At 36.9% G+C, this 72,089-nt stretch overlaps 1 protein-coding gene across 1 annotated transcript in view; it reads right to left on the reverse strand.

Moving 5' to 3' along the window:
• The window catches only part of Msc (musculin), a 2,246-nt gene extending 1,950 nt beyond the window's left edge, over nucleotides 1-296 (reverse strand). Inside the window, exon 1 of the mRNA XM_015485755.2 lies at nucleotides 1-296. This exon is cut by the window's left edge and continues 529 nt beyond it. Coding sequence (XP_015341241.1) covers nucleotides 1-5 — 5 coding nt within the window. The 5' untranslated portion in view covers nucleotides 6-296.
• Nucleotides 297-72,089: the final 71,793 nt, after the last annotated feature.

The raw sequence follows: 72,089 nt of genomic DNA on the forward strand, positions 1-72,089 counted from the left end.
GACATAGCGTCTTTCCCCGCGCCCACGCGCGCTCGCCTTTCTCCGCCCTGGCCAGTATCACCGTCTCCGCCTGCAGCTCCCTGGCAGAGACGGGGGCCAGGGAAAGCTCGAAGGAGGACAGAAGACCTCGGCCCCGAGGCGCGGAGGCCTGTGAGTGAAGTGGGCGGTGAAAGTGAGCGCGCCCCGCCGCTGACCCCGGAGGATGAAGCCCAGAAATTGACGTCGGGATCCAGGGTCCGCACGCACAACCACTAGCTGTGCCTTTTGACGGGACTATTTATCTGTACTCCTGGGGACAAACCACCACCACCCCCACAAAGAAGAGGGGTTTGGAAAGGGGGGCAAGAGGTGGGGCAGGGGCGTGGAAGGGGTGGGGATCACTTTTCCTCGCCCAGAGGAGTGGACGGTGGGGGCGGGGAAGGCAAGGTCTCTATCAAGTCAGAATTTGGGCCGGAGGCCCCACTGACCTTCACAATGTCTGTGCGAAATAAGTGTTTTATGGAGGAACAAAGGGCGACCCCTTATTCCTACCCAACCCATCATCACACTCAACTGATCTATAGTGTAACGAAGATTGTCTGACACTTGTCAGAGTCCAGATCCTGCCTGCTGCTTCTCTCCCAGTCTTTTCAGTAGAACCCAGTTTTTCAAGTTCATCACTCAGGGCCTATCCAAGTCTCCTCCAACAGAAAAGGCAAAACAAGCAAGTCACACCAACAATGTGCAACAGCCGCCTCTCATTCTCCTCCTCCTCTTTTCCTTCTATGTAGCTTTGTGATTTATACAGCACTTTTATCTATATTGTTTCGTTTCATCTTCAAACAGCATCTGTAGCTTAAATGTTATCTCCATTTTTTCAGAATCACCAGGCTGGTTCAAAAAAAAAAAAATCTGTTTAGGATCCCTAGCTTGTTGGCACTCCAGTAGTTACATGTCTGCCCACCACACACCAATGGATTTTTAACTGGTATTAAAGTCTTGAGAGTTCCCTGCCCTAACTCTTTTAGTTATATTTAGGGAATCCATTACTATTTTAGCTGTGATACTGAAGAGCAAGCTACTGGATGCAGAATGCTAACTCAGCACAATCATTCTGCCAAAAAAATAAGAAAAGCAACACCTAGAATTATTACGTCCCATTCCATCAAAACATAAAACACCTATCCCTCCCCAAAGGAAACAAAACAAAATTCAATTCGTGTCTCCTTTTTTCCTAACTGGAAGGCTGTTGCAATGCGTGGTCAAGGGATGGTACTTCCTTTTGGAAACCATACCAGCGGGCAGCCCCTGAGTGAGTGTGGGCTATGTGCCAATGCCATGTGAGCAGCCCACGGAGGAATTCAACCCCTGTGAGGTTGAGATTTGGTTATTCCCTTCTACCATGAGGAAACTGAACTTTCGCGGTTAACCGGTTGTTCCTTTGACCTTCCACTAAAAATCCCCAGGCTCCCAAAATGAGCGAGGTGCGAGGAGACTAATGGATCATCAGTTTGGGACAAGGAAGACAGAAGCCACTGGGTCAGCCTCGCTCCAGCGGATTCTTACAGCAGAACAAATGCGAAGGGCTCTGTGCCTGAAGTGCCACGACAGGTGGCTGGCCAGGGGTGACTTCATCACTCAGGCATGGTTCCACCTTGTCTCCCAGGCCATGCCTCTCCCGTGGGAGAAGTTTCACACAATCAGTCCCGCGGGCCTCCATTGAAAGCGTTTTCTTTCTCCCTGTACATTTTGTCTGTGGTTAGGTAGTGGGGGATGGGCTCGTTCTGGGACGAGCTCAGTAAAAAGATCCCTTGCTCTCAGCTCTCTCTAGGCTGGAGAAACGCGGGATTATTTGACAGAGCATGGAAATTTTCTTGGAGCGCTTGAACTTGAACTTGACTCTAAGCACGCTTGGCCTGGCTAAGGAGGGGAGAGAGACAAAGATGTAAGGAGGAGATCTCAGGCTAGCTTTCTGCATTGCCTATTGATGACTTGAAGCTATCAGTATAAATACATAGTCTCACACATTAGGGGCAGGCATATAGGTTTTTAAAATCTGGATTGTTTATACAGGTGCAGAACAAAGTCTTTCTTTAGAAAAGATTAATGGTGGGGAGAGCACTACATTTCTCTAAACAGTCTCAAGAACTGTACCCAGCCTCAACACTAAGGGGGTCATGGCCAGTTTCTTTTTCTTGAAGAAACTCCCTGACCCTAACAATTCAGGCTTATTTTTCATAGCTTTTGCCTTCCTTCTCTCTTCTTCCTTCTCTCTCTTTCTTCTCTTCCCTCCCTGCTTTTCTCTTTTTCTCTCCCCCTTCTCCCTCCTTCTGCTCTCTTTAAAGAAAGTCAGATATTTTTATTTTTGTTTCTTCATTTGTCTTCCTTTCATTTTCATTTTGTCGCCATTTCTTTCTAGCTACATTCTCACCCTTTTAACTCTTTTTATTTTCCAGCTTGTGGATGTGCAAGGAAGATTAGGAAATTTATCATATACGTATTTATTTTTAGTGTAGAATTGCAGTTTGCTTTCATGTGTCTGTAATATCTGAGGTTTTTCACCTCTTTCCAGTATTTTTACTTTTCTTTCTCTGGATGATCTTAACACCTGGCAAGTTGAACAGTATAAGTTAGTCAGTCTCTCTCTCTCTCTCTCTCTCTCTCTCTCTCTCTCTCCCCCTCCCCATTGTTTTAATGTCGTTCCTCTTTGCAAGTAAATAAATAATAAAGTCCTAGTTTTTGTATCAAAGTGCACACTGAACCCAATTTCTGTTTGCCTCTGCTTTACAAACTTCTAAATTTGTAATAGATATACACTGTTGTCTGTCCTGTTCATTGAGGGTATTGAAACATTTTATTCATATTCTTTGTAAATATACAGTGTTGGATGAGTGGGGCTAAAGTTACTTTATAAAGCAAACATGAATACATTTAATAATTTTTCCTCAACCTGGATTTCCTGCTTACTGGATATATAATTTGGGGGACAGTTTGCTTTTTTTGAGACTTAGTTCTCTGATCTATAAAATGAATTAATTTTTCTGGGAAAGAAGAATATGTATGGACTATTGTCTACATCAGAGACTGGCACATGGGAGATCAGTAAATGCTACTTCTTCTTCTTCTTCTTCTTCTTCTTATTATTATTATTATGAATGGTCTTGCCAGATATCACACAGCTAATAAGTGTTAGTGTCTGAGACTGATCCAGGTTTTGTACTCCAGGGGTTGTTCTGGGGTTTGGATAACACCTGGATTTTCATTTGCTTTGAGTGCAGTCTTCAAGGGTCTGAAGTGCAAAGTCTCATTTCAAAATATTTTCCATAGCTTCCATAAGGGCACTCACTGAGGAAAAAAAAAAAAAAAGGATGAATGGGACTTCATTAGAAACTTTCCTTTCTGTCCTCAAGTCCTCTCATTGAATATTAAAAACTTTTTTTTTCTGGCCCTACTATCCCAGCTGAAAAAAATTAAGGAGGTGGGACAGGTAAAATGCCCAAATCAGAGTTTCTAATGTGCTGAAAGGATTAAAGGTTGTAGTATATGTGACAGCAGCATGCTTGGGTGTAACATGGAAAATTGCCTGATAAATACAAATATTTTTAAATGCAGACTTTTTTTTTAAATTAAAAAGACAACAAAGTGGAATAATAATTACAAAACATAGGAAAAAAAGACCCATTCACTGACCTCCCCCAACTCTATGGTAATCCTGGGTGAGGAAGCTTAGAGTTTGGCAGGTTAAATGGGCTGGGTTTTAGGGAGAGCAGAGCATTCCTCTATTCTCTGTGAAGGGTAGATGCAAATCCTGTAGTGAGTAGGTACTTAAGAAACCCTTGTGGGAATGCATATGAAGGGATAGAGCTCTCCCCATATGACTTTCCTGATGCTGTCTCTCTCATTAATCTCCTGAGCCCCACTTTGTCCCATTGGCTGAAGGAATTTCCCATACTTTGAGGCAATTGTCTGTACTTTGGTCTGGAAAAACAGCATTTAAAAAAATGTGGATCAGCACTGGATATTAGCTACACAAAGCTACTGAGCCCAAGAAACCAGCCCAATCATGGGCTTTAATATTGAATACCTACTGGGTATTGAAGATGTAATGTTAACAAAAGAATGTAAAATAGCTCCTCAATATTTAAAAATATTAACTACATGTCAAAGTACGCTAATATTTTGGGTATGTTAAATCACATGAACTTTACTATCAAAATTAATTTCAACGTTTAATTATTATGTAGTTATTTAAAATTTAGAATTATATATGTAGGTTCCATTGCATTGCTGTTGGATAGTTTGGTGATTAATCTCAGGGATTATGCACTGCAGTGAACTTCTATCTGCTATTAGTAAAAGTGGCTCCCTATCCCTTGAATGGAAACTGTCATGACAATATGGTGAGCCCATGTGACATCATTATTTTCCCTTGTCATCTGGCCTGCATCTCACCGTGTGTACTTAACCTCGTGCAATCCTGCGAAACTGTCAACATGCTGAAAAGCACTTCCAGTTAGGATTTCCACAGCCCCTTATCAAACAAACCTTCACCTGGAGAAGTGTAGGATTTGATGGGCCACTCTGAAGACAGGGCTCCAGTGAGGGATTTTTCAGGGTAATGTTGGGATGAAAGTACAGTGCCCAGGACAGAAAGATGAAGGTTTGCATCCTGTGATATCCAGTCAAGCGGTATGCAAGTCATGTGGCTTTTGGGTTGTTTGCAGGGTGCAGCATTAGGACAGGCTCTCTCAAGACTTAGGCCCTTTTTTAGCTCCTCTATGTAAACACCTGAACCCTTCTCTAGGTCCAGGTCAAATTTTCTACTGGTGTCACCCAGCATGTCACTGGTCTCCAGCCATCATCAGGCTGGGAGCCATGAGATCAGGGGCTTAAGGGAACTGTTGGAACCCAGGGAAGGAGTCCTCTGTCATCCCTAACATTACTAGTCCTCAGCTACTAGTTTATTTTTCCAAGAGTTTGCTGCAAGATTTTTGTTCCTTCCATTGTGGCTTTTGTTGCCTTAGTTGTAGGGAGGCCAGCATATAGAGTCAATAGGATCATGGAGACTGGAGGTAGGGAGAAAAGCTGGGAGTTAGAATGAGAAATGGGACTAGGGTACAAAAAGGGAAAGTGATACGACTCAGTAGAGACCAGATTTTCCCTGCTATGTGAGATACAAGACAGACATCCTCATTGATTGTCTTTACAACTAACAATACAGGTGACTTCAGGGAGAAAAAAAATCTATCTACCATCTATCTATCTTAGACCTTAGGAAGCCTCAGATTCCATGTGGAATGTTGTATATCTCCTGCAAACAACTTTGAATACCATATTAGCCTGCTGAAGAAGACTAGCTTTCAGGAAGGAAAGGCCCTGTGGTGAAGGCCCCTATGGACGCCTGTTTGCAGAATATATGGCCCTCACTCATGATGTTGGACAGTCCTGAAGGATGAGCCAGTCAGAGTTAGGGCTGAGGCTCATGGGTTTGAGAACAATCTTATTTTTAAAAATCTCTAGAATCAGTCTTTCATTCTTAGGCAGAAGCTAAGAAAGTTCTGTCTTGGGGAATTTCCTCTTTCTAAGTACTTTTGATTTTGTTGGCAATACTTAGAAAATACTGAATCACCTCTTGAAATTCTGGTCTTCAGTGTGTGGTCTCAAGTCTTCTTTGATTTAATTATGCAGTTAGGAGAGAAGTGCCACCTTATCATGAGGCATGCTCTGGTAAAAGCCCCTTCAGCTAGGAATATTAGGAGGTCAAATGAGACTGCCTGAGACAGGCTTCCCTGGAAAATGTAGAGCACTGTCCAAGGTCAGTTAGTACATTATTGTTCCCATCTCTGTTAGGGGCTCATTCTTTTCCTGCCTCCTCTCTCCAGTCCTGGACTCTGTTCATCCTTTGTAGAATTAAATACCTCCTGGCTCCAGAAGGAAGTTCTCACATAATAGATACTTGGTTGTGTCAAAGAACAGCAATTCTGTACTCTTTTTCAATCAGTCCCTTAACCAATTCCTTTATAAAAGACTGGCCTAGATTATTTACATATGAGATTTATTTTCCTAATCCAGGCCTCCTATTCCAAAGGGACTCCTTAATAGATGATCAGAACAGGGAAGCATTTGGGTCAGTATGCTCAGTTTCTTTTTCTTTCTTTCTTTCTTTCTTTCTTTTTTTTTTTTTTTTGCTTGATTATGCTGCTTTGCCATAAAAAAAATAGCAGAAAAAAAATACACTGCTATATTCCTCCGACAGTTTCAGTCCTGAAGAAGAATATGAGGCTGTTGGAAATAGAAGGAGAGAAGGTACTCTCCCACCTTGACTTATCACCCAGTCCCTCTCCTTCTCAGATTACTATATTTAAGCAACTTCTTTTAGGAAAGAGAGGAGCAGAATTCAAATAAAAAAGAAAATGGGAAGACTAATCTGCAAGGTCAAGGAAGGCAGAGTCTATCTTGTCCTTATGAGTATCCCCAGAGTCTAATAGCTTATGAAAGGAAGGACCTATATAGCTGATGATTGAAGATATTCACAAACACATCAGCACCCATGATTCCTGGGAGACACACACTCAACCCATTATATGTTTGCCTTTCATTTAACCAACTCAGTTTCCTTCTCTGTGCTCTATTCCACTGCCAACTCTTAGACCCAACTACATTTCTCATGGATTGGATAGATTTCTAAAGAATATTTCCTATTTTCACATGTAGTTTATAAATCCATTTATTTATCACACCTGGTATTTGCCACAAACTCTAGAATAATTTTTAGACAATTGAAGAATTACTCTTATTGTAAATGTCCCAGCAGTGCTATTTTCTGCTTATAAAATCCATCCTTAAATGCCATTTGTAATTGTTTTTTTTTCCTATTTGAAAAATATTCTGAATTTTCATAACATTTCAGGGACTCGCAGACGTACAATGCCTCATCTCGAAACTATTACATAGATTGACAGGAAGGCCAAGTGCAGGGCCCTTAAAAGTCCACACATTTAATGCTGAGCTGAGAAGGCAGTAATCAGAGAGTGGAGAGAAAAACCAAGAGAGCAGTGTTACTGAAAGCAAGGGAGGTTTTCAGGAAATAATGGGTGGGGACTTCCACTTGAGGTGGTCTGGTACAATTGCATTTTGAGTGAGAGCCAAAATGTAAAAATATAATTTTTTTTAAAAGAGAGCCATGTTTAAGAGGAAAAAATATCTCTTTGGACGAGGTGTGGAATGGAAAGTGAATGCTGAGTGAGGCTGAAGCTCTTGCCAGGTCCTCTGGGTCTGCTTCAGGCAGGAACATCCAGGAGTTGAGGTCCTTTGCAAATAAAGGAACAAAATAGTTCCCTGAATGGTGAGAGACTGATCTGGGTCAGTGCTCAAGTGAAAATGTTGGATCAGGTAAGGAAGTGAAGGGGTGCAGGCCAGCCGGGCCAGCATATTGATTCTGTGATTGGGCCAGTTTCGACTCATGTTTCTCCTCATTACAGGTTATTATTTTTTCTTGTGTCTTTGCGTGCCTGTTAATTATTGGCTGGATGCCAAATGTAGTGAATTTTGACCATCGAGTCCTGGCCATTTTTGTATTCCTGTACATTTGATTGAACTTTGTTCTGGGATGTAGTTAAATTACTTGGCAATAGTATGATCCTTTGGGGTCTTCCTTTTAAGATGTGTGGAAGGAATTGGAGCGCTCCTCATTCTGGGACTATTTATTCCCCACAACAGAGGTGAGACTTTTCTGAGTGCTCAGCCCAAGGTCCTGTGCTTCGTGAGACTTCCTAGTCTGACAGGAGCAGGTGCTCCTGGATTTGTGTGAGTACCTGGGCCTGTTCCCTTCCCTTCTTAGCACTTCTTCCTTCAGCCTCTGGTACTTTCCTCACATCCTTGTGATGATCAGGTGAATGCTCCAGGAGCCCTGCAGACCTCCAGGCTAACTTCCTGTGTACCTTTCTTTTCTCTGGTACCCTCTTCTGTGTCCCCAGACCCCCAGCTCTGTCTTCTCAATCCAGGCCCCTCCTAGACTTACTCTTTCAGCTCCACAGCTGAAAACTCTGTCATGACAATAGCTGGGGCAATTGTAGGGCTTTCATGTTTGTTACCCATCTTTTAGGGTCACTGTCTTTCATTGCCTCATGTGCAGAGTTGCCCTTTTTATGGTTGTTTGAGGCAGAAGGGTAAGTCTCATCCCTGTTAGTCTTGATCATAAATGGAAGTTTTTGGACTGACACTTTAATAGGAGATTGTATTGTTATTTTATTTTATTTTTTGTTGTTGTTTTTAAGGATGAGAGTTGCTTAAGTATTCTTTTTTTTAAATTTTTTATTGTTTATTGTTCAAAACATTACATAGTTCTTGATATATCATATTTCACACTTTGATTCAAGTGGGTTATGAACTCCCATTTTTACCCCATATACAGATTGCAGAATCACATCAGTTACACATCCATTGATTTACATATTGCCATACTACTGTCTGTTGTGTTCTGCTGCCTTTCCTATCCTCTACTATCCCCCCTCCCCTCCCCTCCCCTCCCCTCTTCTCTCTCTACCCCCTCTACTGTCATTCATGTCTCCCCCTTGTATTATTTTTCCCTTTCCCCTCACTTCCTCTTGTATGTACTTTTGTATAACCCTGAGGGTCTCCTTCCATTTCCATGCAATTTCCCTTCTCTCTCCCTTTCCCTCCCACCTCTCATCCCTGTTTAATGTTAATCTTCTTCTCATGCTCTTCGTCCCTACTCTGTTCTTAGTTACTCTCCTTATATCAAAGAAGACATTTGGCATTTGTTTTTTAGGGATTGGCTAGCTTCACTTAGCATAATCTGCTCTAATGCCATCCATTTCCCTGTAAATTCTATGATTTTGTCATTTTTTAATGCAGAGTAATACTCCATTGTGTATAAATGCCACATTTTTTTTATCCATTCGTCTATTGAAGGGCATCTAGGTTGGTTCCACAGTCTTGCTATTGTGAATTGTGCTGCTATGAACATCGATGTAGCAGTGTCCCTGTAGCATGCTCTTTTTAGGTCTTTAGGGAATAGACCAAGAAGGGGAATAGCTGGGTCAAATGGTGGCTCCATTCCCAGCTTTCCAAGAAATCTCCATACTGCTTTCCAAATTGGCTGCACCAATTTGCAGTCCCACCAGCAATGTACAAGTGTACCCTTTTCCCCACATCCTCGCCAGCACTTGTTGTTGTTTGACTTCCTAATGGCTGCCAATCTTACTGGAGTGAGATGGTATCTTAGGGTGGTTTTGATTTGCATTTCTCTGACTGCTAGAGATGGTGAGCATTTTTTCATGTACTTGTTGATTGCTTAAGTATTCTTTTGTTTTGAGGAGAAGATGCTAGAGAAAAGGAAGAGATTAAAGATATAAAAATATGGGAGCTGGGCACAGTGGTACACACCTGTAATCCCAGTGGCTCAGGAGGCTGAGGCAGGAGGATATTGAGTTCAAAGTCAGCCTCAGCAAAAGGGAAGCACTAAGCAACTCAGTGAGACCTTGTCTCTAAATAAAATACAAAATAGGGCTGGGGATGTGCCTCAGTGACAGAGTGCCCCTGAGTTCAATCTCTGGTACCAAAAATTTTTAAAAATAAAAATTATATGGGAAAGAGAAAGGGCAGACTAGATGGACCATAATCCCTTAGGAGGTGGAAAAAGAAAGTCATCTTTGTAGAAGCAGAAGTGCATCTCCTTGCCTGGTGCAAGAAGAAAATAAATAATGCAGGTTGCAACTGCAGATCAGCAGAGGTTTGTGATGGAAAGTTAAAGCAGTAGAACCCTGATAGTTGTTTTCCCTTTGGAGTATAAATTAGATTGTTTACTCAGAATGAGTAGATGTGAACTATAGGGATCAATAGAAATGGAAAATTGGGGAGTATATAAAATTTGGAGAATACAAAAAAAGGGTCTGACTAGGAGTAATAAAAGTGTTTTAAAGTTCAGGTCCTGGTAAGGTTGACTGAAGAGCACATTCACTCACTAACAAATGTGAAGTGAGACCTCACCGTGATTGATTTGTAGATTTCTGTTAGAAAGAGTAGAATATTGATAAGATTATCTGTTTACATCTTTGATAACATGAGCTTGGAAGAATGAATCATTAATGGGTTTGTTAGGTTTTGATGAGGTAGAGAAGCATTTAGGAACGTGGGGTTCAGGGAAGGTACTCTTCAATATTTAGATGAAGATTTTACAGTTGGAGCAGAGTGAAAGTATTCAGTAGGGAGGAAAAATGAAAATGTAGTTTATTTTTTCTTTTCTGGGGTCAGTGAAGAGGAAAGGATTTGCAACAATTAGCACCAAAGCTCATGTGCTGAAGGCTTGGTCCCAGCTAATGGCATGACAAGGTGGGCACTTTAGAGAGAGATGCCTCCTCCTTTAGGAATTAGGTCATCGGGGGTATGCCCTTGAAAGATATATTGGAACTCTGGCCCCTCCTGTCTTTCTTTGCTTCCTGGGCATCATGAGGAGAGTAGCTTTGCTCCAGCACACCCTCTCCACCATGATGTTCTGACTTGACACAAGCCCAAAGTAACTGGCCCACAGGACCATTAACTGAAACCTCTGAAACTGTGAGCCCAAACAAGCCTTCCCTCATGGAAGCTGTTTTATTCAGGTATTTTGTTGCAGTGACAGAAAACTATCGAAAACAACAATGTTGTACAAATCTTAGTGATACAGAATACAATGTAAAAGAATCTGTATATTTCTCATATCTTTATATTGTGCCTTGTTGGTATAAAATAGAATGAAGACCAAAATACATGAACACATGCAAACACTTATACCTAAATACAAAGTATTCTTCAAATTTAGGTTTCACAGAGGTATTCACAGATTTCTTTCAGGTTATTCCCGCACCATTCAGAACATAGCAAATTTGGAGTATTTTAAATCAATAATAAACCTTTTGGGTTGCTCAATATTAGCTATAGGTCACTTGTTGGCATGTGGTATGCAATTTAACAGGGGTAAAAAAGAGGTCGGATCATTACCTACACCCTTATTTTATTCGTTTTGAACTTACAACATCCTCCACATTTTACATTTTATTGAGGTTAAGACAGGCAAAGTCTCTTGCTCTACAAAGTGAGTTGAAAGAGTTTAGAGTCCAGAATGAGAGTCATGCCTACTTGGCTAAGCCACACTACTCAGGTATTTGGTCAGATATTATTCTAGATTTTTCTGTGAAGGTATTTTTAAAAGATGAGATTAGTATATAAATCAATAGATGTCTAATGAAGCAGATTACCCTTCGTAATGTGTGGTTGGGTCTCATTCAATCAATTGAGGGCTTGTAATAGAAAAAAAAAAAACCTCCCAGGAAGAAGGGGAATTCTGCCAGCTGACTATCTTCTGAGAATTGCAGTTCTGCCCGGGTCCCAGGCCTATCAGCCTACCCTGCAGTAACTTGCCAGCCTCCACAACTGTTTGAGCCAATCCCTGAAAACTTCTCTCTCTCCTCTTCCTCCATATAAATATAGAGATATATACACACATCTTATTGATTGCATTTTTCTAGAAAACCCTGATTAGTGCAATGCTGTCACTAATACAACAATGTTAAATCTTAGAGAACTTAGTAAGTAGAATGATGTGCAACACCAGACTCTGTTCTCAAGTGAGGGGTTTAAAGTAGACCAAGGAATAGTGAGTATCATAGTTTTTGAAATTTGGTACTCATTTTAGAGGCCATGGAAAAATGAGTCTGATCAGGGAGAAAATGCTGCAAATAACCATAAAATATCAATACATTGAATTTCCATATTTTCTTTTAATATTATGATACTTGGTTTAAAATACTAATTTTAATTACAAATTTTCCTTCACATTACTTAGATGGATGATACCACTGAATCTTTTTAATAAATAAAATATTATTCTCACACCATAAAATTTATTCTTTAAAAATGTGCAATTCAATGGTTTTTTAGTATATTCAGGAAGTTGTGAAATCATCACCACTATGTAGTTCCCAAATATATTATCACTCCAAAACAAAAAAACCCCACAACAATAAACAGTCATTCCCCATTTGCTCTTCTCCTGCAGATGCTTGGAAACCACTAATTTTGTTCTTTATAGATTTGTCTTTTCTAGATATACCAAATGAAATCATATAAATCCATTTAAAAGTCATCCATACCCTCCCTCCAAAAAAAAAAAAAAAAAAGCCACAGTTTTTATAAGAAGCCATAGATCTTATGTGCCTGGTTAATTTCACCAAGCATGTTTTGTTTCCTTTTTTTAAAAAAATATTTTTATTTTATTTATTTATTTTTATGTGGTGCTGAGGATTGAACCCAGCACCTTGCACATGCTAGCCACCACCCCATCCCTCCAAGCCTGTTTTCTAAAGTTTATCAATATTTTCGTACATTTTACTACATTATTTTCCTATGGCTCATAAAATATCCTATTGTTTGTCTATACCAAATTTTATTTACCCATTCAATAATTTATGTACATTTGGATTATTTTTAACCTTTGGTTATTATGATTTGTTGTGGTTTTGATTTGCATTTCCCTGATGACTTATAGCTTCAGCATATTCTTATGTCCTTGTACATTTGTGCATCTTTTTTGGAAAAATGTCCATTTAAACTCCTTTGTCCATTTCTCAGTTGGATTATTTGTCATTTTGTTCTTAAGTTGTAAATATTCTTTACTTATGCTATATAGTAGCATCTCCATAAGATAAATAATTTGCAAATATTTTCTTCCATCCTGTGTTGTCCTTTCACTTTGATAGCATCCTTTGAAGTCCAACAGCTTTTATTTTATTTTGTTTAATTAATTAATTAATTTTTGTACTAGGGATTGAACCCAGGCGTGCTTTACCACTGAGCTACATTCCCAGACCTTTTTTTTCTTTTTAAAAAAATTTTACAACAGGGTATCATTAATTTGCTTAGTGCCTTGAACTAGTCCTTTGATTCAGCCTCCTGAGTCCCTGAGATTATAGGGTTGTGCCACCATACCTGGCCCCAAAATTTTTAATTTTATTGAAGTCTAATTTATCTACATTTTTGTTGATTTTTTTATGATTTTACTGTTATGTCAAAGAGAACACTGTCAAATCCATGGTTGCAAAGATTTGCCTCTGTTTTCTTCTGAGAGTTTTATGATTTTACATCTTGATATTTGGTTGATTTTGATTGCATTCTTTGCCATGTGAATATCTATTTATCCAAGTGCCATTTGTTGAAAAGACTATTCTTTCTCTCATTGGATTGTCTCATTGGATTGCTCATCAAAAATTAATTGGTAAAAAAATGCATGTATACTTACCTCTACACCATTAATCTTTATGACTATTCTTGTGCACCTAATGGGCAGCCTTGATTATTGTAGCTTTGCAGAAAATTTTGTCATTGGAAATTTCTTAAGATTGTTTTGGCTGTTCTGTCACCCATGAGTTTCCATGTGAGTTTTATGACTAATTTTTCAGTTGCTCAAAAAGCCAGATGAAATTTTGATAAGAATTACATTGAATCTTTAGATCAATTTGGGAAAGTATTGCCATCTTAACAATAGTAAGTTTTCTTATCTATGAACATGGGTGTCTTTTTGTTCATTTAGCTATTCTTTAATGTTTTCCAACAATACTTTGTAGCTTTCAGAATATAATTTTTGCATTTGTCAAATTTATTTCTAAATATTGTATTATTTTGAATGCTGTAGTGGAATTATTTCCTTTCTTTTATATTCAGATGGCTCATTGGTACCATATGAAAATGCCATTATTTTTTTTACTTATTGATTTTGTACATTGCAAACTTTTTGAACACATTTATTCATTTCAATAGTTTTTAAATGGATTCTTTAGGATTTTCTATATACAAAATTATGTCATCTGCAAGTAGAGGTAGTTTTACAGTTTCCTTTCTAATCAGGATGCCTTTTATCTGTTTTTCTTTCCTAAATTCCCTAGCTAAAATTTCAGTACATGTTGAGTAGAAGGGTGAGAATATATTCTTCTATTGTTCCTTAGTTCACAATAAGTATGATGTCAGCTGTGGGTTTTTGTAGATGACCTTCATCAGTTCAAGAAAACATCATTTCATTCCTAGCTTGTTTAATGTTTTAATCATGAAAGGTATCAGATTTGGTTAAGTGTTTTTTTTCTTTTTGATCTATTGAGATAATCACACTTTTATCTATTTTTCTATTATACGATGTATTATAATAACTTTTATTTCTTCTTGAGTCTTTTTTGGGAGTATGTGTATTTATCTACATTTGTCCATTTTATTTAGATTATTGATTTTTTTGCTTTGTAATTGTTCAAAATATCCTTTCATGTACTATTTGTTTCTGAAGGATCAATAATAATTGATCCTTTAATTTCCCATTTTAGTAATCTGAGCACTGTCGCTTTTCTTTTTGGTCAGTCTAGCTAAGTGTTACATTTGCCAAACTTTACAAAGAACTGATTGATTTTTAAAAATTTTTTGGATTATCTGTTTTATTTTCATTTTTCCTTTAATCATGGTTTTATTCCAACTTCTACTTGCATTTGGTTTAGTCTGTTCTTATTTTCTAGCTTCTCAATGTTAAACTTAGGCTATTGATTTGAGCTCTTCTTTTGTTTTCTGCTCTTTGAAATAAGTTTGTACCCATTACACTATACAACATGTCATTTTAAACACTGACTTTTAACTCACTAGTAAGATAAAGGAAAGACAAAAGCATTTGTCTTATTAGAAGGAAAAGACACCATCATTTATACTCTTCCATCATTATTATACCATAATTTTCACAATTTTATAATGTATCCATGAAATAATCTGTAGACAACTAATTTTAACAAACCAAAGAATACTTTTAAACTTATGTGACTATCTTAAATTATTTATTAGGTTTTAATTTTATAAAGAAGTTTGTTGTGGTAAAAAATAAAAGACAATGTTATCATATTAACCATTTTAAAATATACAGTGTGTGAATATAATGTTGTGCAATCATTATTATCCATCTCCATAAGACTTTTCATCTTCTAAAATGGAAACTATATATCTGTTAAATAACAACTGTGCATTACCCCTTCCTTTCAGCTCCTGGAAATCACCAGCCTACTTTCTTTCTCTATGATTTTGACTACTCTAAATACCTCACCTCAGTGGGATCATATGGTATTTCATGGTATTTCTCTTTTTTGTGTATGTTTTATTTCACCAGCATAATCTCCTCAAAGGTCATCCATGCTGTATTATATGCTAGAATTTTCTTCGTTTTCAAGGCTAAGTATTTCATGGCGTGTGTGTGTGTGTGTGTGTGTGTGTGTGTGAGAGAGAGAGAGAGAGAGAGAGAGAGAGAGAGAGAGATTTTGCTTAATCATTCATTGTCTATAGAAATTTGGTTGCTTCTATGTTTTAGTTTTGTGAATAATGCTGCTTTGAATGTGGGTGTGAAAATATCTCCATGAGAACCTCCTCTCAATTCTTTTGGGCATATATTCAGAAGTGGAATTGCTACATCTATTTTTAAATTTTGAGGAACTTACCATACTGGTTTCCACAGTGACTGTACCATTTTACATTCCCATGACAGTGTACAGCGCTCCCAATTTCTCCATTTTTATTTCCTATTTTTTGTTTATTTTTTTTTTTTGTTTTTGTTTTTTCTTTTTTAGTAGCCATCCTCATGCATGTATAGTGGTATTTCCTTGAAGCCTTGATTTGTACTATTTTTTTTGGTGGGGGGCGTGCTGGGGATTGAACTCAGGTCCTTGTGCATGCAAGGCAAGCACTCTACCAACTGAGCTATAGCCCCAGTCCTGATTTGTACTTCTTTAAAGATTAATGATATTGAACATTTTTTCATGTGCTTATTGGCCATTTGTATATCTTCTTTGGGGAAATGTCCATTCTAGTCCTTTTTCCACTTTCAAGTTTGTTGGGTTTTTTTTGTTTATTTTGTTTTTGAGTTTACAGAGTTCTGCAAATATCCTGTATACCAATCCCTTATGAGATATATGCTTTGCAGTTTCCCTCTCAGTTTATGTTTTTTTTTAACTTGGTTGTAGTGCCTTTTGATACTCATAATTCAAGATTTTTATTAAAGCCCAATTTGTCTGTTTATTTCTTTTGTTAACTGTGCCTTTGATGCCATATCCATAGACTCACTGTCAAATCCAATGTTGTGAAGCTTTTGCCAATGACTTCTTTAAGAGTTTTATAGTTTTAGCTCTTTGATTCACTGTGCATTTGCTTTTGTAAGTGGGGTTCAGTAAAGGTACATCCTTATCATTTGCATATGGATATACAGTTTTTCCAGCAAAAGACTATCCTTTTCCCCCATTGAATGGTCTGATAGCCTTGTAAAAAAAAAATCATTTGACTATGTATGAGAGGGTTTATTCTGGCCCTTTTATATTTTATTCCATCAGTGTATATGTCTATCCTTTTTCCACTACTATACCATTTTGATAACTGAATCTTTGATGTCAGGAAGTCTGAGTACTTGCATGTTCACAATGTATCTGATCATTTGGTATCCCTTGATATTCTGTATGAGTTTTATGATGGCTTTTCTTATTTTTGCAAAAATAAAAAAGCATTATTAGGATTCTATTAGGGTTTGAATCTATAGATCCCTTTGAGCAGTATTGACATCATAACAATTGTTTTCCAAACCACCTATTTTTCATTGTACCAGACTTTCACTTCTTTGGTTAAGTTGATTCTCAGGAGTTTCATTCTTTTGGATGTGGTTGTAAATGGAATTGTTTTTGTAATTTCCAGTTCAGATTATTCATTATTAGTATATAGAGATGCAATTGACCTTTGCATCTTAACTTTGTATGCTGAATTCATTTATTAGTTATAGCAGGGATTTTTTGGTAGACTACCCAGGATTTTATTTTTACTTCATTTTTTGTAGTATTGGGACTGAACTCAGGGGTGGTTTATCACTGAAGTACATTCACAGCCCTTTTTACTTTTTTAATTTGAAACAGGATCTCATTATGTTGCACAGGCTGGCCTCAAAGTTGTAATCATTCTGCCTCAACCTCCTGAGTAGCTGGGATTACAGATGTGCACCACAAGGGAAGTCTCTGGTTTAGGGTTTTATACATATAAGGTGATATCATATACAAACAGAGGTAGTTTTATTTCTTTTCCTCTCAAAATTTGAGTGCCATTTATTCTGTTTCTTGCCTAATTGCTCTGGTAAGAACTTCCAGGGGTATGCCAAACACAAGGGGAAGAAACAGGCATTCTTGATTTTTTGTTGTTGTTGTTTTGTTTTGGGTTTTTTCCCATCTTGGAGATAATTCTTTCAGTCTTTCACTATTGAATATGATGATCATGATAGGTTTTTCCATATATGGCTTCTATCATGTTGAGGTAGTTTCCTTCTATTCATCATTTGTTTAGTGTTTATATTAAAAGTTGTTGAATTATATGAAATTCTTTTTCTGCATCCATTGAAATGATCATGTGGTCTTCTCCTTCATTCCATTAATGTGATGCATTCCATCAATCTATTTTATATATTAAAACATCTTTGCATTCCAGGAAGAAATCCCACTTAATCATGGTGTATAATCCAGTTAATATGCTGCTGGATTTGATTTGCTAGGATTTTGTTGAGGATTTTTGCATTGATGTTCATAAGGGATATTGTTCTGTTCTCTTTTTTTTTTTTTTTTGGTATCAAAGACTTATGAGTTAGGGAGTTTTTCCCCTCTTTAATATTTTTTAGAATCATTTGAAAAGCTAGTTAGCACTAGTTCTTAAATATTATATTATTTACCAATGAAGCCATCAGGTTCAGAGATTTTCTTACTCGAGATTTCTGATTACTGACTCAATTTTTTTAAAACAAGTTATAGGTCTATTCAGGGTTTTTTAAAATTTCTTCATGATTTAGTCTTGGTAGTTTTTGTGTTTCTAGATATATTTGTCCATTTCATCTAGGTTATCCAGTTTTCTGGCATACAATTTTTCATTGTATTTTCATAACCTGTTTTATTTATGGAGAGTCAGTAGTGATGTGCCCACTTTCATTAGTAATTTCGGTCTTCTTTCTTTCTTTCATAGTTCATCCAGCTAAAAACTTGTCAGCTGTGTTGATTGTTTTTCAAAGACTCAACTTTTGGTTTCATGGATTTTTCATTCCTTTCTAGTCTCTATCTCATTGATCTCTGTTCCAATACTTACTGTTTGCTTCCTTCTGGTAGCTTTTGATTTCATTTATTGTTTTTCAAGTTCTTTAAGATGTAAAATTAGGCTGTTGATTTGAGGGGTTTTATTTGCTTTCTTTTTTTTTTTTCAGTGTTAGGGATTGCACTGGAGGGCTTCATAAATGCTAGATAAGCACTCTACCACTGAATTGCATTCTCACCTTTTTTCTTGTTTTTTAATAGAGGTGTCATATGAAGAAGTTACCCCCTTGGCACTGCTTTTACTGTGTTCTGTAATTTTGGTATGTTGTGTTTTTATTTGCATTTGCTTCTAAATATTTTATCATTTCCATTTTAATTACCTCATAAACACACACACACATATTTGTTGGGTTTTGTTTGTTTGTTTGTTTGTTTTTGGTATGGGGGATTGAACCCAGGCATGCATAATCACTGAGCTACGTCCCCAGCCCTTTTTACATTTTTATTTTGAGAAAAAGTCTCACTAAAAATTGCTCAAGGCCTCACTAAGTTGCTGAGTTTAAATCATGTAGGAAACAAAAAAATAGTTACAAATTAGTGTTATAATAATTGTTGCTCATGTATTGATCTTTATTGAGATCTTTTTCTCTTCTTTTGGCTTCTAGTTATTATGTAGTGTCCCTTCATGTCATGCAGGACATCTTTTAGCATTTCTTTCAGGACAGATCTTGTGGTAATTTATCCTTATTTTCTTCCTCACTTTTGAAGAACAGGTTTTCAAGGTATGAAATTCTTGGTTGACAGCATTTTCCTTTTAGCTCTTTGACTATATCGGGCCCACTGTTTTCTGGCCTCTAACATTTCCAATGAGAAATCTACAGATAATCTTATTGAGGATCACTTGTATGTGATGAGTGACTGCTCTCTTACTGCTGTCAGATGTTCTTTACATATTTGTCTTTCAAAGTTTTAATTAACATTTAAATAACACGTTGTTTTGGTGTGGGTCTTTTTGAGTTAATGGTACTTGAAGTCTATTGACTTTTTTGGGTATTTATATTCATTTCTTTCATCAAATTTGGGGAGTTTTCTGCCATTATTTCTTCAAATATTCTCTGTGTATTTTCCTTCTCTTTTCTCCTTCTGGAACTCTCACAATATATATGCTGTTTTGTTTGATGGTGTCCCATTGTACTTTAGGCTTTGTCCTTTCACATCCTCAAGCTATTTATTTTTATGGTTTTATCCTAAGATTCCCCCAATTCTTTTTTTCTGTTGGTTCAAATTAGCCTTTGAATCTCTCTAGTGAACTTTTTACTTCAATTACTATACTTTTCAACTCTAGAATTTCTCTTTTCTTTTTGGTTTTTCTATCTCTTTATCAATATTGCCATTTTGTTCATATATTGCTTTCTTGATTTTCTCCAATTCTTTTAGTTCTTTCAGCATCTTTAAGGTGTTTAGTTCAGCATATTTTTATGTTTTTCTGTTTTGTTTGTTTGTTTTTGTTAAGACATTAACATCATCTCATCATCTGCCATCAGGTCTTTTATTTTGGGGCAGGAATTGTTTCTGTGGATTTTTTTTTTCCTTGAATGGCTCATATCCATCACACTTTTTTTTATCCTTTTTTAAACTTGGCCTTTGAATCTAATAATGTAACTCTGGAACTCAGATTTCTATTCTTTCCCAGGAGAAGAATTTTCTCTCTCTCTCTCTCTCTCTCTCTCTCTCTCTCTCTCTTCTTTTCATTTTTTTCCTTTCTTTTTTATCTCTCTCTATAAGGCATGGTTCTTGTGGCCTACAGATGTCAGCCAACATATCTTTCTGTGTTTATTTATGGACTGGCTTAGTGATCCATTGGGTGTCAGGAATTCTTACAGTTTCATAGAATGGATTGATGTAGATAACTTCAAAGAATTTGTACATATATTCCCAGTCCAGACAGAAGTCCCTCCTTATCAGTAAATATCTTTGATAAATAATCCTGAAGAAAAGATGTCTTCTGCTGGATGAGCTCTAGGTTAAGTTAAATAAACGCTTCTTTACAAGTGGGGTCTTTAGGAAACTAACTGACAAGTCAAATAATGGCCTTTCTCTTTCAAGAAACCCCAGAGACCATTGCACCTCCCCTGTGGCTGTCAGGCTGTTGGATTTCACTGTGATGGTGAACTCTCATTTTTAAGGATACTATGGAGATGGAAATAGGAAAGAGAATGGAAATAGGGTAAGTTGCACCCAACAAAGGTCACCATTCTTGCTGAAAGTCAGTTGTTTTTCCCAAGATCATACAGATTGCAGCAAGTCTTTGGTTAATTTTTAGCATTCTGAAAATATTGGTTTTGAAAATTTTTTTGAGTTTTTTTCATCACATTTATGGAAAAGAGGATTCTTGGAGGTCCTAACTCTGCCATTTTTGCTGACATTACCCTGTTTGCCACTGAACTTGATGTGTGTTTTATATTTCATGAAGTCCAATTAGAAGGGCAATGCAATCAGTGCCAATTATCCTGCTCATTGTGTAGGAAGGAGAAAAAAGAGTTCCAGTTTCCAACTTCCTTTGGTTCAAGAGTCAGTGTGGCGCAGAGGAACCAGGGAGGAGCTATCTACTGAATTGAATAAGATCATACACATAGGGCTGTCCCATCACATCTTCCTACAGGTAAATCACACTTAAGTGCATTTGTGTTCTTGTTTCTCCATCTTCCCTTGTAATACCACCATCCTTAGACTATCCATAGCAGAGGCTGAATCATTCCCTTGAGGGTCTGGCCTAAGGACAGCTGTATGTGTCTGCAAGTCTCCAACATCCAAGAGAGGAAATTATTTGTGTGGGGTGTGTGTGTGTGTGTGTGTGTGTGTGTAGGATTAACTGTTTGTATCTATGATGATGACAAGTTGATAGTCATGCATCTTTTTATAAAAAAATACTTCTAGGTAAATAAAATGAATAAAGACTCTTTTTGGTTTCTTTTATTCTTATCTCTCTAGTACTTTCACAAACAAACACAAATCTTCTCTATGACCAAAAGAGTAATTTGAGCATAGATTCAATCAATAAATTATGGGATGAACCCTGTTAATTTAGTTCTTTCAGGAAGAACACCTACTATGACTGTGTGGTGATTAAATGTTTGTACTGGCATTCTCTAAGAATTTCAAAATCTTACTATTCTTTCTGACTGCTAACCATGGACTATAGATTTAGCTTTTGTACTGCCCCTTAGTTCATCTTCAGAACAAAGTGAATGTTTCTCCTCCCTCTTTTTGTCTTTTTATCCCACACCCATACTGTAAATTATTTTCAAAAAAGTTTACATAAGTAAACAAGGAATGTTTGGTAAAAATTTTTAGGCTTGTACCACTGCCTAGCATGAGATAGGGCACACTAGAGAATAGCCACCAGTACTTTCTCTTTCTTCTTCGCCAGATTTGCAAATGATGCAGAGACACGTGCATGTGCTCATTTGAGATATTGAGATTTTTGAGACATTTTCCTCTTTAATGATTCCACCTCTACTTCAGATATGTTCAAGAAATCATTTTCAAAAATATTTCATAAACTTACTTTGCAGAGTTCAGAATTTCCGGGGTCAGTGTTAAAGTTAGGGGATAGTGCCCAGGTCTGCCTATTTATTGTCTGTTACCTTATTTCCTCTTTGTACATAAGCAAACAGATTTGACATGTAGCTTGATACTCTCGGTTATGTGGGGGAGGGTGGGAACGTTGACAGCTGCCCAGAACTGCTGCAGGGTGGACGGCTGGATGCAGGTGCATGGACTGTCTCAATTTGACAGGCTTTAAGGCTTGCATTATCTCTAGTGATATCCAATATCCTACCCAATGAGGTCCTTAACAACAACAGAAGCAACACAGTTATAGATATTCACCAGGGCACATAGTTCCATAATGTTCACTCAAATCTACATAAATTAAACATCTATAGTGTGTTATTTTTGTGGTCTTTATGATCACAACATCACATCAGTTTAGAAATTAACGCATGCCCCTGAGATTTTGATAAACTGTTAATTGCATGAGTTTCTTTTCTGCCTATGCCTAATCTGCATGCTATGTGAAGATTAGAAATCTTCAGCTGCCATAATTTCTTGCCCGAGGAGTTTGAGGGATACGAAGTAACCCTGGGTGAATCACTCTTTGGATTTTATCTTAATTTTGAGATTCTATCCTCAGTGTCCAATGATCTGAAATTAGTTCCACTTTACCACAAAATAGATCATGGATAAGTTACTAGTTTTGAATCTCAATTTTCTTTGCTTTAATTGAAATTAATGATCCTCATGTGACTTATCATAGGCTACTTTTGAGCATGAAATGATAAGAATGCATGTGAAAGTAGTTTGGAAAACACTAAAATGACTATTAGAGGCAGGCAAGGGGTAATATGTATATTTCCTCCCTGCTACATTCTAACCTCCAGACTGGAGAATTATTAGTCAAATAGAGGCTCAAAGTATCATCTTTTTAGGAAATAAATAGCCAATAAAGGGCTTGGGAAGTGTAGATTGAAGAACATAACTTTTTGAAACCAAAATTGAGTCCCCTTTCTTGTAGCCTAGATAAAACTCCTTTGTATTTGTCAAGTGAACTGAGTCTTTTATGTGACCTTCCAGCCCACCTACTGCAGGTTTAAGAACTGCTTCTGGAAAGTACACAGAACACAGATGGTACAGCAAGCCTGCCCACTAAATGAAGCAGGCCTTCCCTGGATGGGTTAGTACTCAGACAGGAATTGCAAAAGCTTGTGCTAGGGGCAGGAGAGAGATCTTACTGGACAAGTTCAGGACAGCTCTCAGAGAGAGCTGAATGTCAAGCCACAGGTGAGCAGTGACTGTAACCCCATCAAGTAGGAAAGTAGCCTCTACTAGAAGTCAGGCCCTTCACCTCATAGATGTTACCTCCCTTTCCTATGGAGATGAACAAATAAAGAGAGAAAGAGGCTGGGAGTCTTGACTTGATTACTCTCCAGAGTGAGGAGGAAATTAGAAGTTTCCCCTTCTATACATGGATTTGTGAAGAAGAGCATGAGTCCTTCCCCTCACCCAACACTGAGGTATACAAACAAGTGAGAGTTTGCTTGTGGAAATTCAAGACAACTGGCTATATAAGGTGTATTAAATAGTCCCCTTATTTTATAGGAAGAAGAGGACTAGTGCAGCTAGTTGACTAGTTCTCACAAAAAGGATTAAGTTCAGAAATGGACAATCACCAAGAAGATAGATTTCAATGGGGGGACCTGGCTGCCAGAGAATAATAGCATCACAGGGGAGCAGAAGAGGGTGCTGATACATCAGAGAGGAGTGCAAAAATCGATGTGGAGGGATGGCCATGATTTTGTTCACAATCATTGTTTCAAATATTAAAATATAGGGATGATTTAGATAATCAAGAAAAAATCAATAAACATTTTTTTGAGATGTAAAAGAAGGAATAAGTATTTTTTTCTCAGTGCCATTCAAAGGTTCATCTTCTCTGTTGTATTAACCCTCCAGTTCTTATGATAGAAAGAGCACTTAGGGTTCCTCCTGGGGACCATCATTCTTTTAATCCACATGTTGAAGAGGAGGCTGACACCCTCCCAGGGCTAATGGGTGACCTCTGACTCAGACCTGACTAGTCAGAGCATTTCATTTTCTTGACCATAGGAACTGGTTCAGGGAAGAGCCTGTGACCCAACCCAAGCAAATAACACCTTTTCCTAAACTTCTCAAAAATGAAAATTTCCTCTCCTGGAGAGTTTGAAGTTCAGATGATAATGATAGAAACCTAGAGCTGCAGCTGGTTATCTTGTAACCATGAGGAGGAAGTTGGTGTGAGAATAAAGCTGAAAGAAGAAGAGAAACATGATGTTTTAGCACCTTAATCAGGCACGTTCAAGGTCAGCATCCCACTACAATTTTTAGTGACATGAACCAATTATTTTCATATGTTCCCTTATTTTTGTTGAAAGCAGATTAAATAGTTTTTTTTATAAGTTGAAGTCAGAAGAATCTAAATACACTTTCTTTTTATTCTTTGATATCTCTTAGATATGTTACCTGTGAATAACAGTTCTCTTTTCTTCCTGCCTCCTTTCTCATTTTTATTTGTAACCTGATAATAAATTCTGGTTAATATATACCTAGCTGAACAATAAAACAGAAACTCACATCTTGTTTATCAAAGGTCAGGAGATTTTTTTTCATACCACATGTATACATTTGTGTGTATATATATATATATATATATATACACACACACACACACATATACACACAGGTATGGATATATATATATATATATATATATATATATATATATATATAAAACATATCTTTGCCTGTGACTCTATGATTATACAGTGCTTATAACATAATAGAAATCTCTTTTTTTATAATTAATTGTTACATAATCAACTACCCCCAAATGTATGGCTTACAAGAACAGAAATTTGGGCAAAAAATTGGCTTTATAGTTTTTTTTCTCCACATGGCATCAACTGGAGTCACTGAGAGACATTCACCTGATTGCTGGCCTGGTCTTGACAGTTCAAGATAGCTTACGCCTGGTGTCCTAATCTATTTTGTGTTGCAACAACAGATTTCCATGGACAGGGTAATGTGTAGCAGACATTTATTTCTCATAGTTCTGGAGGCTAGGAAGTCCAATAATAAGGTTCTGGCACATGGCAAGGGCCCTCCTGGTGGAATGTGAGACAGTGAGAGAGGACAAAAGAGAGCAAGAGGCCAAACCCTTTTATAACTAACCTTAATCCATTCAAGGGGGTGGAACCCTCAGGGCCTAACCATCTCTTAAAGGTCTCATCTCTAAGCACTGGGGATTGAGTTTCCACCACATGAACTTTTGGGGGACCACTCACAGATGACATAACACCTGGTTGATTCTCCTGGAACCCCTTCCCAATTAGCCTCATCACGCCTTCACCACAGATTCTTTCTTGTTGCTAGAACTCCCTGAGTGATTGCTCCAAGAGATCTTATGTGTAACTGCAAGCCTTCTTTTAACTAAACTCAGAAGTCCCAGGACGTCATTTCCACTTCATTCTATCAGTCAAGCAAGTTAGGAAAGCCAACCAGAGTATATCTAAAGCCAGATGATTCAAGGCAGAAGGGGTTAGACAACTGACTCTGTCTTTGAATGAGAGGAGTAGCAATCTGTACTCTGACACACCATGGGATGGCGCAGTTGAAAGAGCTTGAGCTTTGGAGTTACTCAGACCTGCCTAAGAAAGGGCTTTGTCACTCCTTGAATGCAATTATTTCATAATTACATTCGTCATACAGTTTTGAAAATTAAGTAAAACAACACCTGTGATTTGTCCTAGGATAGCACTCACTACCTAGTAGTCAATTAGTAAGTTACTCTCTTTAGAAAGATTTGTCCTTTGATGATGTGGGTTGTCTTTCTGCTAAGAGTAGGGATCCTCTCAACTGTTACAATTCATTATGTGTGCTGAGATTTTTATCTCCTCCTATTAACGGTCACCTTTTGGTGGTCATTTTGGGTGGTCAAAAACTATTTCATGAACTCCAGCTACTGCATCTTTGCTCCAGAGCTAACACTGCTGCTGTAAATAATTGTTAGATTGTTACAGATAATATCAGTGTGCCTGGGACTAGCATCATTTATTCTGTAGAAGAATAGTGTTATCTAAAGGCAATAAATTCAAGTCCGGTATGGTGGCGACTGCCTGTACTCCCAGCATCTTGGGAAGCTGAGGCAGAAGGATCACAAGTTCAAAGCCAGCCTCAGCAACTTAGCAGGGCCCTAAGCAACTTAGCAAGATCCTGTCTCAAAATAAAAAAATGAAGGGCTGGGGATGTGGCTCAAGCGGTAGTGCGCTTGCCTGGCATGTGCAGGGCGCTGGGTTAGATCCTCAGCACCACATAAAAATAAAATAAAGATGTTGTGTCCACCAAAAACTGAAAAATTAATATTAAAAAATTCTCTCTCTCTCTCTCTCTCTCTCTCTCTCTCTCTCTCTCTCTCTCTCTCTCTCTCTTAAAAAAAATAAAAAAATGAAAAGGGCCAGGGATGTGGCTCAGTGGTAGAGTGTCCTTGGGTTCAATCCTTGGTACAAAAAAAAAAAAAGATAATAACTCAGCATCTTTCTCAGGACTATAGTTCTCTTTCTCAGAGCACGGGAATTTCTCAGTGTGCCACAGATCTTGTTGCCACCTAGACACAGTTCAGGCGTGGGCTGTCATTGAAGGGCACTTGAAAATCCAGTTGAGAGCTGAACAGTCCTTGTGTGTTGAAATCTCATCAGTGACTGCTGAGATCCCCAGCCTCAGGATTCCCTTGGTATCAACATCTGTGCAAACAGGTTGTTCTACATTAGTGAAGTCCCTCCCTCTTGAGTCACATACCCACTTCTTTTATGTCACTCTAATCATAATAAATTGGAAGTACATGCTGGCTGCCTGTGATGGAAATAAATTTTATGGTTATAGCATAATGGGAAAAAAGAAGAGACATGCATAATACTCATACTTGGAATTACTAGACCCTGGAAACCATTTTTGTTATAGCCACAGCCAAGTCTGTGGGTTTACACTTGGCATATGAATTCCTATATGTTACTGCTGAAAGTTATGTGCAGGGGGTGTTGTTAATAAATTATGAGCCTTCGGTAGTCTAAGCTTAGTTTTTTGTTCAGTGTAATATATGGGAATTGCCTTCATTCTTCAGTTGCTTGAGAAAAATACTGACTTTTAAATGCTCCCCTATTTAAAATAGTTGTCTCTTCTTTGATTTTTCTGTTAAGATATTTATGTTTTTATTCCTTTAAGTCATATTGTGTTGCAATATTGAGGCAATCTGGAATGTGGGTTTGCAAATTCTGCCCAGAGCAGCTGGCCAGCTGGGAGCCTCACACAGATATCATGCTCCATGCCCGTGGGAAAATAAAAACCCCTTGCACCAATAATGACCTCTATAGACTCAAGACATTCTGAGAAAAACATTTTAAAGTTATTGCTAGTAACAGTCCATTCTAGTTCTTGAAAAATTTTTTCCACTCAAGTATTGGAAGAAATAAGAGAGAGATAATAAGTTATTATTTTAAAGTGAATGATAATGCCAATTTGATCCACAATAGATTTTTAAAGAGGGTAATACATGCCTGTCCCCCTCATTTCAAATTTTAGGATTAATTTAGGGAAGGATATACCTTTAAGAAAATATATATTAGGTTGAAAGTTGCAGTTACTACCAGCTGATATATTACCAGGTTATTTTCTGATAATTTAGCCATTAAATTAATTTTCTAGAAAGCAAAAATCTAGATTTTTATTCTACCCCATCAAATGCTTCATAGTCACTCTCAAGCCATTTGAACGGTGCTTATTCCAGTGACCTCTAGACATAGGAAGACCTCTTCTTATTCTCTCATATGGAAAATCCCTTGAGTCATTTTTGTATATGCCTCAAATTCTTCCAAATCATACACATTACTCCCCAAATTCAAATATATGTCTTAAAGAAGTCTCATAGCATGCACATAGTTAAATAATTGTCCTTTGTAATTACTTTACAATAACACAATATATCATGAGTCCAATTAATGAAAAGTTCTCCTCCCCTTCCACTTTATCAACATTTCCATTTTCCACTTATTTTACACTAATGGAAAAACGGTCATACTGAACCAATTAAAGCAAGCAAAGAATTGACTGAGAAAATCCGTGGTGTTTTACGGGTGAGATGGCATATACTGTATCATACCCATATTATCATGACTTACTGACTTTTTACTTTCTTTTTTTTTATTGGTTGTTCAAAACATTACAAAGCTCTTGACATATCATTTTTCATACATTAGATTCAAGTGGGTTATGAACTCCCATTTTTTTTTAATTTTTTATTGTGGGTTGTTCAAAACATTACAAATTTCTTGACATATCATATTCGACACTTTGATTCAAGTGGGTTATGAACTCCCACCTTCACCCCATACACAGATTGCAGAATCACATCAGTTACATATCCACATTTTTACATAATGCCATATTAGTAACTGTTGTATTCTGCTACCTTTCCTATCCTCTACTATCCCCCCTCCCCTCCCCTCCCATCTTCTCTCTCTACCCCATCTACTGTAATTCATTTCTCTCCTTGTTTTTTAATGAGTGACAATAGCAAATCTGGAAAACATCTGCCCTGAAAAAGAACACTAATGCTCTCAACTTAAAAAATGTTGCTCGGTTATTACTATCAAGTAGCCACGCGTATCATATGATGGTATGAGATGTCTTCGTTGCAAAAAATTAATATTCTCATGTTTGATTTCAAATTGCCTAGAACAGGATCCCAGTATAATTCACATCATCATAAAGCCACAGTTGGAATAAAGAATATGATTTACTCAGCAAACTTTCAACACTGCTACCCAATTCCCTGCAATCATTATGACTTGGGTGAAGGAAACATAGGAAACTGTTCTGTGTTTTAGTGGCATTTGAAAAAAAAAATCTACAACATAAAAAAGCAAATCTGAAATATCATCCATTTGTTCAGCTGACCTTTTTGATTGAAAAGCATTTTTTGGCTACACAATTAAAAAGTATTCTTTAAATCACATCACCACTACAAGAACAGGTACAGTTGGAATAAATTTATCAATATTCTCACCTATGTTTCTCTCATGGATAAACACATTCATCCTTTTTTTTTGTTAACAATTAATAGGTGTTTGGAAGTTGAAAAACTGCAATTTTTAGAAGAATCAATAACAATTCTAGGATCAACTTATGTATTGCACTGTTCTATCTTTTCAAGTTATTTTTAAGCAGGTCTGAAAGAAAAGCAGCTGTTAATGCACTTATTTTTTCTTAAAGTAGGAGATCAGATCACAGTAATGAAAGAAAGCAGTGAACTGATTTTGCACTTGGAATTCATGTTCTCATTGTAGTAGTACTGTATTTTAAATTTTTAAATGATTGCAAAAGCGTGGAGTTTGGCAGGATGTTAATAATTTCATTCCTGGCTTGGAAGATAAATTTGGTCATGGAAAAGAATTCATTTCCAGACTATCTCAGATATTTGTTATCATTTTTTTATTTAATTAATTTTTTCATTTCAGTAGTGATGCATTATTATTACAAAGTGTGAAAATTTTCATTCAGGAGTGACTTTATCCAAGATATTATCTCATTGAACAGCTGGTACCCTTGTTCAGATTGTCCCTGAACCATAGAGAAGTTTGCAATCCTCACAGACCCTTGAATTCCCATTGTTATAAACAGAGCATAGTCTAAATTATTTATTTTAACCATTTAAATCATCATCTATTGTTACATTTGATGAACTGTTTCACATAAGTTGAAGATAGAGTTTTCCATATACCAAATAAGTTTAAAATTACACATTTAGTTGAACCTCAAACATTTTTAACTATCCAAAAGGCTTTGAAATTAGACTTCATGATTATATTTATATATCTCTGTTGTAAACAATTCTGTCTAACCCAAAGCATGAACATATTTGAATTTTTAATCTTGTTAGTTCCAGATGGCAAACCTAGCAGTGTGTGAAAAGGACAGAGCCCAAGATCAATGGTAGTCTGTGAATATTCCTGACTCTGAATGGAATCATATTCTGTTTACAGTTGTCTTCTGCCTGCAGGTGCATTGTGGGAAAGTAACCCACCACTGAAGTCACACGAATCCCCTGCTCCAAGTTTTCAGTCACATAGTAAGACAACAATGCTGTATTTGTTTTCTTTTTAATATTTCTCATATTTCTTATCCTCATTCTGTAGGAATGCATTCTAATCCAAAGACACATTCTCATACATTCATTAATCCTTGTGCTCCAAAATGATTCACATGAAAACTCAAAATCAGATGGTTTCATGTGTTCCAACTTAACTCTTGCTAAAACAGGCGTCATCCTTGAACTTGTCATCTGCTAAGGTATTGAATTCCCTATTTCACTCAATTACATGATCTTAAGAATGTGGCCATTTGCCATTTCTGTCTCAACTTTGAACACATGTTTTTGCGTCTAACAGTACAATTTTAGGGTCCCCTCAATAATAAATGACCTACTAGAGGAAAGAGTAAGTCATTTAAGGAGCTACTTAAATAATACATAAAATGTTGTTTATATTTAAAAATAAAGTATTATTAGTGCAATCTTCCTGGAAGTGACAAGTTTTAACTCTGGAAAGCATGCAATTTCAATATCTGAGATATAAATCAATTGCTTAAAGAGTAAAATATTCTTTTAGCTATAAGAAGAATTTTTATTTATTTACTGAAGTTGTGTAAGGGTGACATTTTGATAGAAGAAACAATTGATTTGTTTTTCTTCTAATTTAAAATGGATCCTGATGTAGAAATATTATAATTGTCCCAAATTTGTTTTTACATGTATATATTGTTACTCAGCTTTCTTCTAGAAGTGAAGTTGATTGATATTAGTTTCAAAGACTTATAATTAAATGATTAAACCAAATTAAACATATTTGCCTCTTCTGATAGATTAAAGACTCATTAAGGGCACAGATTATATCCCATTTATTCCTCAGATACAGAAATGGGAAGGTTTGAGCTATGGTAGGTTTTCATTAAATATTGCCAAAATGATCAAATCTTTATTTTGACCAGTGTAAAATGCCTATTCTATTTTTGACCCATAAAACTTTTGACTAAAGGATAAATGTAATGTTATACCTGAATTTATCCCATGATTCTCAGTTTTCAGATGATTGTCACATGGCTCAATCATTTGATCCTTCTGGGGGTGATGAGTACACTATGCTTTATCAGACCAATTCCTTTGCTTCAAGCCACACTACTGGTTAATTCTATAGTGGGAACTGAAAACTCTTTTTGTCTCTAACTCACAGGGTCTTTGAGCTATACTTATTCAGTTTTATGAGAAATGCTATATGCAATAGGTCAAATTGCCTCCTTGTAAAAATGGCTTCTGATTTCAACTTACTCTGCTTTGAATGTGTCCTCCACAGTTCACCTGTTGGAAACTTAGTCCCCAATGCCACAGTGTTGAAAGGCAGGAACTTTAAGTGGTGACTGGTCTAGTCCTGAGGGCATGAAATTATGTCAATATTGTAGGAGGAGAGGGTTTGTTATAAAAATGAATTTGGTCTCCTCTTGCCTTCTGCTGTGGGATGATGCAGCAAGAAGGTCTTTGTCAGAGGTAAGCTCCTTTTCCAGATTTCAGAACTCTTAAGAATTATACCTGTGTTTTATAAATTATCCAGTCTCAGGCATTCTGTTACAGCATCACCAAAGGGACTAAGACAAGCTTGAAGATGAAGAGAACTGAAAAGACCATCATTCCCACCCTAACAACAAGAAAAAAGGATGACAAATCAGAAATTAATGACTTTTCTTGAACCTATGAGAGTACTGAGATTGTAGGACAAACAACGATCTGAGGAGAGACAAGTCCTGCAAAGATGTTTCCAAACTCTCTAACCCAGAAAGAAGGTGCTAGAAATTTATCAGTTGCTAAAGATCGAGGTGACTTTGAAGTCCCTGGGGATCCTGTGTGTGTGTGTGTGTGTGTGTGTGTATGTGTGTAGGAGTTACATCCTCTGGCAGGATATTCCTACAGGATCTCAGTCAAGTGCTCACAGGGAAAACTGAGGCCTAAGAAGTCTCTCCCTACAGCACTGACTTGAGCAGGGGAACAGGAGCCACTGCCTGACCCTGCTAGTCTCATTTTCTGTATCATCTTCAAGAAACAAAAACCTTAATATGCAGGGAGAAGGGAGCGAGCCTGCACAGTGAGTCTCCTGGGGGAGGGCTGGGTAGATATGCCAGGCCCAACGTTACCTTTAGAGGAGGAGCATGCATGCTCCTGAATATAACAGGCCCAAGACAGGGTTCACAATGTCTGCCTAAATCTGAGGCTTAACAATAACATTAGAGAACACAGATTTCCCCTGCTCTTCCACCTCAATCACTCTACCAAGTATCAAATAAATCCTAGAGTGGAAGATTCTGGGATACAAAGCAAAAATCTCAGTTAAGCGGAGAGGAAACTTCCAAAGCAGAAAGGAAAATTCAAACCCAGTCCTGCTCCTGACTAGATTCTCACAAACCCCAATAGCAGAAGGACATAGCAGAAGGAAACGTTTCCTCATCTCTAAGAACAAAATATTTTTGCTCTAGGTCAAGTTGCTATAACAAAAATACTACATTTGCAGGTAAATGGATGGCATTGGAGAAGATAATGCTAAGTGAAGTTAGCCAATCCCCAAAAAAACAAATGCCAAATGTTTTCTCTGATATAAGGAGGCTGACTCATAGTGGGGTAGGGAGGGAGAGCATGGGAGGAATAGATGAATTCTAGATAGGGAAGAGGGGTGGGAGGGAAAGGGAAGGGGCAGGGGGTTAGCAATGATGGTGGAATGTGATAGACAATATCCAAAGTACAGGTATGAAGACACGAATTGATGTGAACATACTTTATATACAAACAGAGGTATGAAAAATTGTTCTATATGTGTAATAAGAATTGTGATGTATTCCACTGTCATGTACTTAAAAAATAAAACCAATAAAAATAAATTTAAAAAATACTACAGACTTGATGACTTACAAAACAGACATTACTTTCTCACAGTTCTGGAGGCTGAAAGTCCAAGATCAGGGTTCTGGCATTGCTGAGCTCTTAGTGAGGGCCCTCTTAGTGGGTGGTAGACAACTTCCTTCTCCCTGTGCCCTTACATGAAAGGGAGGAGGGGAGGAAAAGAGAGAAGGAGAAAGAAAGAGAAGAAGGAATACAAACTCTCCGTTCTCTTCTTATGTGGGTGCTAATCCCATTGTGAGGATTCCACCTCCATGGAATCCAATTGCCTCCCAATGCCCCATCTCCTAAAACCCTCACATTGGGTTCAATGTTTTCAACAAATGAGTTTTGGGGAATAAATTCAGTCCCATGAGAATTTCACCTCAAAATTTATCGTATTACACATTCAACTTTCAAAAAAAATTTTATGAGACATGAAAAAAAGGCAAGAAAAAACAGTCTAAAGCAACCAAGGAGTCATCAAAGCAAGGCTAGATACTGGGACTACTAGGTGAGAATTAAAAATAACTGGTTGATGAGTTAAAGGCTTAAACAGAAAAGGTGGACACCATGCATGATCAGGTGCATTATGATCCTTCCTGAAAACCTGAAGTATCAAGACTCTAGTAGCAACAAGTACACCTATTGCTCAGTTCTTGGTTCCTAATAGTTTATAATAAAAGGAAAGAGGACTTCTTAGAGAAATGGCTGTGTAACTGATATGATTCTGCAATCTGTATACGGGGTAAAAATGGGAGTTCATAACCCACTTGAATCAAAGTGTGAAATATGATATGTCAAGAACTATGTAATGTTTTGAACAACCAACAATAAAAAATAAAAAAAAAAAAAGAGAAATGGCTGATTCTAGGACTGGGGCAGAAAATCTGCAAGATGAGACTGGAACACCTACATCTTGTGTTATAATCTAAAAAATGTAAAACCAACAATGATGGAATACATATAAGAGCCAATTAAAAGAACCTTCAATGGTCAAAGATGGAAGAATTTTAGCAACAAAATAAATAAAAAGACATTATATTACTACTTAAAATATAAAATAAATATGCATGAATCAACACAGATGGATGTGATTTTAATAAATAAATTAACAGGGGAAGAAAAGACAAATGCCCCATGAAGAAGAATTTCATTTTGTGACCTCTACCCAGACAATTCAATCAGAATCACTCAGGAGTAGGGGAGAAGGAACATGGATGGGGATTCCCAGATATATGGACTTATTTTAAAACAGTGCCAGGTGATTCTAATTCAGTTAGGGTTGAGAAACATTGTTTTCAGCAAAGAAAGGATATATAACACAATTATGTAAAATGATGGTGTATATTCCCTGCTTTTCTGTAATACCCAGGCTTTCTTACATTATCTAGTAGATCTCAAGGAAAATTGTTTTGTGTGTGTAATTTTAAACAAGTAAATGCCAAATAGTACTTTTAGGAAAAAGAGATAGTCTACCATCCTTTTGACTACTATAACATATGAAAAAAAGTTATATTTTACCAGTTTAGACAGTATATACATATATTTGCAAGTAGATCTATATGGACACATGTCTAATAACTAAATCTAGGAGAACTTATACCCTGAACATATCTCTACAAGTTCAGAAATAGTAAGATAGGCTAAGTCACAAATTCCATGGGACAATTTTGTTTGTTGTGGTGGTAGAAACCAGCTAGAGGATCACTGCTAGACAGCTTTTGGATTCTATATAGTATATAGAGATTGAGAAAGTGTTGAACCTAGCCAGGGCAAAAGCCAGGGAGGTGATTACCACTCTTCTCTCACTTCCTGGGGATTTACTCCTTCAAATTCCTGGAGTTTTGTGCTTTCTTTTGGTGTGTAGATTGCGGTGTATCTTTAACCTGTTAGGGGATGTTAACTGGAGATATAAAGAGCTAAGGAGTGGCAGGACAACCCAGTGACTGTATAAGTTACTGTTAACCCTTCAGCTTCAGCGTGGAGAGCCTTTTCTCATTTCTGCATCTAGAACACCTAAAATTCTAGGCAGAATCATAATCAATAATGTGTTTCATTCCTCTTGACTTTTCCAGTCTTGGTGAGGTTTTTGTTTGCTTGTTTGTTTGTTTTAGCAGAGTGAAACGTATTCTTGGGGAGATAGTCAGAAAAGCACAAAAACTGAGTTAATTACAGAGAATTAGTAGTTGAATAAAATTACTTATTACTGATGGTGCAGTTTTTATGGGTCATTTACCCAAAATTGGAAATAATTTGCCTTGTGTGGTGGGAAGAACATGGACATTGTGGACATAATAGTTGTAAATTTCATTTCTACCACTTACTCACTGCATACTCTTTGGTAGATTTATCTCCTGGAGTCTCTGCTTTCTAGTCTACATGAAGGGGATGGTAATATTTGCTTTTTGAAAGCTATTGCAAAGATTAAATGAGGTAACATGTGCACATATTCCACTCATTCTGGTTTCTCTTCCTTTATGACATCTAGTGCTTCCTTGTACGAGGCCATTCCCCTGGGCTCTCAGGGCCCTGCCTATTGTCCACACTAAGTTCATTCCACTCCCTTTCTTCCACTTCAGGTCACAAGATACTGGCCATTTACTTCTCTTTCTCCACTGCTTTCTTCCTTTCACTCCACTTGAATATTTATTGAGCACAATTTTGTACTCCTTAGATGTATGTTCACTTCACTATTATTTGATAATTAATACATAATTATGTTCTCTTAATCTTCAGCACAATTTTATTCCTATGTTACAGATGAAGCACCTGAGACTTCAAGAGAGAGATTCCCCTATGTCATGACCAAGGCACTTTGATGGTTGGCTCCAGGTTGCCCACAGTGCCCCCATCTCCAGTAGAGCAGAACACTAGACTGTTCACAGTTGGGCCCCAACCTCATATCACTCTTCACTTGAAGCTCCAGACACTTGCAAAGCCATTCTCTGACCACGCCATCACCTTGCTTGCTTAGTGCCTTTCTACACCTGTGTTCTTCCTTTAGTCTGAAATGCTGTCTTCTTTCTTCTCCATCCACCTGGCAAGCTTCTGTTTCTGCTCTGTCATTTGGCAAAGATGTCAAACCCTCTGTGCATCCTTCTCTCCTTTATCCAGGCCTTTCACCCACCATAGCTGGTTACACATATCTATAACAACGGCACTTACTCTGTAGAAATTAGTGATTTATTTGCCTGTTTCACTATACTGTTACTGTCCTAAAAATGTTAGTGAGGAGTAGAATTTCTGCTACTTAGTCAATATTTAATAATGTGTTTAGATGAAATTTCTATTAAGACAATGGTAGATTAGATTCATATGAAGGTATAAGAAATAATAGATCCCTTATACATTTTGCCCCTTTTCCCCACAATGGTAACATTTTATAAAACTAGAGTAAAGGGTAAAGATTTGCTCCCAAGATGTAGGCTCTCTATTCACCTCATAGATTGTTTCTTTTGCTGAGAAGAAACTTTTTAGTTTGGATCCATCCCATTTATTGATTCTTGATTTTAATTCTTGCACCAAAGCAGTCTTATTAAGGAAGTTGGGGCCTAATCCCACACGATAAAGATTAGGGCCTACTTTTCTTCTATTAGACGCAGGGTCTCTGCATTTTATTTCTAGGTCCTTGATCATTTTAAGTTGAGTTTTGTGCATGGTGAGAGATAGGGGTTTAATTTCATTTTGTTGCATATGGATTTCCAGTTTTCCCAGCACCATTTGTTGAAGAGGCTATTTTTTCCTCCAATGCATGCTTTTGGCACCTTTTTCTAATATCACTAATCTCTGTGGCATATAAAGAACTCAAAAAGTAAGCACCAATAAAACAAACAACCCAATCAATAAATGGGCCAAGGACATGAACAGACAGTTCTCAGAAGATGATATACAATCAATCAACAAATATATGAAAAAATGTTCACCATAACTAGCAATTAGAGAAATGCAAATCAAAACTACTCTAATCTCACTTCAGTCAGAATGGCAGCTATTATGAACACAAACAACAATAAGTGTTGTCGAGGATGTGAGGAAAAAGGCACATTCATACATTGCTAGTGGGACTGCACATTGGTGCAGCCAATATGGAAAGCAGTGTGGAGATTTCTTGGAAAACTGGAAATGGAACCACCATTTGACCCAGCTCTCCCTCTCCTCCCTTTTATAACCACTATACTCATAGGACTTAAAAAGTGCATACTACAGGGGCACAGCCACATCAATGTTTATAGCGGCACAATTCGCATTAGCTAAACTATGGAACCAACCTAGATGCCCTTCAATAAATGAATGGATAAAAAAATGTAGCATATATACACAATGGAATATTTCTCAACAATAAAAGAGAATAAAATCATGGCATTTGCAGGTAAATGGATGGAGTTAGAGAAGATAATGCTAAGTAAAGTTAGCCAATCCCCAAAAAACAAATGCCAAATTTGTTTTCTCTGATATAAGGAGACGAATTCATAGTAGGGTAGGGAAATGTAGCATGGGAGGATTAGATGAACTCTAGATAGGGCAAAGGGGTGAGAGGGGAAGGGAGGGGGCATGGGGTTAGAAATGATGGAATGTGATGGGCATTATTATCCAAAGTACATGTATGCAGACAAAAATTGGTGTGAATATATTTTGTATACAACCAGAGATATGAAAAATTGTGCTCTATATGTGTAATAAGAATTGTATTCATTCTGCTGTCATATATAAATAAAAATTTAAAAAAATAAAACTTGAGTAAGATATCAAAACCACGGTATTAATATAGAAAATAATAAACCAATTTGGATTTGATTTGATATAATCTGAATTTGATTTTATATGATTTTCCAGTTTTATTTGGACTCATTTGTATATGTGATTTATAAATTTTTATCCTTTGTTTAGGTTTATGTATCTACCACCATAGCCAAGATACCTACAGTTCCAGAAACACAGGACTGTGACCTTTTATAACCACATCCATGACCTTCCACCCAGATGATCACTTCTCTATCTTCCATTTCCAAAATTTCTCATTTCATAAATATTCTACACATGGAAACATACAGTTTATAATCTTTGGGAGTTGGTCATTTTCACAGAGGAAATCTGATTCATCTAAGTTATTGGTAAACTCTTCCAGTACTCAGATAAATAACAGTAGTAAGAGCAGAGATGCCTGCCTTGTTCCTAATCCTGGGGGGAAAGCACTTAAGTATGAGGTTTGCTGTAGATTTTTTTGTGGATGCTCTTTATTGGATTTAAGAAGTTCCTTCTGTTCCTATTTTCTCAGAGTTCTTAACATAAATGGGTATTGAATTTCATCAAATACTTTATGCTTCGATTGACAGGAGCATACAATCATTCTAATTTAGCTTGTGATATAATGAATTACATTCATTGACTTTTGAATGTTGAACCAGCCTTGCATACTTGGAGTTAACCCCACATAGTCACGATATATAATTCTTTTTATACATTATTAGATTTCATTTGCTAACTTTTTAAAAAATGTATTTGACATCTAAGTTTATGAGAGATTGTTGTCTGTAGTTTTCTATTTTGTATTGTGTCTGGTTTTGCTATCAGGATAATGTAGCCCTTAAAAATAAATGTGGAAGTGTTCCCTCCTTTTCTATTTCTCTGAAGGAGAGCATGTCAAATTATTATTAATACTTTAAATGTTTGGTGGAATTTGCTAGTGAAACTATTCAGGCCTATAGGTAATTCAGGGAAGATTTAATTACAAACCAATTTATTTTATGGCCATAGTTGATTCAGATTGTGTATTTCATCTTGGTTGAGTTTTGGTAGTTTGTGGTTTCTGATGACTTACTCCATTTTACCTAAGTTGTAAAAAATTGTGAGGATAAAGTTCATTCATTTCCTTTTTAATTACTATGGCATGTGTAGATAGCTTGTATTTTATTTATGATCTTGGTGTCATATTTAAAAATTTTTGAGTATTAATAGAATTTTATCAATTTCATTAATTTTCCCCAAAGAATATGTTTTTTAAAAATTTTATTGATGTTCTCTTTTATTTTCCTCTTTTTAATTTTATAGATTTCTGTTCTTTATCATTCCCTTCCTTCTGCTTGCTTTGGATTTATTTTGCTCTAAGTTCTTAAGTAGGAATTTGAGACATTTTCTCATTTTGAATACACCTACTTAGGGGAGTTAAAAAATCCCTCTCAGATTTGCTATATTTATGCATATTTTATATATTGTCTGTTGTCTTTGTTTTCATTCAGCTCTATGTATTTTAAATTTCCTTTGGTGATGTATAGAATTTATAAAGATAAATATACTTTATCAAATGTACCCAATTTCTGATCTTTATTATTCTTTATATCCTAATGATGCAAGATTTCTTTTCTCCTTCTCCTCCTCCTCTTTCTTCTTCTTCTCCTTCTTCTTTGTATTATTATTACTAATAATTTATTAAGTAAATTTCTTTAGTCAATCTTTAAGGGTAGGTTTCCTAGCAACAAAATCTTTTAGATTTCTTTGCCTAGATTGTTTTTATTTCTGCATCATTCCTGAAAGATAGTTTAATTGGATATAGATTTTTTTAAATTAAAAATTCTTTTAGCACTTGAAAAATATTTCTTCTAACCTACATGGTGTCAGGTCAAAAATTCACTGTCATAAACTGTTTTTTTCCTATAGGTAATGTTTCACATAATCAAATATAATCAAATATTAATTCTTTTTGAGTTCAGGAAGACATTCATAATTACTTTTGAATATAAGTGTGACTGATGTTCTGGGGACTCACTTCAAGTAAAATGATGTAACTATTCTTGAAGAATAGGCTCAGATAAAAATGGGGGTGTCAGGTTGCAACTCTGACCATCGATCAATCCCTCCATCCTGCCTCCTCTTTACAGGAAGAGACGATCTCCTGTCTGTTCAAAAACATCAAATTCATAATTTGTTTTAGTATTCAGAGTATTCATATAAATAAAGCAAAATCAGCACTTGAGTTCAAGAGTTATAATCACCATATCTTCCGAATTATTTGAATAATATTTCTGATTTTATGTAACAGTATTCTTTTCTATGCTGGAATTTATTAATGTTGCATTGAGATTATTTAAAAATTTGATGGGATTTTTTAATACCACCTTAACGTATCTGGGGAAGAGATTCTCATTAGATCTGAGTCCTGCTTTTTGACATAGAAACTATGGAAACTCTAACCTTAGAACATGTATTGGCAATGAAATTGGTGTAGACAAAGAGACAGTATTGCCAAGGATAAGGAAACATTGAATTATTTGTCTAGGATGGTGGCTTTGATTTATGGCTATCTAGCATTACTCCTTTGCGTCATTGCAGAAAAACTTTTGTTCTTCCCTCCCTCCCACTTTGTTGTTCCTTCTAAGAATTACCCGCCTTTATTTTGTGCAATCTTTTACAATGAGAACATTTTTAGGTAGGTGCCTGGTTTCTTCTATGGATATTGATTTTCCTGTGTCTGTACAAGGTCAAATAGCAATGGTGGGCAGGAAGGCTGGAGTTCTTTCATGGTGGGGTGGCGTTCTGACCACTTTCCTGCTATGGGCTCTCTTTCTTAGCCCTCATGGTTTCTGCCTGTCCCAAACTGGGTTCTTCACACATTCTTCTAGGAGAACTTCCACATGCTTCTCATTAATGCTTTGCCTAGCCCTGCATCTGTTGCTTGCAACTTAGTATCTGCCCAATATGGTTTGCTCCTTATAATTTTTGTCACTATAATTATTTATATTGCAATACTTAACATATTTCAATGTTTATTTTCAGTTTCTGTAAATACATAGAACTGTGAAATAATGTGGAATAGAACTAAGTTTAAAAGAAAAGGTTGGTGAGCTCAGGAGGAGAACAATTATATTTTCTGGGTGGAAATGAGGACATAAAATCAGGGAAACCTTTGTGGAGAATACAGAATTTGAATTGGGCCTTTAAAAATGAATTAAGTTTGAGCCAGGTACGGTGGCACATGCCTATATGCATGGTGGCTCTGGAGGCTGAGGCAGGAGGATTCTGAGTTCAAAGCCAGCCTCAGCAACGTAGCAAGGCCCTAAGCAACTTAGCAAGACCCTATCTCTAATAAAATATAAAAAAAGGTTGAGGATGTGGCCCAGTGGTTAAGTACTCCTAGGTTGAATCCCCACTACCCAACCACCCCCACCTCCCACCCCACCCCCCACCCCCCCAAAAAAGAAAGAAATTACATGTGGACAAATTAAAACTCAAACTGAGTGACCAGTTTCTGAACTTTGATTGGCAAAATAAGCTTAGCAAAATAAGCATATATAGATTTTTAAATTATGACACTTTTCATTCCTATGAAAGAGTATAAATAACATGTGCACATTTTAGTAAATACTAAAAGAAATAGGATCCTATTCCCCCAACAGTTTAACAAGTAGGATATTACCAGTATCTTTTGTTACATCCATTGAATGCTTCTGCACAATACATATTGGATATTTTTCCACAGTTTTATAATCTCTATATTTACACATTCTGAGTAGGTATGAAACAGATTCTGTAGTCTAATACAATCTGATTACCTTCATTTGGTGTGAGTGTGCTTGTGTCAGCCCTCAAAGAGAGTGTTGGGAATTGAGATGTAAATGACGGTCAACAGCTGGAGGAGGGCTGGGGATGTGGCTCAAGTGGTAGCACGCTTGCCTGGCATGCGTGTGGCCCAGGTTCCATCCTCAGCACCACATACAAACAAAGATGTTGTGTCCGCCAATAACTAAAAGAAATAAATATTAAAAAATTCTCTCTCTCTCTCTCCATCTCTCTCTCTCTCTCCTCTCTCTTTAAAAAAAAAAAAAAAAACAGCTGGAGGAGAGGACACAATCTGCTGGAGCAGCCCAAGGTCCTCTACAAAATAATGCTATTTTAAAAAATTATTGTCTTTAGTTTTGAGTTTTATCCAGTTGCAAAATTATATTGAGATATAATTTTTCATACATCCACATTCAATTATGTTGGAGGGAATTACATGTCTCCCAGGGCCCTATCTAGTGTGCTATGCTTACAGTGGGGGCTGGTGGGAAAGAAGTGGTGTCAATGAAAGGAGCATGAGGTGAACTTGTAAAGAACTTCTTCATGTGTTGCAGACATAAGTCAGCATGTTTATTATAATTACTGAAGTCAGAGGATGGATTCCTACACAGAATGCCATGACCTCACTAAATATTGTATTTCACTTAGACCTAGAAACAATGAAATCTGTATCAAGAAAGGTAAAAGTAGCCTCTGAAATATAGCTAACAGATCAAAGAGAACTGTATTTGATCTTGTTAAAGAAGTAATTTGTAATACTGTTGAGATGAATAATATGAATCAATAATATAATTAATTCTGGAAACATTATTACAACATAGATTTTTAAATTATGACATTTTCCATTCCTATGAAAGTACACATTTGTAAATACTAAAAGAAATAGGATCCTATCCCCCCAACAGTTTAATAAGTAGGATATTAACAGTATCTTTTGAATCTTCATTTTTCCATCTCAATTCTCTTCTCCCTCTGTCCTGGAGATAGTTATGAACTTGAATTTTGTGTCTATCATATATCCACTTTTAATTATGATCATATCACACATGTATGCATCTATGCACAATAAATATTTTAAAATTTGTGTGTTGCTCAAGATATAGAAATGGAATCTATTGTCTGTGTTCCTTTGTGATTTGTTTTTCTTTTCAATGTCATATTTAAGATTTAATCATGTCAGTGCCTAAGCTATAGTTGTTTGTGGTATTGCTCCTTAGAATTCATTCATAACAAAGACCACAGGTATTACATTCATCCTACTTACAATGAACATATATTTCAGTGCCTACTCTTCGTCATTGCAAACACAAAAGGTGAAATAATTTAGCAATACTGTTCTTTCTTATTTCAAACATGAAAAGAGTTATAAGAGTTTCTCTAGAATATTATTTTATAAGTTTTTCTGACTATGACCTCAGTAAGATATAAAAAAAAATTATTGCAAAATTTTCACAAACCAATACTTTGATTACCAGGGACATTCTTTGGCTATTCTATTCTATTCTATTCTATTCTATTAAAGAATGTAGTTACATCCCTCTACATTGATATCTTCAGTCACTAAAAGGTCATTATCACCCAACTGGCAGTTTTAGCACCAGGAATGTTCCTGCTGGGTAGTGGCACAGGCAGATCTCAGCTTTGTTGATGCCAAACTAATTTCTAGCCAGCTATGCTAAGCTGCTTTCCCAGCTATGGCACATATGCCCTCTTAGTTCCACAGCTTTGCCCGAGCTTTGTATTGTCATTTTTACATTTTCTAGTTTACCAAATTACATATATTAAATTTAAAAAAATGGAATGGGAACCCACTTGTAAAGCTCCCCACAGATAATTCAATAGAGTAAGCCTCCTCAGTCTATTAATAAAAGTCTGAATAAAAATCAGAAAAAAATCAGAAGTTTTTGTTTTTATACCTTATTTTATTTATTTATTTTTATGTGGTGCTGAGGATCGAACCCAGGGCCTCACACTTGCTAGGCGAGTGCCTACTGCTGAGCCACAACCCCAGCCCCAGAAGTTTTCGTTTTAGAAGCATTTTAGTAAATGGATTTTTTTTTTTTAGAAAAAGATATTAGTTTATACTAAATGGGTACCCTCAAAGTGAACTGAAATCAGAAGTTTAGGTTCCAAATACACCTTTAGAGTGTCACATTATCTAGATTAGTAGAAGCCAACCGTGGAAAGAATAAACCTATAGTTGTTAAAAATCTACTTTCAGTTTTAATCTGAATGGAGAGAAATTTTGGTGATACTAGTCTGCAATTGAAATGTGTGGTTTGGGCCTTTCACAGTTCAAGTCTACACATAGGGAAGGGACTCATGGTGTTGTCTGTTTACTGTTTCTATTTAAACTTGGGTAGAGAAATTCCTCCATTTTTCTACTGTCTTTGGTGAAGAATTATGGGAAGGGATTAGAATAATCTGTTCCTTTCACTCTTATTCTAAATCCCTGAAATAAATTTCTGGTGTGTGCATGCCCCTCACTAGTGGGAAGTTGGGGTCTAAGGAGGCAGAGGAGCTTTCACTCTATGACTTGTTTCTCTGACTGGCATGTAGAAGGTTCGGGAGCATATGATTTCTCAATTTCCAAACACACTGTCCTTCAGAGGTTTGCAGCGACCCGGAGCCCTCAGCCATTCCCAGTGCAAATTTGCAAAGCCAAGGAAGGCAGTTATCTTTTTGTAGACAGGCAGCAAATTTATTTATGGCAAATTCTTTGGCCACTTGCCAATGCAGTGCACTGTTCACACAAAACTGGTTGGGGAGGGGAGGCAGAAAAAGGAGGATGGGGAGGCTGAATCCTGAGGCAGAGCACTGCTGGGGTATCCTGCAGGGCTTCTTGAAGGAGTTCTGGAAGGAGCACTTGTGCAAAGGTTTCCTAATCTAGTTTAAAAGGAGAGATGCATTCTAACATCAGATGGGTCTTTATGCTGCTGGGGAAATGATCTTGACAGCATTTTAGGGACACTATTGTGTTGCACAACTATTGTGCAAAGCAGCACATAGGACCCAGGAAGCACAGAAGCAGTTAAGACAGGCACTTTTGTACTTGTTGGCCATATTGGCAGTTAGACAACTAAAGACTAGACACAAAAGACAACTTATATTTAAAATTTGTCAAGAAGATTTTAGAGCCAAAAAAGTTCCATCCATATCCACAGGTTAAATGTCATTTAACTCGATTTGACTCCATTTGCCACATGACTCCCAGATTATGTTCTTTTATTAAACAAATGACTTGCATAGCATGTGTGAGTCCCTGGGTTTGATCCCCAGAACTATAAACAAACAAACAAACAAACAAAAATCCAAAAAACTAATTACTAAATACTAATGTATATTCCATCAGACGACCTTGAGTTCCTAAAATTTATGATTTCAATAAAATTATTTGTGTATTCTCATTTTTATCTTAAGGAAATAACTTGATTTAAATGGTAGTTTAAAGGCTGAAAAAAAAACCCTCCAAATCACGAGTTTTAACTTACAGTTATTCTTATGTCTAGTATAGGTTAATATTCAAGAACTGATGATAGTTTAAACTTCATTCATTCATTTAACACCACACCAGGTACATACTGGAGATTTACAAAGAGCTTAATATTTTGCAAAGTACTCACATGCATCATTTCCCCAGAGTCTAACAGAACCCTGACAGTGTCTTGGTGGATCCACTCGAGTTAGGCGTGATGTCACTGCCCGGTGACTAGAGACCTGCTCAACCAGGCTGAAGCCTGCGGGTCTGCTCTGGGGCCAGCTAAGTAGGCAGAAGGGATATCTGCAGGCACTGGGACATTGGTCACAGTTGTCAGCCTCTGCAGTCATATTCTAGGTGCTCTTCCGCCATCTGCCATGTACATGGAGAAATAAAACAGATTCTGTCCTCTTCCATGCCTTGACAGATAACTCAACAAATACAACAGCAGTCTGGAAAAAACACCCTATCTTCAGTCACTTTACGGTTAACTTTGTGGATCGGTGATATGACTTGTTCCCTAGTCCAGGAAAGCCTAGATGATAATTTTTATTATTGACTAAACTGCTTCATTAGTGTTATTTTCCCCTCTGGAAGACTTATGTTATTTTTGTGGCTATTTTAGCTTCTACATTATGTCAAAAAATTCCCAACTGGTTGATAACAAGTTGAAAACATTCTTAAACTATTGGAGGGAGTGATTGTTGAATCGACTTAGGAAACATCCAGAACAACTGGAGGCTGTGCCTAAATCCCAGAAAGCTGATTAAATAACCTAAAACAGAACCAGTCAGCTAATGAGGGGCACTGAAGAATTCCACTTTATAAACTCTGAAGCCTCTTGTGGAGACAACTTAGCCTTTGGCCTCTGACTTTCTTCCACATTCATACATTTCATACTATTCTGCATATATTAATAGACTCCATGGAAACAGTTGGCCAGTCTTCCACTCTGTACGCCCTTGGTGGTACAAATGGGCAGAGAGATTCTGGCAAAGCCAGGAGGCGAAAGAAGGAGAGGAGCAGAAAGAAAAAGCTGACCACAATTATAACAGGCAATGGAATTCACATATTTCTGGATAAGTTTTAATGGCACATGTGTCTCAGTTTAGGAAAAGACCACATGAGTGTTAGCTACTTGGGGGACTGTATCTTGCTAGAGGATGGGAAATGATCAACCAAGGACATGTAGTCAAGTGTTAAAGGACAAGAGGAATGACAAGAATCCTCAGTTGCTTTCAAGATAGAGTGAGGCTCCAGAAACTGGAAAAACAAACACAGGAGGTAGTGTCTTCTAAGATCTCACCTACCTAGCAGGAAAAGGAATAATCACTAGTGATCCCAGCCAAGGTGAAAGGGTAATGCAAACCCAGATGGTCTTCTCCTTTAAGGTTTATATATGAGCAGAGGTTTATACATCCATGAGTCAGATAACTCAACACCCATTCCCAATGGCCTACTTCTGCTACAGCAACTGGGAGAGCCAAGTGCTTACTTCATAATCTCCCCTGCCACCTGCCACCTGGGGCAGACAGGAGATGTAAGAAGAAGGCTTCTGTGGGATAGGCTGGGATCCTGGAAAAACGTTTACTTCCCTAATGAAAAGGACAGGCATGGCTCCTTTGCTCTTTCCCCCTTCCTCTCATCTTTCTGCCTTCAATGATGGGTGTTGCCAGATACTTGAGGCAGCTCTCTTACAAAAGACTGGAAGGCCAGCAGTACTTCAGAGTCCTGACCCTGACATTGATGAGCTGCTAAACTCACACCAGCATCTGCCCAGCTTCAGAATTCTTGTCACGAGAGAAATACAGCCCGATTTGTGGAAGCCACAGTAAAATTTTTGTCACTCACTAGTGCCCCATTCTTTATTGATATGACTGAAGCTTTTCATATACTTTTGTATTGAACATGATTGTCCTGTGTTCCAGATACTTCTGGGTGGGTTGGGGAATGCCACAGAGCCTATGACACGGGCGCGGTATCCTGCGACAGTACCTGGAGGAATTCATGAGGTATTGCTTGCACAATGAACGCAAATGTAAAGGAGCAATACACAAAAATGAAGTCATTGACTGAAATTTTTCTGAGTTATTTCTTCTAATAATTGGATAACTTTGTATGATTCATCCTGGAGTTTGGGTGTAGTCTCTGATCCTGGTGCTGCTGAAGCTAGCAGATCCTTGAAGGTCACTGAAGAACATTTGGTATGGAGAAGAGCATAGTAACAAAACTCCCTAAGGAGGTGAGAGGGGGAAGGAGAGGGAGTGTTATGGGAAGGCCAGAGCAGGAGTTCCAAGAAAAATTGTTTTATTTATTGCCGTTTCCTCTCAGTTGATGTTTTGGAACATTTTGAATGAGATAACATTATTAATTTCAAAACACCAATTGCATCTCTGTATTCCTTGCTTATTTTAGAGTCAAAGTCCAAGATTTAATTGCCCCAGGGAAATTTTTCTTGTGAAATTTCTATCTCCACCTTCCCGGATCCAGAAAGGACAAGAAATACACTAAGATGTGTATCATCTTATGAGCTTTGTGGTTCTGTTTTCAAGCAGAAGCTTTGGGGGATCAAGTTGGATGATTTGAAGCTTTAGAAAGGGATGGTATCCATTGACTTTTACATTTTTCTAAGTGGGATGAAAAGAAGCTAAAACAGGTGCTCTTCAAATGCAGGGCTTTGAAATTTACACAAGTTCTCCCGTTCGACTCCATTGTAACGTTCCTTTCCTGTGTCAAACCGACAAGGGCTTAGAAATTACATTTTTCCTAGGGTGTGGTGTTATGAAGGGAAATGATTTGAAGGGTGAACAAGAATTAAGTTTTGAAAGTTAAAATTGACTGGCAGTGTCTTCTAAAAATATGGTTTCTGGTCTCTTTCTTTGTTAAAGCCAAGTTAATCTTCATATTCTCCATATTTCAAACACCATATTAAAAACAAAAACAAAACAAGAAACCAACACAATACTTTTTTGTGTCTGTGAAATGATTTTTCTGAAGCTTTTGAGTATTCTTGCTCGGTGCATGTAAGCTTCACATCCTTGCAGCACATAGCAAGAATGTTGTTAGTTATGCCCCCTGAGAATTCTATGGGAACTCAAAATATGTTAACTGATTTGATGCTTAAGAAAATTGGAAAAGGCTTATTGGAGGTCCCTCTGTGTGCTTCTGGAGTACAGATATGTGCCAAGTGGCTGAATGATTCTCTGCTTGGTATGTTTTTAAAGGGTTCTTTACCTATGTTATAAAATGAAAAGAGGAAATGGCTTCATAGCTATATGACCTTTCTAAGATATTCCTCCATGAAAATCTTACATATATTTATTCTTCAATTTAGCTACTTCCTAATTTAGAGTTGACACTGATCTCATTTTTGCACTGAACTTGGATTAGGTAATGTGCCTGAAAAAAAAAATCTTTGATATATTCACATACACAATACCCCTGCCAGAAACAAAACTCTAGTTCCAAGTGGGGCTAGAAAGCAAGTGCTCACATTGGCTTCTTCATCTAGAAAACTGGAAAATATTACATGAGCTAAAGATTTTGATCTGTCAATGAAAGCTTGCATAAAAGACTCACTGAATATAACCGACTTAGCTCTCCAGAGCTGAGACAGCAGCAAGACAGAGGGAGGTGGTTTGTGTTGTGGAGCAGATTCGCTAAAAACTAGTGGCTATCTTCTCTGTTACCCTGCATATGGATCCTTATCTTGGCTTCTCTCAGGGCTGTTTGACTCAGAGGGAGATAATGTAGAGTCAGGAAAATGTAGAAAGAAAGACTTAAAGAGCTGGACCTCGAGCTATTTTTCAAGCTTCTTGACCAATGTACGCCAAGAGTCATGACCATGTTGAAATTGTTCATATTACCTCCAATTAGGATCAAAACAACTCAGAGGAAACTAGTAGAATATATCAAAGCCCTGTTTTTAAGAAAGGAAGTATTGATAGTTAATTTTAAGGTTTGCACTTTTTGGATGTTCTATGAGTTTGTAAACTGTAGTTTGAAGATAGAGTTATTTCTATTGGCTCATTAATGCTCTAGCTGTAAGGAAAACAATGATAAGAATTTTTATAATTACATATTGAATCTACAAAACACAGAGTAATGTAGAAATTAGGTTGTGATTATGCAAGTATTAAATCAGGGATTTTTATGATATCAAATATTGTGTTACAGTAATATTTATTAGGGGAATTTGGGTTAGGGGCAACTTTGATAGAAAAAATGTAAGAGACATAACTTTCCATCTCTGGATTTCTCTTTACACTAGAAGCAAATGGTTCGTTACTGGAATTTAGCTATTTTGTTTGCTTTGTTTTTAAAGGCATACACCCTTTATTCCTGAGCATCCAGATAGACAATGTATTATTCCAGTTCAATATTTCTTAATTCTTAGGTAATGCAAGTCATGCCAGGAAAGGTAGGTTTGTATTGTGAGATAACTCTGAAGAATTAGACTTTTCAATGTTTTTTGAAGTTGAGTCATTAATGAAACCATGGGAAAGTGATACAAACAATCGAAGCAGCCAGGGAAGGATGAGTTACTAAGGCAGTTACCACTGTGGACAAGTGGAGCTTGATTTCATGGGGAAACTTTGGGGAATGGTGCATACCATTGAAAAATTCCTCTGAATTATTTCTCTTAAGAATTATTCCTCTGAAAAGACAAAGAAGTGTGCATATTTCTGTGCCAGCTCCCACCAGTATTGGCTGAGAACAACTCCCTGAGAGTGTTAATTCCCTGGCACTTGTAATTCCATGGCTCTGACAAGAGTCCTCCAGTACAGAGAGGCAGACCCTGGCCAGTGGAAGTTGTCTGGAGCAGCTGAAGAGAGGGGTTCAAGGAATAAGGGTGGGGCACTGGCAGCATCTGGTATAAAAGCAGGTAAAATCATTGCAAGTGACCAAAAAAATATGCACATGGAAGCCATCTTTGTACATGAAAAGTGTCATAACCATTAACAAAGGCTTATGGTCAATGAATCATGGATAGTCAAAGGATTGTCTGATACAATTCTCATTTCTATGGATAAGGAAATTAAAATTTGAGAGTTTTAATTACTGGCTCAAGATCACAGATTACTTTCATCATGATGGCCTCATAGATTAACGAATTATGAAGCACAATTTGGTTGTCATTAATTTGAAGACTAGAGATTTTTAAAAATAATTATATATAGGCATCTTGGCACCATTGTTCCAATGCTCTCATCCTCCCCTTTCAGTACTGTTTCCTCCTGACCCCCCCCCCAACCCCGCCACACACGACAGTCCTTTATTCTTTTTTAAGAGTAGGATTTTGAGGGGCACTTCTTTTTTATTTGTTCTAAATAGTTATACATGACAGTAGAATGCATTTTAATACATTATACATAAATGTAGTATAACTTCTCATTTTTCTGATTGTACATGATGTAGAATTACACTGATGGTGTACTCATATATGAACATACAGTCAGAATATTCAATTCTTTCTACTATCCTTTCTACCCCCAAGCCCCCTCCTCTCCCTTCATTCCCCTCTGTCTAATCCAAAGTATCTCTAATTATTCCCTAACCCCACCACCCCACTTATTGTGAATTAGTATCCACATATCAGAGAAAACATTTGGCCTTTGGTTCTTTAGGGTTGGCTTATTTCACTTAGGACAATTTTCTCCATCTCCATCCATTTATTGGCAAATGCCATAATTCCATTCTTCTTAAAGACTGAGTAATATCCCCTCATGTGTGTATATACACACACACTCATGTATACTGAGTAATATTCCATCATGTGTGTATACACACACACACACACACAATACACCCTACGTTTTCTTTATCCATTCTTCCATTGAAGGGCACCTAGTTTAGCCATTGTGATTTCAGCTGCTATAAACATTAATGTGGCTGCATCACTGTAGTATGCTGACTTTAAGTCCTTTGAGTATAAATCAAGGAGTGCAATAGTGGGGCCAAATGGTGGTTCCATTCCACATTTTCTAAGGAATCTTCATATTGCTTTCCATAGTGGTTCCACCTTTTTGCATTCCAATTATTAGTGTCATTAGGCACTAGAACAGAGACCCTGCAATTAATTGAAGAAAAGGTAGGCCCAAATATTCACCATGTTGGCTTAGGAACTAACTTCCTTAACAAAACTCCTAAAGCACAAGAAGTAAAATCAATAATCAATAAATGGGGGCTGGGGCTGTAGCTCAGTGGCAGAGCTCTTGCCTTGCAGGTGTGAGGCGCTGGGTTTGATCCTCAGCACCACATAAAAATAAACAAATAAAATAAAGGCATGTGTCCATCTACAAGTACAAAAAAAATTTTTTTAAAGAATCAATAAATGGGATAGACTCAAACTAAAAAGCTTCTTTTCAGCAAAGGAAACAATAACATGAAGAGAGAGCCCATAGAATGAGAGAAGATCTCTACCACCTGTACCTCAGATAGAACATTAATTGCCAGGATATATAAAGAACTCAAAAAATTTAACAACAACAATAACAACAACAACAAAGACAAATAACCCAGTCAATATATGGACTAAGGAACATGGCATTACTTTATATTCCAATGCTTAAAAAACACTTTCTTCTAAAAAGGTCCTCTGCCCTATACTTTTCAAAACTTATTCAGGAAATGGTCTGAAAGTTTATTGATACCAAGGTATAAATGGATCAACTCATTCTAGATTGCAGTACTTGCTCAATGATAAAAAGTTAAGCCTTAAGCTTCAGTGATGGAGCTTTGGTATTTGGGACAAGAGTGCCTAAGACTGACTACGTATTTATACACATGATTGTCACATACTTCTGGAAAACACTGCTGATCTTGTGTCCATTAAAGTGCTTTGTATAAGTGAAATTTGCTTAGTGTGGAGAGCAGTGGTGGTCTTTGGAAGAGGAACTCAGTATTCAACAACTATGAATCAGAGAATCACTATAATATAGTCATTGTTAGAGTTTTATGACTTGAAAATACATAATTGTATTTTTCATTATATTGACTTAAGTACAAGGTTATTAGCTTCCTGTATTAAAAAAAAAACTACTTTTGATTACAAAAATAGCAACAATGCAGAGAGGATCAAAAATATTCAAAGTGTGTGTGTGTATGTGTGTAATTTAAAAAAATTAAGTATTTTACTTTTAATATAGTGATATTACCTAAATCATATTTTGTTTTTGACTAGGTTTAAATCACATTTTATTATATCCAATATTAGGCACTTCTTTCTTTGAACTCCTACTGTGCACCAGAAAAAAATGGGGATTTATATATTATATTTCTTTAACATTACAATAACCTTGCCTGATAGATGATTTTAATTCTTATTTTATGAAAATAAATGAATGTATGTAAATAATTTATATAACAAATTCAATTGCTGGCAAATAGTTGACATTTACTAAGCCTTTTGAGTTAAGAAAAAATGAATGAAGATTTGCCCAAAGCTACAAAGCATCAAAGTATCGACTGAAGTCAGCAGGAGGGCTCTGCCACCTGCAGTACTGGCCCAGCTGTCCTCAGACAGAGGAGGTTTGGGGTGTTTCTGAAGCATTAGAAACTGGAGTCAGCTTGGCCTGTGGATGATGAGCACAGCTGGAATGAGATGCAAAGGGACAGGTTATTTCTCCTGAAAACTATTTAAAACTATGCAGTCCCTGGCTTCATGCAGCCCAGGTGGTGCCCTGGGTACCTCCCTCCTGAGAAATGGGTTTATATTCTCCAGATCTACTCTGCTCAATGTTATCTGCTTATAATTCTATCAAGGATCTCCTCTGGCTCTTCCTTACTGCTTAGGGTCACATATCATTTATTTATTCTTCTATTCATCAAATAATTATTAAGAACCCACTCTGTGCTGGGAAACTGGTTGGATATTAGAGATACAAAAATTGATATTGTGTTAGAAGTATGCAGAAGTAGCCTAGAAAAAAACTGAGCAGACCTCTTAAAATACTTCCCAGGATTCCAAAGAGAAATGCTTCTGCAAAGAATGTATTAGTGGATCGGAAAAGTAACCTAAAACACTGATGCTGGTTAAATGAGAATAAAACATTAAAATATTGATTTAATATAAAATGACTGAGAAGTAAGAGAGCAGAGAGTGAAGTATGTCCTGGGATCATTTTTACCTAGTCCAGTCCCAGGGAAGGAGACTTGCTGTGGATTTAGCCCAGGGCCTTGCACTTGCTAGGCAAGGCCTCTAGCACTGAACTACTTCTCCAGCCTGAGACATATTACTGAGCTATTGCTCATCACACATGAAGGAAGAATCCCACATCAGAAATACCCTGACATCAAAGCCTAAAGGCAGGCAATTGTAGTAAGAGCTTTACAAGACACTGATTTTAGCTGGAATAATTCCCAGAGTGTGACTGCAATATGATTGTTATTCAGTCTTATGGCTAAATAGTAGGTGGTTATTGTTTTTGGAAGGTCTGTGCATGCTCTCCAACATGGTCTCAAAACAAAAGTAACAAGTCATAAAAAGGAAGTTCTTCCAATCTGAATTCTTTCCTAAATCAAAGATCTCCTCTTCTGTAGCAAAAGATTCTATTTGTGATAGGCTGATCTGTCTGGATTTGTTCATAGACTTTTAGGGAAGGCATTTTTTGTGTGTGTGTGCTAAATTTTAGTGCTAAAAGCTAGTTATGGTGTCATGAAATAGTTGAACTGTCCTTTAGAAGTTTTTCCAGATTCCAGATGAAATGTTTTTGCAAAGAATATTTCTTCTCTTCAAGGCTCATGTTAAAATGAAGGTCAGGAAATTCAGTCAAGTAAACAACTTAGCCACAACTTTCATCCAAAGGGACACACATCACAGGTGTCGCTCAGTGCTGCTGGGGTTGGTTTAAACACATTGGTTATGGTTATATATAGCACTTGAAGTCCAAACATTCACTCCAGCTCCATCATCACTTACTTAGGTTGTCCCAGCAAATTCCTCTTGGATTATTTCTTTGCCAAGTTTAAAAAGTAATGGATTCTAAACTATAACAGAGGAAAATCAACTTCTTCATTTTAGAAAAAGGTAAAAACAAAATCTCTTTTCTTTCCTTTCTTCTTGCTAAAAGAAAGTGCCTACATGCAAGTAAATTCATAGTTAAATACATTTAGCTACTGCAAGAATGAAAGCAATATATTAGTTAATTTTGCAAAATGAAAACCTCACAAACTAGAAAATGTGTATAAGAAAACAATGTCATTTTTATTTTATTGTTTTCATAAAACTGGAAGATAAAAAGATAAATGGCAAATCATATATGTGAACTGTAATTTTAAGCAAACCTTTTACTGATATACAGTATATATTATGTATATTACATATGTATAGATAATATAAATGAAAGTATGTTCCTTATATAGAAGCAGAGTTTGATGATTTCTTACAAACTGAATGCACCTATGTAACCAGCACTCCTATTAGAAACTAAATCATTATCAGTGCATTATCTCAGAAGACCCTCTCTTGTTCTCTGCTTATCAATACACTTACCTCTAAGCATAACCACTACCATAACTTCTAAAGCCATTAACTTTTGCTTGTTTTTTTTTTTTTTTCTTTCTTGGACCTTGTATAAATAGAGTTATGTAGTGTATTCTCTCCTGTGTCTGGATAAAGCATGATGCTGGTTAGAACATGGCTGTATGCATCTTTTGGTGGATATGGGCATGCTTTTCTTTTGGGTGTAAGATGAATAGTGGACCTGGTGTATCATGGAGTGCTCATATGCTCCATCATATGGAAGTGGTGCTATGCGTTTCATTTAATGTTTGCTTATATTGCCTCAAAATGCCATTCCCAATCTCATTTGTCATGAGAGATTTTCCTAAACTGATAGGGTAATATAAAAAAACCTGCTTTACATATTAAAAGGCCAATTTTTGCTAATATTGTTATTTTTGGTGGAACGTTTTTGTGGCTTAGTCATGACTTGTGAAAACATATATTAATAATGGTACTAACAATTACACCTAAAGGCCAAGATGTTAAGTTCTGCAATGAAAGATGAGTCACTGTGTGAAATGGCAGTAGCCCACTTGGAAATAGAAGATATATTCAAATATTTTATAACCAAACTTTTCACTTTATAAATTGGTACTAGATTGCTTCCCAGGAGAGTCAGGTAAATATGTGTAACTAAGTCTTCCCCAAAATATACGAGACAGGGTTTTTGTTTTGCTGTTACAAGAAAAATCTAGTTGATTAAACAGTAAACAAATTTGATAAAAGGATATTTGGTAACTTAAATTTTTGGTAATATTTGGTAATTTGAATTTCTTAGGAGGCCAAAGAGCCAGGCTTGGCGATATCTTTTTCATGTGAGATACTTGAAGCATGGTTTGAACTGGTCATTTAGGGGCCAGTTGCCACTGCCAAGGGCTTTGGATCCCAAAGCCTGTCCAGGGTATTCATTCTCTAAGATGGCCCCAGTGAGCCTTGCATCCTAGTGTTTGTGACTTTGCACTATCTCCTTCTACACTGAACCAGGGCTGCTCTGCATGACCAGGTCACCCTACAGATGACATTGTGTGGCCAAGAGGCAATGTTATAAAGAACATTGAAACTTTCACTTAGTTTCTTGAATTGCAAACCTGGAGGGAAGCCACTGGCCATGCTCTGAGGACATATAAGGAGCATTGTGAACACCTTTATCCTTGTGCTAACAGGCAGCACTGACTTCCCATTCAAGTGGGCCACCTTGGAAGCCAATTCTCCATTCAGTCCCACTTTTAGGTGATTACAACTCAGGCTAATATGTTGACTACAAACTTTTGAGGGTCTCTGAGCCACAGCTATTTAACCATGTTCTTAATTTTTGATTTTCAGAAACGAAGAGAAAGAAATATTCATGTTTGTTTTAAACCATTGAGTTTTGGGGTAATTTATTACAAGTCAATAGGTAGCTAACACAATCACTAATCCTAGACATGGGATACAGCCACTGGAGCTAGTGCCACCACTCCCTTTGGGAAATGCAGGTATCTGCAAACAGTCTCACCAAAATGGATTATGTATAGTCTCCACTTCTTCAATTCATGGTTTCTGATGAAAAGTCTAGAGTCTTTGCGTTTGACTAGCTCTGTCTGGGTGCATGTGCCTATATTTTAGGTGCAACAAAGATTTAGAAATGCATGTCATTGACATTTTTTAGCTTCTAGAATAGGAGGTGAGTCTCTGCCTCATACGATTTCAAATTCTCCAAAACCTAGGAAGATAGTTTAGATACTGATCAGTCAGAAAAAGATGCCATGTGTGTTATACTCTGACTCCTCAAAGTGTGGGCCATAGACAGGTACTGTCTGAGTTGTATTTATTTTTTTCCCTTGATCCACAATGAGATAGACAGTGAAAAGAAGTAGTCAGAAATCTTGTTGCAATTTCACAGAGTCATGAAATTTTTATTGCATTTAACAAAAATACAGATATATGACAAATAGGAAATAAAGCACAATATTGACTGTATCTTCACAACAGGGTTTTGAGAAGCACTGTACTACACCCTATCTATGACAAGAGGACATACCTTGAAATACTGTGCCTCTCAACACTGCCTTGAAAGCTTCAGGAGAAAGTTGTTTTTGCATGTAATTGACATTACTGAGCAATAATTTTCCTTTTGTTACCAAAGGATATTGACTCTTTATACATAAAATCATTGCATTAAAATTAGATTATTTAGCATGTGGACATGATGGGCAACAATCCTATAATCATCACAATAAATATATGGTGTAATTATTATCTCAATGCACATCTTACCTGTGCAATAACTGAAGTTCAGGGATTGACTTACAAGTGGCAGAGCCATGCTCTGCCCTTAGGGAAATTGGTTGTATCTGGAACTTGCACTCTTGACCACTTTATTGTATAGCTCCTCCAAGATAATTAAAGAAGACTGATATAAATCTGAAATATTACATCAAAGTATCATGTACATATGCACTTCATTTCCTCTTTCAATAGGGCATGGCAGTGTGACTCTTTGCAGAGATCTCTAAAAACTTTAAAGAAAATTCAAGTTTTCTTAATTATTAATATATTCCATACTAGAAAAGACCTGGTATGCCTGGCACAGCAGTGCACACTTGTAATCCCCACAACTTGGAAGGTTGAGGCAAGAGGATCACAAGTTCAAGGCCAAACTCAGCAAGTAGTGAGGCCTTCAGTAACTTAGCACAATCCTGTCTCAAAATAAAAAAATATGAAAGGACCAGGGTGTACTCAGTGGTAAAGTGCCCTGGTTCATTTCCCAGTACAATAAAACAAGAAACAAAACAAAACAAAACAAAAAAAGACCTGAAGCATGCAGTCTATAGCATTGAAATGCCTTGGAGCATAATAAGTATTTACCTTCCAGAATGACACTTTAAAGAGAATGAATACCTTTGTGTTTCCAGGTCATTTGGAAATGGGGCTTTGTTTTTAAGGAAAGAAAAAAAAAGGAGTAACTCAGGACAATAACATACAAATCTTTCAGGATATTAATCTCTGAAAGTTTTTTCATGTTAAATTGATTTCAGCTTTACACCTCAATTTTACTAAAGGCACATATGTGCATTTTTATCTAATTTGATCCCTTAGCAAGTCTGGTCCATTTAGTAGACCAGAAAGCTGATCTCTAGAGCCCAAGGAGCAACTCTCAGTCATGAAGCAGCTGTCCCTGACCCCAGAACAAGTTAGGGCGAGTCTGAATTCTGAGCTGTGGCTTTTCAGCTCCCTGTAACAATTCCCATCCACCACTGGTTGACAGAGCCCTATCTGAAGATTTCAGGCCTGTAAATTCCCAGCCCGCATCTAAGGAGTTGGGGATGGCTGAAAGTCATTTCACAGTAGGATTGATTTGCAGCCAGGATCAACCAGCCTTTGGCCTTCTTTTTGTGTAGTTTGGATGATTCTATCATCAGATCTGCCTCTCTATATGAAATGTTTCCTGTTTGAGTTTCTTTTTTCAAATGAATGGAGTTATTATCCTAGAGGAAGACTTCGAGTAAGCTGTTCTGAGAAGGACTAGATGAAGGGGAGGTTATAGATCAAACACATGCATTTGTTCCCTGTCAGCAGAGAATTGGTTTATGTGTATCATTTTATGGAAAGCAGAGAAATGGTGACACACACATTGAATTTATTGAATCAGGTGTAACAGCACTGGGCAGATCTCAGAAAACAGATACACACTTATATGGAGAGAGAAAGAAAAACAAAGGAGAGAGAGACAGAGACAGAAAAACACAGCCAGAGACATCTCACTGGGGAAGTCAAGATGGGAAACTTCCTGGGTAATAAATGGAGTAGAATAGGGAGAGAGCTGTGTTAGATGAAGATCAAGAAGCCTTCATAGACTTGGAAAAACTGGACTCATCTGCAGGATTTGGAAAATAGTAAGATTGCTTAACACAAGTATATATTTATCAAACATGAACCCATGGTCTTCACAGGAGCCATGTGTAGTAGATACTAATTGTGCTTTATTTTTCATTTTATAGTTCCAGAAAGTTAATATAATGCAAAACCCAGTAGCTGCAATTCAAGGCAGACCTTCAAGCACATGAGCACTTTTCTAAGCTGCTTTGTGCTGAGCAGAGCTGTGGTGCTGACTCTTCACAGTATGTATGAACTTAGAACAGTCTAAGCAGGCTGGGAGATGAGAATTCAAGTATGTTCTGGGGACAGAGCTACTGGCCTCCCTAAAATGGATGGTTTTTATAGAGAAGTTAGCATTGAAAATTTTGGAGAATTGATAAAGTAGAAAAATGTTATGGGAATTAAAGATTCCTAAAATTAATGGATTCTAAGCAGAGAAATTATGTTCTGAAAATCTTTTTTTCTTAGGAAGGTGAATTCTTAAGAAGACAGAGAAGAAAGGACCAGAGATTAGGAAATCACTGAGAAGATATAACAGAAGTCCAGGTGGGAGGAAAGGAAGACCTGTGAACAGGGAAGTTCCCAAAGCTTGTTCTTGGGACTGTGCTTGGGACTCAAAAGATGACTGGGGGTCCCAAGTGCTTTTATTTAGTTGGATTTTTATGTGTCAACTTTTTTTTATTGGATTTGAAATTAAAATGGAAAATGTGAACATTTTTATTAAATCATTTAGAAATAATAAACACATTATACATTAACATAAAAAACAATCTTCAGAAGAAAATAACCACATATTAAAATATATAGTGAGAAAATGACACTTTCATATTTCTGCAGGTTTGCTTAATGTCTGACCTAATAGAATTCAGTTGAATTATCATACCTTCAACTGCTGTAAATGTTGTGCTATTGCCCACCAGGATCCTGGAAAATTCCATAGTATGCTTGTGAGAAAAAGAACAAAAAAGGGCAAATTATAACTTATTATAATTGTCATAAAAAACGCTTTGACCCATGGCATTCTGAAAGCCTTGGGGATTCCCAAAGGTCCTTGTATCACAGTTTGAGAACCACTGAATTAGAGAGTGGTCTTAAAGATGGAACAAAAACAACAGAGAAACACAGCAGCTGCATCTGGAGACTGATCACTTTTAGGGGGAGCTGAAAAGGAAAAAAAAATCTATGAGAGTCTTCACATAGAATGGGGAAACCCACAGGGGAAGGCAGTTTGGTGGGGAAGTTGCTAATTTCCGGTTTGGGTGATGCGAATGGGAAGTGACAGAAAGCTAATCCAAATAAACACAGAATTAGATCACAGAAACTTGTAGCATCTTCTGTTGCTAATGAAAGTAAATTTTTAAAAGTTAATTAAAAAATAAAATCAAAGCATGTACAATAGTATAATTTCTATCTAATTCATCACAAGTTATCTGTTTTTGTATTTTAAAAGGTGAACATTAGAGGAATTCAACTGTCTGATTTTAACTCTTCAAGTGAGGAGGGAATATGTGGGCATTTATCATATTACTCTTAATAGATTTTTATGTCTGGAATAATTTATGTTAAAATTTAAAATTTATATCATGTGCTATGTTAACCTATATACTTCTCTCTGTGTCTCTCATACACACGCACACACACACACACACACACACTCACCATACATTTATATTCCTTAGATCAGATGTCATCTTATTTCCAGATGCTAGTGATATTGATGTCCCATTGGGGGTGCAGGAGGTTGGGGGAGCAAAGGAAAGAAACCTAAGCTAAATCCCAAATTTTTTATCTTTTCTTTTAAGTATTTAAATGCAGATGGTAGGAGAAGGATTTTTCTGGTAAAATACAGGTAAAGTGTAACTGAAATCAGAAGACACTAATTTCCCATAGAATCAGAGGCACCAGAAAAATAAAGTACATAGAGAGTGCACTTGAGAGCAGGTGCCCATGTGTCCTTGCAAGGCTGTTGGAGGAGATCTGGGGTTTGAGGAGACCTGAGTGTGAACACTGACTCAGGCACACTGTCTTGGAAACTCAGAGAAAGTTGACTTACCTGCATCCGCTTAATTTTAAAACAAGTTTATTGCTAAAGACAGAGGAGTAGTAGCTCTTCCCAGGATTGAAGTGAGTGCTGATACAGCATAGGTCAGACCCAGTGTCTGTGGGTTTACCTTGCTATATAATGCTGACCAAGAAACCCCTATCCACCTTCCATGCTCTGCAATATACATGCTTCTCTCCCTAATAAACTTAAAATGCTATTGGCAGGCTGGGGATGTCACCCAATGGTAGAGCACTTGCCCTAGAATAGGAGAGGCTCTGTTTGATTCTAAGCATTACAAATAATAATAAAAATAAAATTTAAGAAAATTGTTTCTGGCAAGCTAAGCTTTCCATATTCTAACTGCCATGATTACAGTCTGGGTCCCTGGTTCATGCAATTGTCCTTGTTAGGCCTCCGAACACCTTGGCCCTGGTTCCCAGTGGCCTCACCACATTCTAGAGAACATTTATACATCTTTCATTTCACAAGCTTTTTAACCACTTCCCCCTCCCTGGGCTGTTTTCCTCCTCCTCCTCCTTCTTCTTTTGGTACTAAGGATTGAACCCAGGGGTGCTTAACCACTGAGTCATATCTTCAGCCCTTTATATATTTTATTTAGAGATAGGATCTCATTAAATTGCTGAGGCTGGCTTTAAACTTGAGATCCTCCTGCCTCAACCTCCTTAGTTGCTGGGATTACAGGCATGCAACCACTGTGCCTGGCTTTTCTGATTATTCTTACTTCTACAACTACTATATCTCTACCACATATTATTTGCCTTTGAAATCATTCCACATAATATACAGTAGGCACTTTAATCAACTAATAAATGAAGAAGAAAAAGATGTAGAAGTTTTCATTCTTTATACTGGAAAGTAAACATAAAATCTGAAAATTTTTTTTGAAAGAACATGTGGAGAGTGTGTGTGTGTGTGTGTGTGTGCGCGCACACGCGCATGTATGTGTGTGGTGAGAGAAGGATGATGAGAGAGGATGATCATTAGAGTCTCTTAAGTCACTAGCATGGTCATGGGCAGAGGAGGTGTCATTTACCTGTAGTGTCTGTTATAGTGACCACTCAGCAAATACACTCTATCCCAGGGCTCTGATCTAGATATAATCGAGGTCCTTCTGAAGCCAGGTGCCTACTTTGAATGAATAAATGAATGAATGAAAGATCGAATGAGAAAAGCAAAACTATATCCACAGACTGCTTCGCCAAAAATAACATCCATATACAGGACTTTGTTCTATAAACTATTATAACCCCCTCCTTTTTTTTTCACTTTTGCAGTTGTTTCATGACCTTTGCAAACAAATGAAAGATTCACATTTGCTAAGTTCCTTTTCCTACTTAATTACTAGAAATTTAAGGACTTAGCAGGGACTGCAGCTGTTCTGAGTGTCAATTATTTTTCTGCTTATCTTCCAAGCTAATAACTTAGAGCTCTGCTTTGAATGCATTCCTTTTGTTAGTGATGGGAAGCATCAAGAGAATCCTGTTTCCCACATAACTGAGTGGAACAGGAGAACCAGTGCACCCATAAGCTTCAGCAATTGCAGGAGAAAGGCAGGAGCATGTACACTATGGGGAACAATTGGTTTTGATCAAAAGACAGTAATCAAAGCAGGAAACTGGACAGGAACAGAAGGGATGGTAGGAAACTCTTCCAGATTTCTAACAAGTGCCTGTGTTAAATGAAAATAATGCTCTTTCTTTTTGTGGTGAGTTTGAGCATTTATTGCCATGGTTTGACAACAAGATGCTGAATCATGTCTCACACAGAAGCATAAATTTTTGCACCATTCAGTTCTATCTAAGGTGTCACCAGAGACTATATGTTTAAAGCTGAGGAGAATAGGGCCCAGTAAGGTTAAAGAAATTATTTAAAGTCTCACAACTAGTCTATGGCAGTGTTGGTAACAGAAGCCATTTCCTAATTCTAGTCCGAGTACTTCTCTGGCCCCAACATCTGCTCCTTTATTCCTTGAAGCTTTTTGTCTCAAGAGGCCTGGACTCAAGTGTTCTAATGGGTGTGATCAGCACAATCTCCAGATTGCTGTTTTTGACACTTCTGTGTCTGGGTCCCTTCTTGTCTTCTAATATACAAAGTGATGTTTTTATAGAATTATTAGGTTTTGTGGTAGAGTCAAGAGATGGATGTTTGAGGATTTATTGCATTGTGACATTTTCTAGATCATAGCAGATATACAACTGCAAAATATTGAATTAAGATGTGTTCAGAGAATCATGCTACCCCAAAGAGACTTTTTGAACCAAGTCTGTTTTGCAGAATAGAAAACAAAAGCTAGAAAATTTAGGGGCCATCGGATTAAAATATAGAAGTCCTAATGTTATGTGATTTTCTATGAAAGCAAAGCTTATGTGTTTAAACTTTGACTCCCATAAAGATTAAACAAAAAATGACCAAGCATTTTTATTACCTACTAGAAAGTGCTGTTTCTTAAACTGTTGATATACCTCTATATTATGTATTTATTTATTTGAAAGGGTTCTAATAGGAATAGCAGGAGATCATCAACCATTTAAAAATTATTGGAAGGCCAGTCTCAGTGTGCTAGGAAACCAAAGTGTTTAATGTAATTTGGTCAGCAATCAATCGTTGTGGCCGTTGACATTCTGACTTGTATTTTGGAGATACAAAATTTGCTGACGGAATAAAAAATATGAAACCACTTGTCTGAGCACACATCTAACACTTCAGAGCACTGATGTGGAACAACACAAATTTGGTAAGTCTGAACTTTTTAAAGTTGAGAGTCAGTTGAGAGTTCGCTGAGAAATTGAGTGTCCAGAAAAATATATCATAAAGAGCATTACCAATTTCTGTTTGGGATATTCTGTACTCGCAGAATAATCTGGGAAATAATGGTTTGTGAAATACTACATGGCATCACAAATGATAAGCATGGGGTTTTCATCATATTCAGTTCCCTGCAATTTAAAAACCACATGTTGGCCTTTCAGTAACTATTTTAGCCATATCAGGTGCATGCATAGACTCCAGGAACCATCTGCTCTGTGGTTGCCAATTAACTTAGCCATGTTCTCCCTGACAGGCTGACTATTCCATTAAAACAAGTGGCTTTTCCAGGAAAAAAAAGATCTTGGGATTTTCTTTGGTCATTAGATAGCTCTATACCAGATAGGAACATAAAAATTTCCTTTGTGTGGGGAAAGAGGAGAGCTTTCCTGAAGTTTGACTCGTATTACAAAAATGGAGGGAAAGGGATTTAAGTGCTTATTTCAGTTCCTTTTCCAAACATGGAAAGTTAAATGGGAGTTCAGCTTCAATCCTTTCAGAGGAAGATCTCATTGCAAATGTAAACTTCCCTGCTCAACTCGCAGCGTTTCATAGATGGCAAATCACCCAGACTTCAAGATTCGAAATGCTACATGCAAATCCTAGTTTCAAGTCTTGAAGTGTTAGTGAGATCAAAATGAAAAAATTCTCTTTATGCTCTCAGATTCTCATTTAACATCATTTCCTTTTAACCGTCTATATTGTGGAGCTCTATGTTATGTCTTTTTGATTGTAAACCAAATGAGAAAACTAGCATTATGCTGTTCTTAGTTGCCACAGGCAAATTACTGACAGAAATGGAGTTTAAGCTCATGGCCTTTGAATTTCAAACTCAGGTGCATGGGAGCAGAATATGTCATACTTTGCTGCTGCCACTGCATGGTGGAAACAGATCAAACATACCTGATTCTTGTAGGTGGAACTTCTCCAGGGATAAAGGTCCCATGGGACACATTTCTGGAACACGTCAGAAAATTTCATCTGTAATTCTGTCTATAATTCATGTGATCCCAAGAACTTCACTGTCCCCAATGTGTGAACTGGGGATAGCTACTCATCCTTCATATGTCTTAAATTCAATATGAAAATCAAGATAGTCTTGATTGTAACTGTAGAGTCCCACATATATTTACCTTGTGAATATTTGATTTTATTTATTGGAAACACTTAAATGTACCAAATATTGGGTACTCCCCCAGGGTATGCATGCTGCTCTGTAATTGCTTACCCAGACAAGGACAAAGCTCAATTTTCCAGCGAGGAGGACAGGAGAGGGCAGAAACCTTGTTAATTAGCTTATGGAAGAGTGATCCCTCTCTTTCTCTCTCTCTCTCTCTCTCACACACACACACACACACACACACACACATACACACACACACACACACAATAGACCATTGATTCTTTTTTGTGTTCAACTTAATAGCCTACTAATTTCATTACTCATTTTGATTCTCAAATTGTCCCGGATTTAACCATAGGAGTCTCTTCAAATCATCACTGGTGACCCATCAACATATCTCTCCTATTCTTTGAGGCTTTCTCTACATATTTCGTTGCACAAGATGTACTAGTTTCTCTTCTACTTTTCCTTCCCCAGCCTTAGATTCTGCCTCTTCCTATGGAGCCCTGGTTTCTTTTGGTATAGTATAGAATGTGGAAACCAAGATCTGTGTGCCAGGTGTGCTCACTGCACACCTGGGAGTGTCAATGCTTTTAGTTCTCAAATAAGGGAAAAGTAGTAGTCAGTCAAAAATAAATGAATATCCATTTACAAGCAATATAATGAATGAGTCTCCCAAGTACAGAGAACTACATGTGCAGGATTGAGTGTGTGTGTGTGTGTGTGTGTGTGTGTGTGTGTGTGTGTGTCCTAAATGTTCTAAATCATTGCAGATATCAGACTGTGGTCCTAAAAGATGTGTTGTCTCTTCTCCCGCTGTATTCAATAGCAATTTATTTTCTTTTGTTTGGCCTTTATGTAGGAGCATGTGTAATCACAATACATTCTTTTTGTGTGCTCTTATTCTGATGGTGTGGGATTGTGTGTTGTAAAGTATGCATGTGTTCAGCTTTGCAAGGTAAGGCCAAGCGAGTTCCGGAGTGGCTTTGCCAGTTGGCACTTCCAGTAGCACTAATTAATCCCAATGTTTAAGTAGAATTCATTGCAAAGTTTTGATGTGTGTATGCACCTTCTTATTTTTCTACTAGTAATGCTGAGCCTTTAACCTATATAATTTTTTGCTATTTTAAAATTCTTCCATGAAAACAAATAAATATTTGCTTTCTGGTTCTCTCTTTGGTTGTTTACTGCTCATATTAGGTCTTCAACAAACTTTATAATATTTAAAAACATACATATTTAAAATAAGGACTCATACTTTTAAGAAAATTTTGATTATAACATTATTTATAATATACAAAAGTAGAAACAAACTGTGTCCATCAGCAGATGAATAAGAATGTGGCAAATACATGCAATGGAATATTATTCAGCCACAAAAAGAAACCATATTGTGATACCTACTACAACATGAATGAACCTTGAAAACATTATTTTAAGTGAAATAAGCCAAGAACAAATACCATGTAATTCCATTTATATAAAATAGCCTAGAATAAAGAAATTCATAGAGACAAAAATAGATATTATTAGGGACTGGAGTGAGGGATGATGGGAAATTGTTGCTTAATAGCATAGAGTCTCTCTTTGGGATGATGAAAAATTTTTAGAAATAGTAGCAATGGTTGCACAACACATTGGTGGATGTAATGCATGCCATTGAACAGCACACTGAAATGATTAAAATAAATTTTGTTATATATATTTCACCATGAAAAAAATCAATAAATAATTAGGCATGTTTGTGTGGGTCTGCTTCTGAATGTTCTGTTCTGTTTAATGACCTGTGGTCTGTCCCTCTGCCAGTACAAGTGTCCCACTAATATATGTCTTAAAGTTGGGTAGACTGGATTCTCAAATTTGATTTTATTTTTCAAAATTATTTTTAGTTCCTTTGTCTTTCCACATAAATTTTAGGATAATTTTGTCTATAGCCACAATAAAAAAAAAACCTGTAATTTTGATGGAAACTGGTTAAAACACTGTTGTACATTTTATCTTGATGATTTGGCACATGTAACTGTATAATATCTCCTATAATCCTTTTAAATTTTGTGTTATGGTCTAATTTGTCTTGGGTAATATTGCTTCTGTAGCTTCTCTATGTTCATTGTTTATACAATATGTCATTTTTCATCCTTTTTATGTGTAATTTATTCATGTCTTTATATTTAATATTTGTTACTGTTAGAAAACATAAGTTTGGATTTTTAAAAATCTAGTTGATCATCTCTGACTTTTAATCTGTGTGTTTGTACCCTTTACATTAAAGTAATTATCTACATAATGAAGTTTTAAGTATTTTTTACTTTTCCTATCTTAATTGTTCTCTCCTTCCTTCTTCATCCTTTTGCATAAATTACATATTTTTAGTATTTAATTTTCCCCATAGTTATGTGCTGTATGTGTTTAAAAAATTTTTTTTGGCTAGCATTGTTAGATCTTTGAATAATATTTTTCTACTCACAATAGAAAAATCTTACAACAGTTTAGTTTACTTCACTTCTGTATTTTGTGATATTGTTGTCCTACATTTTTCGTCTATGAATGGTATAAAACCACAAAGTCTTCTAATTATTTTTGTTTTGAAAGGTAATTTCTGCCAGGTGCAGTGGCACATGCCTGTAATCCCAGCAGCTCCAGAGGCTGAGGCAGGAGGATCACGAGTTCAAGGTCAGTCTCTGCAAATGTGAGGCACAAAGTAACTCATTGAGACCCTGGTCTCTAAATAAAATACAAAATAGGGGTGGGAATGTGGCTCAGGGGCTCAATGCCTCTGAGTTCAATTCCCAGTACCAAAAAAAAAAAAGTAATATACTACCTTAAAAATTTAAAAATAAGAAGAAAAATGGTTAGCTTCTAAGCAAGGGTCTCTCTAGTATCCAACATCTTTGGCGGAAGTTTTAGACAATTTAAAATATCTGCTTTTATGATTTTTAAGTAATTGTTCTCTTATACTTTTCACATTCACTTCAGACACTAGATTATGTTCTTAATCTTGGTGTGGTTTTCTTTGGGTTTATCTTGCTTCGGATTCAATGACTTTTTTTGGATTTGTGCATTTATGATTCTTATCAAATCTGGAATTTTCCAGTTATTATTTATCTGTCATTTTTCTCTGTACCCACCATTTTATATTGTTCTTCACACTCAGGTTTTGTTAAACATTTTGCCTTTGCTTTTGTTTGTTTCTCATATTTGAAAACTTTTTGTTGTTCTTCAAGTTCTATTGTCTGATCTGTTTCTTTATCTTACTCAGTAATTTAGTTTTTTATTTCACATACAGATACTTCATTTGCTTCTCTTTATATCTTTAATTTATATCATTATTACCTTTATAGTTTTTAAAAATACTTGAGGATATTTACAATAGCTATCTTTAGGTCCCTGCTGTAAAACCTATCTTGTCTTTTTCATTCCTTTGTTTATTGACTGATTTTAATTTTGGTTATGGGTCACATTTTTCTGCCTTTCACATGCCTGCTAGGCAGACAGAGTTAGGGCCACAGTAGATTATAAGATAAAAATTTACAGTAGGAACAATATTACTAGCACAAAGACTGTCAGAAGACAAAAGTAATGATTGATAAAAAATAAATAAAACTAAGCCTTTTTAATGATAGAGGAAAACCTGATACATTAAATATAATGACTCAAGAGGGATAATTATTTGTGACTATTTCCATAGTGTCATAGTAATTCCTAATACCACCATTTATTAGCATGAAATAATCATTAATTATTAAAACAATGACTTGAATAAACCAGAAAAAAATGTATAATAGATTCCCATTTATTTATGAAGGAGGGAAATGCAAGATTCCTGTCTTCCTCTGTTGGGGAGTTTGCTTCCAAGGTCATTTCTACCTCAGGGCCTTGGAAAGGCCTTGTCTGCTATGTGGAAGATTCTTCTTTCCTTTCTCATCACCTGACTAATTTCTGTTTATCTTTCAGCTTTTCACTCAATATAATTTCCTTATGGGGGTCCTTCCTGATTTCCCAGTTAATATTAAGTTCCTCTGTTATATATACATATAATCTCACTGGACCTTAGCCTTTTCCTTAGTCATGATTATAGTAATTTCTGTGTTTCTTTGTTTAGTGTCTATCAACACCTCTAGACTAGGAATTCCATGTATGCTCTGACCATATCTGTCTTACTCATTGCTGTGCTACAGTGTGTGACAGGTATTCAATAAGTTTTTGAATAAAAAACTAAAACCCAAACACAGCTCAGTGTTGCCATATATTTATGAAACTTGGCCTTAAATAACAACGTGCAGAATGATTGAATTCCTTGTAATAGACTTATATTTCTTCTTAGTACATAGTAACAGAATGAACGAGGCTAAAAAACAATAAATTACACTTTGTTTCTTTTTCCTTAGAGCCAAAGGTTCTCATCACCTGAGGCTTGGCAGTAATTGAACATTTTCAGATTTTAATTACAAATTGAAACAGGCAATTTCTTTTAAAATATTGGAATATTCAAGATCATGTCAAATGTAATGATGTTGCCAATATAAGAAAATGCAATAGTATGTACCTAATTAGCCATTTTAAACCCCAAAATTATCCCTGTTTTACTCTTTTGGTCATAAACACTCTTCAGACTCAAACTATCTTAAGTTTCTTTGTCTGGCGAAGTGATTCCCCAAATGGAAGCCAACATTTTCTCTAGCTAATGGTACACATTTATGGTAGCTAGAGACAAAAAAAAAAAAATGTTTTCACTGGGAGAAGAAACAAAGGTTATGTTTTAATGTAACGGAAAATTAGGAATTCTAAACAATTTGCTCATCAATCAAAACACTGGAAATTTTGAAAAAAAGGGGCCTTCTAGTTAACAGCATTTTCACCTGGGGCTCATTAGTGGTCCTAAAACTGGTTCTTTCTCCAGTTTCTCACTAATGCGCTGCTGGGAGTCACACCAGGTGTTCCTTACAGATTTCCACTCAGAGCAACTTTATCTGACACCCCGGTCAATGGTGTCATTAAATTAGCTCAGTGTCTACTACTGTGCATGGACCAAGAAGAGTGGCTCACTTTGGTTTCAAGGACTAAGTGCAAAGAATCCAGAATTCTTTCTCCTGTTTGACTTTTTTGTTAATGGGAATTCAGGCTGCTTCAGAAGTTTTTTTTTTTTTTTTTTTTTTAAGTTGTCTTGCCATCTTGAAGAAATTAAGAGTTCTCGTAGTCATGTTCATATTGCTGAGCAATGAAAGCCGTAGGACAGTCTTTTTAGGTAAAAAAAAAAAAAGTTTATATCAATTTCAAGTTCACAGACAATACCCATTTGTCTTCGGCAATGTCTTCATGAGAGAAACTGCCACTGTGCATGGGGGAGGAATTTATTCCAAATGCATCTGGCTTCTCCTATCAAACTTTCCCCATAGTTTTCCACAGCTAAAGCAAACTTCCATTCCTCTTGTACAACACCTTGGTGAGAAATCCCTAGACACATTCTTTCCTTTAATTTTAATGTAAGACCTGGCCTTGCAATCTTTCTGTGTTATAGACTTCCGTTTCAGATCTCGGGCAGCTCTGGCAACTGAGAATATTAAACTATACCAGACTGTACCTGTTCCAAGGGCAATTCAGTGGAATTTTATTGCTTGCCAAATATATATATATGAATACCCCAGGCTGAAGAGCTTCGGTGAGCCATTAAGAAAGTAGTATGATTTTACTGGTTTGGAGAAATGGGCCACAAGTAATAAACTATCATCAGGGGACGACAACCTATGACTCTACTGTAAAGAGAAGTCAGAGAAAGGTAGAATGAACAAGTTTGGGAGAAGTAATAGCGGGATGATATAATTCCAAAAGTGTACCAAACATGTAGGGGGTGATAGATTCCACTGGTGTTTTCTAAATTTGATCTCAATTAATTAATTTGAAATTAATTAATGGGACAAAATTGTGTCCTATGTACTTAGCAGAGGACCTGGGCTTCCCTCTTCTCTGAGAAAGTACATAAGCCATTTTTAGGGTCACTGATTACATAAGGGTCCTGATGCACGTGCGGAGGAAATGCACTTGGCATGTGGAATAATCTTAAGTATCCTCCAGCTAGGGAGGATTTGTATGTTTTCCTGATTCTCTATCAGAGGGAAATAAAATTTTTTTTTTTCAGTTGGAAGTTGCACGCAACACATTCTGGGAATAGCCCCTGGTCATTGAACATTGAATAACTCATTGATGGTAGCAAGAAAAATCGACTCCCCCATTTTTTCATTTCTATCCACTATAGTGTCCAGAGAGAAATGTAGATGGAGGTTTTCCCCAGCCTGGCCCCTTTTATGGAGCACTGATTTATGTAGCTGCTTTGGTGGGGAAGACAGCAAGATTGAGAAAGTCTCCCTCCCTGTCTGAGCCAAGCTCCCTGCTTACCATCAGTGCAAAGAATTTGTCCAAATCCCATCCCAGTTCTCCCATGTCCAGGGAGTCTATGTTTCAGAGAGCCTCAAGTGCTTGCTATTCTGTGATGCAGTTGGAGGTAGACCTCTTGCCAATTCCTTAAGCTGCCGCAACCCTGGATCTGTCTGCCCCTCTCAGCCTGCTTCAAGAAAGGGGGGGCAATGGGAAAAATCTCCCTCCTAACTCCCAAAGAGAAAGAAGGTAGTTGTTTGTATCTAGAATTTTAGGTCACTCCAGGGGCAATGTTTGAAGTCATTTACCAGGACCACCCAGGATGTGGTCTATACAGTCACAAATAACCATCATCAACAGAAGATCTTGTTTAATTGGAAAGGCCTTTTTTTTTTGCCACATATTTTTAAAGGATTCAAATAGTCCTCTAAGGGTAAACAGCTACCACCTAAGTGCTTTTTGAGATGAATTGGATGAGGGAGGTAGAAATCACTTATATAAATGTATTTTAAAATATTATAAAATTGCTTTTACTCCATATTTCTGGTCTGAAAACAAAAACAAAAACTCCTGTTCACTGAACACTACAAACAAACATTAACCCTTTCTAGTCATCAGGAAGGTATAATAATTATGGTAGATGTAGGGGCCATACAACTTGGAAATAGAAATCAATCAAATATAGCTCATAAATTCTGCTGATATTTTGATCCAAGGTGTAATCTACAATACAGTAAGGACATAAACTCTGGATTTAATTGTTTCTTTCAGAATCTCCTTGATCTCAGTCTTTGGTAAAAACACATGCTCAAAAAAAAAAAAAAAAAAAAAAACACATGCTCGATCAAACTAAAATATGGGTTATTTATGGTTCCCAGCAGGTATTTGCTTGAAAAGTGAATCACAGCATGTCCCAGTTCAAACCTGCATGTGGCCCTCACAAAATTAGCCTGTAGATTGGCTTTCAAGAAATTAAGCTTGTGTAGATCCAATCCTTGATTTTGCTTTTAACAATACCAATGTCACCAGGACCTTCTGTTTACCTGGTTTAGTAACCACAACTAGTATCATACGTTCAGGTTCAGGAAGCCAAAATCTCGAATGAAAACTGTAACAATGAACTCCTTATTTCTGAATTTGCAGCAGGTAGAGGCAAGTACTCTTTTGGGGACTAGACCTTGAAGCTGAACCCCTACCTTAGAACACTAACATGAGTAAAGGAGAAGTAGACTTTGCTCTGTAGGAGGCTGTGCATGTCCTTGACAAACTAATGTCCAAATTAAAAAAGAAAAGAAGGAAAAGGGGATGACAAATGAGCACAGGTCCCATCAGGGACTTATGCTACTTAGAGTTTCTTATTATTATTTATTATGGTTCAAATGTGAGGTGTTTCCCAAAAGCTCATGTGTGAGACAAGGCAAGATGGTTAAGAGGTGAAATGATTGGGTTTTGATAGCCTTAACCCAGTTAGTGAATTAATCTCCTCATAGGGATTGACTTGGCGGTATACCTGTAAGCAGGTAGATTGTGACAGGAGGGGGTGGGTCCCTGGGAGTGTGCTTTGGGGTTTATATTTTGTCCTTGTTGAGCAGAGCTCTCTCTCTCTGCTTCATGGTGGCCATGTCCCAACCTGCTTTCCTCCACCACACCCTTCTGCTGAAATGTT

The sequence above is a fragment of the Marmota marmota genome, unplaced genomic scaffold, assembly GCF_001458135.2.
Source record: "Marmota marmota marmota unplaced genomic scaffold, marMar, whole genome shotgun sequence".
NCBI lineage: Eukaryota > Metazoa > Chordata > Mammalia > Rodentia > Sciuridae > Marmota > Marmota marmota.